This window comes from the organism of the source record quoted next, unplaced genomic scaffold (genome assembly GCF_019419815.1).
Source record: "Pyrus x bretschneideri cultivar Hongxiangsu unplaced genomic scaffold, Pyrus_bretschneideri_v1 Contig3, whole genome shotgun sequence".
Taxonomy (NCBI): Eukaryota; Viridiplantae; Streptophyta; class Magnoliopsida; order Rosales; family Rosaceae; genus Pyrus; species Pyrus x bretschneideri.
In genome coordinates this window covers 5,306,597-5,378,685 of record NW_025999612.1, presented here as the reverse complement: position 1 = coordinate 5,378,685, position 72,089 = coordinate 5,306,597, and the positions used below count along the sequence as shown (strand labels likewise).

At 36.9% G+C, this 72,089-nt stretch overlaps 4 protein-coding genes across 4 annotated transcripts; 2 read left to right on the top strand and 2 right to left on the bottom strand.

The window, feature by feature from the left end:
• Positions 1-18,179: 18,179 nt before the first annotated feature.
• LOC103949222 (long chain acyl-CoA synthetase 4) lies at positions 18,180-24,894 on the top strand. Its single transcript, XM_009360324.3, has 20 exons — positions 18,180-18,322; positions 18,426-18,654; positions 19,273-19,336; positions 19,445-19,534; positions 19,651-19,707; positions 20,049-20,097; positions 20,246-20,322; positions 20,538-20,577; positions 20,676-20,770; positions 21,165-21,332; positions 21,453-21,563; positions 21,646-21,733; positions 22,207-22,273; positions 22,630-22,705; positions 22,823-22,940; positions 23,054-23,299; positions 23,403-23,542; positions 23,790-23,972; positions 24,086-24,205; positions 24,710-24,894. Exons 2-20 carry the CDS (start codon positions 18,497-18,499, stop codon positions 24,743-24,745), a joined length of 1,983 nt encoding a protein of 660 aa, XP_009358599.2. The 5' UTR covers positions 18,180-18,322; positions 18,426-18,496; the 3' UTR covers positions 24,746-24,894.
• Positions 24,895-28,514: 3,620 nt separating this feature from the next.
• Positions 28,515-30,547, top strand: LOC103949218 (probable protein phosphatase 2C 8). Its single transcript, XM_009360320.3, has one exon. It carries the CDS (start codon positions 29,128-29,130, stop codon positions 30,217-30,219), a length of 1,092 nt encoding a protein of 363 aa, XP_009358595.2. The 5' UTR covers positions 28,515-29,127; the 3' UTR covers positions 30,220-30,547.
• A 2,910-nt stretch (positions 30,548-33,457) lies between these two features.
• Positions 33,458-38,046, bottom strand: EG2 (endoglucanase 6-like). Its single transcript, NM_001302310.1, has 9 exons — positions 37,655-38,046; positions 37,257-37,469; positions 36,641-36,841; positions 35,610-35,699; positions 35,323-35,487; positions 34,888-35,172; positions 34,436-34,784; positions 34,280-34,336; positions 33,458-34,175 (listed from the first exon to the last, which is right to left on the bottom strand). The coding sequence occupies exons 1-9, from the start codon at positions 37,856-37,858 to the stop codon at positions 33,877-33,879; spliced, it is 1,863 nt and encodes a 620-aa protein (NP_001289239.1). The 5' UTR covers positions 37,859-38,046; the 3' UTR covers positions 33,458-33,876.
• Positions 38,047-58,455: 20,409 nt separating this feature from the next.
• LOC125479780 lies at positions 58,456-62,206 on the bottom strand. Its single transcript, XM_048589735.1, has 5 exons — positions 61,939-62,206; positions 61,701-61,818; positions 60,376-60,835; positions 59,942-60,069; positions 58,456-59,129 (listed from the first exon to the last, which is right to left on the bottom strand). Exons 2-5 carry the CDS (start codon positions 61,776-61,778, stop codon positions 58,665-58,667), a joined length of 1,131 nt encoding a protein of 376 aa, XP_048445692.1. The 5' UTR covers positions 61,779-61,818; positions 61,939-62,206; the 3' UTR covers positions 58,456-58,664.
• Positions 62,207-72,089: the final 9,883 nt, after the last annotated feature.

The following is a 72,089-nucleotide window of genomic DNA, read 5'->3' as shown; positions in this document are numbered from 1 at the left end:
GCATCCTTCTTGACTTTTAGATTGCTTATTGTGTAGTGACATTAACATAATCAATTTGTTTAATAAATGAGTTTACAATGTCAAAGAAAACAAAATACAGGGAAGAAACCTTTGAAAATGTTAATATCTAGTGCCTTATATTACATTCAATGCCAGCCGGCTACAAAAAGATTACAAATCAATGACATTTTGTAACAAATCTTGATAATATTATTGAATCAAAATGTCATGAGACTGCAAATTCGTTCCATGCAAGTTGTAGAGTAAAAAATAATTAAGAAAATTATGGGGTAAAAAGACAAAATTACCCCTGAGGCACACCGAGATTCTCACGCGCATGCAACAGATAATAACGGCTCAATCGAGGTCAAAGGTGATCAAAATGGTATTTTTTTTCAAAACTCTCTCATCACTCCTCATCAAATCCTCATCCACAAGTTAACTCCCAATTATTCTTTTCAAATTGGGATTAATCACCAAATTAATTGAATAATTACCAAATTGATTGCAAAATATTAGTTGACACAATATCTTACAATTAGGGCCAAAATTCTACCATAAGTGGCCGGTCCCTATTTCTCCAAATAGGGCCGGCCACACCCCTATATATAGCCCTCCATTTCTCCAAAAACCCAAGTCCAATTTTCTCTTAAAATTCTCTAAATACTTTCTCTCTCAAATTCTAACTTTGGCATCAGAGACTCTTCGGCCAAAGGCCCCCCATTCATCGTGGGCGCGTGAGGCTCTTGGCCTTGATCTTAGGTGTTAATTGTTTTGCAGGTGCATTTTTGTCCAAGAAGAAGGAGGCGAAAATTTGCAACCATAAATTGGTGCTTTCATTAAGAGTTTGATTCACACACTTGAAGAAGACTCTCGCATTCAGAGTTTCTCATTTCTTGTTCATTTATAGATTTTTCGTACGTTCTTATTCTTAGAATTTTCTTTAAAAAATTCTTTGATAAAACATAAAAGAAAAGTACAATGACTAGAAATTCAAAAACCACAACGAACGAAATTTCCTACGTTCAAGGATTTGGACCACGACGATCCACTAGGCTTAACGCGATTATGAGTGAAGTGGCACCACCCCCATGGGGAACCACCATGATAGCAACCATGGCAGCGACCCTCGGCAAGCCCACTGCCCACGTTGAGCAGGCCACCTCGCAGCAGCAGGCCCAAGCCCATGCCACAAGGCAGCCAGCCCAGCGCAAGGCAGCCCACATTCAAGCCTATAGTGCTGCAATGGCAGTTGAAGCCCAAGCAGCTGAGGCCTAAGCAGCTGCAGTAATTAAAGTAGCCTAGACCTCGTGGGCTCAAAGCCAGTGCGTTCCAAGGTCGAGCCCAAGACTAGCGGGCACAAGCTATGTCACTCCAGCCCTCACGGGCCCAAGCCCAAGGTGAGCCAAGCCGAGGCCCAATACCCACATGAGCCACACACAGAGTAGCCCACTCTCGTGGCCCTCCAAGCAGTCCAAACCTGTCCAAGATTAGTTCAACCGTCCCGACTATATACTTCTGGACTGACGATTAAACTAGGGATATTTTCACCCTATTTCTCAGCAGATTTGACACATCCTAACTTAAATCTCGTGCCCAGAGTCCATTACACTCCCATTACTCAAGGAGACGCATACCATCCAAGCTCTTCCAACCCAAATGGCGAACAACACTTGTCTCAACAAGTCATAGAGTTGACAAGCATCCTCACACATTAGATGACCTTGGTGATTTAGCTTTTGTAGCGTATCGAGATACAACGTGCCCCAGACAAGGTGTTCCGAAGTAAGACAAGAGCAGACGACGAACCTTTCCAGTAGCGTTCCTACAAATAGCCCATTGACCAGCCATGAACCGAGCTTTCAGGTAATGTACACTCCTGACTAGGCCCTCAAGATAGCATATACTCTCATCTTAGAGCGCGGAGGAGCGTACATTCACGATTAGGCCTATAGATGAGCATACACTCATTGTTGGGGCCACACTCCGATAATCAACATGAGCAACCTTCTAGGCGAAGTGTTTAATCGTGGTTAGGACCGCAAGAAGCATCATCCATTTCATATCGGAGTAGGCGGCACGATGGACGGAGAGAATTAGTCACTCAATCCGACTCAAGTTCAACTGGCAACCTGCGAAAAATTTGCTTACCTGCTAAGAATGTATAACATGCAACACAGCTACGACATAGATGAGTAGATCATATAGAAGAGCAGCCTAGACCAATAGGTCACCATCAGGGGAAGTTAAGAGCTCCGCTACCCCAACAAAGGCAAATTCAAGAAAAAGTGGAAAGGCTCATGACCGAATGATTGCGTGACTTCCAACGCAACGAGGTCATTGACGAGGCATTACAATGGGACATGACCAACATAAGCCAGTCACTCTTCACGGATGAGATCGAGCAAGCAGAGCCTCCATGCAAGTTCAACATGCCATATTTCACATCCTTCAAATGAGATGGAGACCCGAAGAGACACTTGAAGCATTACCGAAGCATAATGATCCTTTATCGGAACAACAATGCTCTTGTGTGCAAGATATTCTCCACCACTTTACAAGGTGAGGCGCAAGATTGGTTCCACACCCTGCCGCCATAATCCATCCGAAGTTTCGATGATCTTTCTTTGATTTTCACCAAAGAATATTCATCCTACCGCTCGATCAAGAAGAAGTCCGATTATTTGTTTAACATCAAGAAGAACCCAAAGGAATTGCTTCGCGACTATATGAAGAGGTTCAAAGCAGAAAAGGCAAAGATAATCGGATGCAACGACTCGATAACTAGTGCAGCCTTCCAAAAAGAACTCTCAGCAGATCACTCACTGTTCAGATAATTGATTATGAAAGAAGATTTAACTCTGGCAGGCTATTTCGCTCTAGTAAAAGAGCATGCAATTTGGGATAAGGCTCACCAATGCACATTCAAGGCAAATCTGAGCAATCTTAAATATGAAGTTCCCCACTACTCTAAATGAGATTCAAGGTCTAACCAGATGAGCAACCGTATCTGCAATAAGTTCTACCTTTGTATGAGAAGAGATGGGGGCTCGACTACCTGTATTCCAAAGTTCAAAAGCTCTCCTCGATACGGGAACCAGCTACTAGAAATTTAAAAGCCAACTTTGGCGATAGTTGTTGCAACTTGAAAGCTCAAGTTATACCTTCAGACGCACGTAGTCATCCTCATGACACAAAATTCAGCCCAATCCAGATGCACGACGATAAAAAGGCATACAGTAGCAGATGCAAAGCTTTCTGACGAACGCAACAACTCAACCCAAAAGGTGCGCCAAGGTAGACGAACACTAAAAAGACACATTCTGAAACAAGTTTTGTCCTCGTCACCCCAGAAGATTCTACATAGGAGTAATATGTACTGGCAATTGAGCACCACCTCTTACTATGCATCACATGGCCCCAGCTGACCCTTACTCCATAATTCAGCTATAAAATGGTCAAATGTCGATAGTTAAGCATCTTCTGCTACATGTAACATGGCCTCAGCTCCATGACTTTCTATCGCGCCTTCACGCCTAGCCTAGGGGACGCAACAAAGCGACCTAACGACACCTCAGAGGTAACTGAGCACACCTTAGCCAAGCCTGCTTCACCCGATGGAGACTTTTGGCATTTGCACGTCGATGGTGCATCCAACTACAAGGGCTCGGGAACAGACATGGTCCTTGTCACCCTAAACGGTTCGATACTCAAGTAGGCAATCACTCTAAGGTTTAAAGCATCCAATAACGAAGCAGAGTACGAAGCCTTACTAACAGGCCTTCGAATGACAAAAGACTTAGCGATGAACAAGCTTACAATTCATTTTGATTCTCAACTAATCACCAGCCAGACTACTGGGGAGTACATGACAAAACATCCGAAGATAGCGCAATACCTAAAAAAGATACAAAAGCAACTTGAGGCGTTTCAAACTTATACCCTCACTCAAGTTCCGTGTGCAGACAAAGCCCAAGTGGAAGCACTAGCCGGCCTAGGCTCCTCCCTCGGCCACCAACTCAAACGTTATATTTCAATAGAGTATCTAGACAAGCCAAGGATAGAGGCAGAACCAGCAACTAAGGTGTCACAGGTTAGTACAACTCTAAATTGGCAAGATTTCATTATAGACTACCTGGTCAATGACACACTCAACATGGAAAGACTGGAGTCTAAAAAGCTCTAAACAAAGGTAGCACGATACTACATATGGAACGACATTCTCGTTCGAAGATCTTACACTAGACCACATCTACGATGCCTAAGCGTCTTTCGACGACCTAAAAGTTATAAGTTCAATCCACGAAGGTGTTTTGTGGAAATCACTCCAGATGCCGATCCTTAGCACAGAATGTTTTTAACGCAAGCTACTACTGGCCTACTATGCCTCAAGACGCTAATGAGTTAGTACAAAAGTATGACCGTTGCTAACACTACAAGCTGATACCAGTACTATCTGCCAACGAACTACACTCGCAGATAAGTCATTGGTCGTTCATGCAGTGGGAAATCGACTTGGTAAGACCAATGCCGCCCGCTATTGGGGGCAGAGGCATAATGATCGTGGCAACTAACTACTTCACCAAGTGGGTGGAAGCAGAGCCCATGACAACCACAGCTCAGACGGACATATAACGCTTCATATAGAGGAACATCATTTGCCGATTTGGCATCCTTCAATCCATTGTCATAGACAATGGCCCACAATTTATAGGCAAATACTTGGTGAAGTTTTTTTTAGAAATATGGCATCAAGCAACACATGTCAACGCCGAGGTATCCCCAAAGTAATGGGTAGGCCGAAGCATCCAACAAGACGACTCTCGACTGCCTCAAGAAATCTTCTCCGACAAGAAGGGAAAATGGCTAGGCGAACTTCCCGGATGTCTATGGGCGTATCGCACAACCAAATGACGAGCAACCAATGAGGCTCATTTCTCTTTGGCATTTGGTTCAGAAGCAATCATTCATCCCAATGTCATTCTGCCGAGTATTAGCACTCTACGGCTAAGCATCTAGCAAAATGGAAGGGAGATGGCCACAAATTTAGATCTGGTAGAAGAGAAACGTGAGAAGGTCATCACCCACTTTGCAGCCTACTAGCAGTAGCTCATTTCCAGCTACAACAAAAGGGCCAAGATCTGGCAGGTCCAGCCCGGAGATCTAGTCCTAAGAAAAGCCTTCATCACTGCCCACAGAGAAGGCTCCAAAAAGATGGATCCCATCTGGGAAGGTTTGTACAAGATCAGCAGAGTAGGCGGTAAGAGTAGTTACACCCTTGCCACCATGAACGACAAACATATCGAAAAGTAGTGGAATGCCTACAATCTGAGGAAGTACCATGCGTGACTTCTCGCTACATCAAAGCCCGAAGACTCAAGCAACTCGACGGGCACCACCTCGCAAGCCGATGACTATCCAATTGTTATGCAGTTCCTACCTTACAGCTAAGTTCTCGTTCGTTTCACTCGTTTTTCAATAAGGAATTCAAAACTAACCTACAACTAGGCTCGACTGCATGTTTACAACAATTGATCACTCCTGCACTTCAAAAGAAGACCACGCCCTTCTTAAGGACTTATCGCAGGAATTGCACCCCCTAGGGACCAATGGCGGAGCCAGAAAATATTTTATGGGTGGGCTAGCTAAAAAGTTTACCCTAAAATCAAATTTTTTTGGTTTTTGCTACGTACGTATTCTATGCAAAAATTTAAGTTTAACTTTTGTATTTATATACTTAAAATTTGCCTGGCAGGAACTCAATAAGCTTCGCAATTGCAAACTAACAAAATTACAATGAATCATCAAATTTCACATATATTTAGATTTAAACACAAGAAGAAGATAGAAAACTTGATATCTCAATTACAATCACACAACTAGATCAAAGCAAAAGACTGAAAGTAGAAGTAAAGACAATATTAAAAAATTGGTTGAAACTAATATAAACCCCACTATATCAAAGCAGAATAATCTTGAACAAAATGACATCACAATTTTTGTGGTAATTTTTATATTTTTAGTTGTGCTAAATACTCACTGGGCTAGTTTCATTAAAAATAATTCTTCTTACACATTTTTTTTGTCTATTATATCTACACACTAAAGTATACATACATATTGCTACAAATCCTTCCTAGGCTACATCCCACCGTAGCCCTTAGTGTGGCTACGCCATTGCTAGGGACCAACCATGCTCTCCAATGCGAGAGGGTAAACCAATTCCCCAACACCCACATGAGTTTGCTCTCCAATGCGTGAAGATAAACTTTACACTCCGAATATCTAGATGTGGATGAGTCGGGCTACCTTGGTGTAACTAGGTGCATGATGGCTTACGCCGGGATTCCTAAAAATAGCCACAATGACCTTTTTCAAAGCTTAGCTAACTAAAGGATTTTGGGTCTCTTGGCCTAATCCGTGGGGAACTGGGCCTCAAAGACGGAAAAGGCACATTATGCAATACGCCCTATAGACGGCTGCCCTGGAACCCTAAAGTTGCTACCAAGTGCACTAAAGTTGCCTACAGTTTCCAGAAGACTACCTATGACTTACCCTTCGAGCAGTAAGTAACACTAAATTTATACAACCGCACATTTTTGTGAAAGGTTAAACGAGTTTGCGTGCATATACAAAGCTTTATCCACTGCCGACATGCCACACAATCAATAAGCTTCACCTCTGCCAAGTGCAGAATGATGATTTAGATCTACACTAATTCCTAAAGTGTTGTGATACTTGCTACGCAACCCACGAAATTGGTTACATAAAGAGCAAAAAGTTCTCTTAAACCTTTGCTTACGAAATTCCATACAACCACGTACTTTTGATACGAAAGGTTAGCGGATTTCATAACCCCAAAATCTTTAGTATGTTGTGATGCAGGCCACACAACTCAAATGACTGAAGAAAGCCAAGGTTAATAGCTAAGTGGTCACGCGGACTCGTCTGCTTCTGTAAGTAAGGTGTCTGATTGCTAACCATATGGCTAACAACTTTGCAAAAGTTTTACACCAACAACTACGGCTGCATAGGCTACGCAAGCTTGTCTGCTTATAAAAAAGCAGCACGCATGCCGCTGGCCTAAAAGTCAAAGGTTGGGCGTAAACAAAAAAAAAACGAAAATGAAGAAAAGTGAAGGAAGCAAGTTTATTAAATTTTCTAGAAAATTTGATAAACAAATAGTAAAGGCCGAAGGAGTTCAAGAAAAGCAAAAAAACAAGGAAAACAAAGAAAATCCTAAAGGCTACCTAGAAGACTATTTTTTAGCAACTTGGACATCTCACGACTACTTGATCGCCACACCTTCAGCAGCCGTGATGCTCTCAGCAGCGGCATCATCCAGCGCTTCATCCTCGACTGCCCCAACCTGGGCACTAACTTCTCCGACTACTTCACCAATAGAAGCCTCAAAAGTAAAGGCAAACAAGTCTTAGAGAAGGTCTCAAAGTCTCTCCCGGCAAACTCAAAGTCAAACGGCCTACCAAAGAGATGATTTACATAACCAGCTTGTAGAAATCGGCCTAACTCTGACCAACTGAAGCCTCAAGCCCTTCAACTGCTCGTTCTCCTTAAGCAGATGAACATGGACGTGTTGCAGTTCATCCAATTCCTTATTCAAACTTTCGTTGATCTTCAATGCACCTTGGAGTTTCAACACTTAGGGTTCAAGCATATCGACGATCTTCTTGAAATGGATCACTTGATTATAAGCAACAATCAACTCTTTATCCTTTGCATAAGCAGTGGAACGAAGCTCAGAAACGGCACACTCAAGATCTTGAATCTGAGGTATGTAACAACCAATCCTCTTCTCTGCACTTTTATACTTAACGTGGATCACGTTAAGCCTAGTTTTCAAGTTAATGATCTCCTGGCAAGCGGTCTCAAGCTGCAGAAAAGTGGGGGCAGAGAGATTAGACCTTTTCCAAACGATGAACTCAGTCTCTAACTTTCTGATCTTTTCGGCAGAAAAATAAGCTTCAGCTACCATAGTTTTTGCCATATCCTTAGCAGCCTTTGTACCATCTTGGTCAATGAGCATAGACTCGGCTGCCAAAATATAGCAAGTAAAGCAGTCATTCTACATTGGGTTGTATGATTCACAAAGGAACTTGGCCAAACAACCCATCTGACGCCATCAACAAGTTTGGCATACGCGTCCATGTCTTCAAGCAGATCATACTTCAAAAGCGCACAGATCTCAGCAACCTCCCCAGAAACAAACTTAGTGGATTTCTTATAATTGCCCATGTAAGCAGTCTCATCTTTCTTAGCAAGCGAATTAGTCTTAGCAGCAAAGGGAATGGGCTTTGGCACCACTTTAGTAGTAGAGTCCACCTTGTCGCTCTTCATAGTGGCAAGCCTCTCTGTAGGTGAACTATACTTAGCTTTCAACAGACATCTAGGTACAGTCTTCAACACTGGGGGCATGACAGAACCTCTATGTTGAGCAATCCTATCAGCAATCGTACTAGCCATTTCAGCATGGCAAATGTCACAGGCTCAGATATAGTAGCTTTATTTTTCTTCCAATCGGAAAAAAGTCAAGTCAATCACAGACATCTCGGCAGTAGACAGACCCTCACGGGCAGTGGAGGAAGTCTTCAGTTTTTTCTCAACTGACATCTCTTGAACAGGGTGGGAAGACCTATTCTTTCCCATCTTGATTCATAGTAGACACCAAGACAACGATTGGACAAGCCAATGTATCCACCTTGATCCTCTTCATCTCCTTTCTCGGGAGCAGTTCACATTTCTCCTAGCAAAGAGGACTAAGCAGCCAAAGTCACTCATGATACTTAGCAAGGAAGCTCAACCCATGTTGGCTTTTCCTTCATTTTTTCTCTCTAACCATCAAGTAGTAGGCCTGCATGCCCAGCATTCCAGCAGTTCATAAGGCCCGCAACCTCCTCATTTCTCTCAATCGCCGACTTGGCCCGTATCAGGTTTAAGAGCCCAAATGACATGAGTCATGCGGCTCGTCTAGCATTGCGCCTCAACACCTCAATCCGTAGCCCCAGTCGCACAGCTGTTTTCCATTTTAGCCAAGTCGAGCAACCCAGGTAGTGATCCTTGCCACAACATCTCATCGGCCCATGCCGAGCAGGCTCCTAGCCTCTGCCAGTCGATGTGCTGCACCACCCCGACGGTTGCCCTGCGACAGCACTATCCAAGAAGAAGACAAGGAAAATTAATTTTTTCTTACCTTGATACGGTGTGGAGAAGACAAAGAAAGCAACGAAAGCCGATCATTTACACGGGCAAGTGTATAAGATTACTGGGGATGAGGAACAAATATCCTCTAGCTTTCTCTCTCTTGTAGGGTAGAATAAATTACTCTTTGAAGTTGATTTAATCATCTACTTAAGGTAGACTTAAATAGACTTTGGAAGTGATTTATTTCCCTTTCCTAGAGGAATCTAATTTCCAATTAAAAGGGGAATCTACGTCAAAATATGAAACAATCCTATGTTTCCTAAAGCAAGAGAAGATCTCTACACCTGCTGCCCTTTCTTGTGAGCAGCCCAACAAGTGTGGGGGCATTTGTGGAGCCAAAAATAATCAAGAAAATTATGGAGACGACATGTGGACTTTTGGGGGTAAAAAGACAAAATTACCCTTGAGGCACACCAGGATTCCCACATGCATGCAACGGATAATAACGGCTCAATCGAGGTCAAAGGTGATGAAAATGATTTTTTTTTTTTTCAAAACCCTCTTATCACTCATCAAATCCTCACCCACAAGGTAACTCCCAATTATTCTTTTTTCAAATTGGGATTAATCACCAAATTAATTGATTAATTACCAAATTGATTGCAAGATATTATTTGACACAATATCTTGCAATTAGGGCCAAAATTCTACCATAAGTGGCCAGTCCCTATTTCTCCAAATAAGACCAGCCACACCCATATATATAGCCCCCAATTTCTCCAAAAACCTAAGTCCATTCTTCTCCTAAAATTCTCTAAATACTTTCTCTCTCAAATTCTAACGTGAGGGTCTTGGCCTTGATCTTAGGTGTTAATTGTTTTGCAGGTACATTTTGGTCTAAGAAGAAGAAGGTGGAAATTTACATCTACACAAGTTACTTTATTATACACCAGGTTTAATTACAGGGCGGGCATTAAGGATAGCCAAAGTAGGCGTCTGCCTAGGGCTCCCAGTTTGAAGGGCCCCTAATTTTTTTTAAATATATATAATTCCAATATGTAAGGTCTATGAGTTTGGGAAATCTCGTCCCGGGAATTTCACTATTCATTACGTATCTCGTAATTTAAATTCGTATTTCACGTTTACGTTATTTTTATTAGTTAATTTTAATTCCATTAACTTTAGGAATTAAATTGAATAGTTATTGGTTTTGAAATTTTGTAATTAATCTTAAAAATTCATTGACCTTTCGAGGTCATAATTAATGTTTTCAAATAGATCTCAAAACCATGAGCGCATAGACGAAAGCTGTTTGCGAGTCCTGACTATAACGATATAGTTACGGACATTTGAAGGCGTTTTACTAAAATATAGTTTTTAAATTAATTAAACTCCCACTAGGTGGGAATGAGAACCAATCAAGGGCTTGGATTTGGCCCAATCAATTAATGGGTTATGGGACCAATCAGAAAATCAGGAGAAAGAAGGAGACCAATCAGTTTTTTTAAGTGACCAATCAGATTATTAGAAAGGAGGCAGCAGCCAATGAGAGAAAGCAATGAGGGAAATGAGGGAAGGGAGAATGAGAGAACTAGCCAACATGGTTTCTTCACCCGACCCGATTCCTTGACCTAATTCTATCTCTTATGTCCGATGTCTGTTCGAGATGGTTTTGATGTCCATGGAAAGCTCTTGGTGCCCTATGATGTTAGATTTTTAAATTTCAAACCCAATTTTACAAATCGAAGCCACAAAGTTCCAGATTGTCCAGCGAGTTTTCCCATTTTTCGGTGAATCCGATAACGATTACCATCAACCACCACCAAAAGACTTCCCTTAACCATAGGAACAACTCCCAAGCATTGGTTGGGGCGTCAGAGTTCGTTTTGGCATTGAATCAAGAACACCTATTTCTAAGGTTTTCGACGGGTTTGAGTTAAATTGGGGCTCTTCCTGGCCAAATTGGCCTTGGTCACTGGTATGAAACTTGCTCTACTCATTGAGATATACAATTATGTGAATTTTGGTAATTTTTGGAATTAGTTGGATTTTTTGACGAGTCCGGGTGACCGGCTGCTAGGTGGGCGGAGATCCCACCTGACTATCCTAGGCTAATTTTGATGCCCTGATTTCCTATTTGACATCTGTTTAGTGGAATTCTGATATTTTAATATAGTTTCGTAGTTGACCACTAGTTGGCCGCCATGAGGTTATTATATGAATTGACGATCCGACCGTTGGATCGGTATAAAACTTAAATACGTAATATTACATAATATTTTAGGATAGTATGAACTGATGGATTAGGAATCTGACGTACGGATCTTCCCGAATTGAATTTTTAAATTTGTAAAACTAATTGTTGACCGTCATTTGAATTTGAGATTAATGGAGATCCGACCATCAGATCGCAATGAGACTTTAGTATGTTGTTCTATGAGCATAATGTGGACCTTCGGAAGTTACGGGTCTGAAATATAATGTGTGGATCTTTCGAATTAAATTACTAGGGTGTGGACCCAACGTTGATTGAGAGTTGACTTTTGGTCAACATGTCTTGAACCGTTTGAATTACTAAAATTAGTATTACTAAAGACTCAGTGAGGCTTTACGGACTTGTCTCGGTGAGTGACTTTAATATATGTTATTACCTTGTTTTCTTATATTAGTGTCCTTTGTGGATATGACTTGGTTTTATAAATGCATTTTCTATTAAAATGTGATTTTTATAATTGGCCATCAATTTATTTTTATTAAATTTGATTTGATTCATGGATTGGAAATATTTTTGAAAAAAGTGATTTAAAGTGCATATTGAAATGTTTGTTGAACTGAGGGCTAGTAGGGGATCGTTACCTTAGTGTCACGGGGTTAGGTGACACTGAGTCTGCACCATGTAACAGTGGTATATGGATGATCTTGCTTGGTTAATCCACGATAGGGGACCATACTATTTATTGATCGCGCTTGGTTAATCCACGATGGGCGATCGTTATGGCCATGTATACTTAGGAATGATCATGCTTGGTTAATTCGCAATGGGTGATCATTGCCTAACATATCTGTAGGTGTGACTCTACTTGGTTAATCTATGATGGGGGGTCACTACCTACTTGGTTATCTTGGTCCTGCTTGGTTAATCCGCGATAAGGGACCATATTTTCTATGAATCGTGCTTGGTGAATCCGCGATGGGCGATCTTTATGGCCATACATACTTAAGGGTGATCATGCTTGGTTAATCTGCGATAGGTGATCACTACCTAATAGATTCGTAGGAGTGACTATGTTTTCATAATTACGAACTTATATTTGAGGTTTATAAATTATGGTAGATGGTCTTTCTTTTTATTGATTATCACATATTTGTATTATTGTCACTCACCTGAGCTTCGTAGCTTATTAGTGTTCTAGTTGCCCAGTACACCCTTCCCATGATGTAGGCACTGATTATACATGTGACAGGTCTGGGTAGATTACGAGAAACCGCTTGATATTTTGGTTCCGTTGAGTGGTCTGGAACCCGATGTTATTGGATTCCATTAAGAGGTTCGGAATCCTTGCTCTTGCTCATTTCCATAAGGTTAGTCTAGAACCCTAGATTCGAGTAAGTAAGAATTACCCACAATAGACCTTGTGAATATAAATCAAATTTACCATGTTTATTGCTCATAATCCAAGTGGAGAATTATATAGAGTTTCTTAATTAAATTCGTGAAATGATAAAGTATCACATTGATTGATTAACGTAGTTAAATGCTAAGATCATGCATCTTTGATTCATGAATTGATTAATTGACGGGATTGTGGAATGACGTTGGATATGATTGTTATTATTATGATTATTTTAGTTGACCAATGTGGCAAGAGAATAATATTGTACTTTGTTGATTGTTCTTTGAGATATTGCATGCTATGTATTGCGGTATGATGTTGAAACATAGTGATTTATGTGATCGATGAAGTGGAAACCTTGAATGTCATGTAGGTTTGTTATGTAGCCCTAAACCTTATGCTTGTTAAGTTCTAATAATTGATTGAGGAATGCTATGCTTTTCGATTTGAACGTACTATGATAAACATCGGAGTGTAGTAAATAGTGAACTACGAATGGTTTGGTCCCTATTTAGGGTACGTATGCAGTCTAATGAGGAGGTTAGATGCATCCATAAAGTATACGAAAACTACTATGAAATTTGAATCTTGAGTTATGCTTTGCCTATATCCCTGAAGCAGGGTATGTTAGAGATACGGGTATGTCGGGATCGGGGCATGATATATATATATATATATATATATATATATATATTTATTAAAAAATAAAATTTTAGGCAATAATATAATTTTTCACAAAAAGAATTTTACTTTTTTTTTTCTTTTCCCCCGCCCACATGTAATTATAGTTTTACTCTTTTAAATCTAATTAAAATTTAAAAATCAAAATGCCAGTCCTTTTTTCTCGATACAGTCCCAATCCTTTGTGGATATGAGGATTCTGATTTTGATGGGAAATACTTATTTCTAGAGCTAAGAATCTTGAGAGAAACTTTACCGAAGGAAATAAATCGGGCAATAGAAGTGTTGAAATATTTGAGACAAATGAATTGTTGTTTCCCGAATGCAAGGGTTGCTTATTAGGGATGACAACAGTTTGGTTTGGGGACGAAAATGTTACATCCATCCCCATAACCACACAAAATAACCATATCCATAATCGCAAATTAACCACCGGGGATTATCCATAACCATACCCGTCGGATAACGGATTTCTCATCAGTTAATGGCTATATCCATGTTCGTCAATACCAAAACTATATTTGTTCAATTGACACATTATAATATAGTAAAGACTAATTTTCTCATTATAATATATAAATATATTGATGATGTTGGTTGCTCTTTGATCTCTCCCGTAAGCACTATTCAATTCTCATTGGCTTGGTTCAAAACTTTTGAAGTTTTCCACAAAATGTAACTTTTGTAATCCTCAAAGTAATGAGTTCGGTGAATACGTGTACACACACACACACACACATATACATACACACGCACATAAATTATACAATACGATATTTATTATATACAAATTATATCATATATATATAATATGTATTATTCGGTTTGGATTTGGGGATGGATACTGATCGGAGACCCCTATAACCATATCTGAACCCATAACCGAATAATATTTTCGGTTTTTCCCCATATCCAAAATATAGCCAAATTTTTATCCCCAAATCCATTCCATTCGGACGGTTATCGGGTTTAACAGTTTGAATTGTCATCCCTATTGCTTATAGAATTTTGTTAACCATACGAGTTACAGTTGTCTCAGGAGAAAGAAGTTTTCAAAATTAAAATTGATCAAATCTTATCTTCGATCAACTTTATCACAAGAAATATGGAATGGGTTAACTATTTTTATCAATTGAAAAAGAATTGATTGAAAAATTAGATTATGTGAACTTAATTAGTACACTTGTGTCTAGAAATGCGAGAAGTGTAAATATTTAAGTATTGTTTGTATATATTTTTTCTTTTGATATTAACTTTTTATGATATTTGACGTAGAAATAAATTTTTTCATGTATTTATCGAATTATTTTTTATATATATTAATGTACAAAAGGGTCGGGAGTTAGAAAACTCTAGACCCCACTTTAAAAGTTCGCCTAGAGCCTCCAAATTAGCAGAACCTGCGCTAGTTAATTGTTATAATTCCGATTATGTAGGCTTCCTTTTCGGTGTTGGACTGTGGGTTGATAAGAAAATGTAAAACAAAAAGGAGACCGAGTCTGAGTGGTTTACCAACATGCATAATGCATTGCCCATAACGTATGAATCTGGGTGAAGAAAATAAGGAAATGCATCCCCAGCCGATTCCAATCAGTCAATTACATCACCTCACTTTTTTTCCCCAAAAAAAAAAAAAAAAAAAAAAAAAGAGGGAGAATTCAACTATTGAACAAATAGAAGATTGCCACGAACAAAGTTAACCACTATATTCTGAGTTCAAATTTTCTCTTTATTTATTTATTTATTTTTGTATAATTTGAAGTGGCGTGTATCCTTTGCATCTCCCAATGAATAAATTAAAAATATTTTATTCATCAACCTGTTTTAAACACTAAATTATCATGTCAACGTTAATTAAACGGCTAGACAGTTTTTAATTTAGTTTATTTTGTGCTGATATGATTTTTGAAAGCTGATCTCGAAACAAACAGTTTTTATTATTGTAAAAAACTGCGGAATGGGAACGAGAAGCTGTGGCGAGACTACCATCTCATGCATGATATTTCAAAATAATATGAATAATTTGTTAAGCCTAATGAGATAGAAGAGGGCCACATGACGAAATAGTAGGTGGAGGATTGATGGATTTTAATAACTTTAGTTGCAGCTGCAAGCCTGCATTTAAATTGAAATGCAAGACAATCAACCATTATGGTAGTTCTTTGGTCTGGCAAATGTCAGAAATTTAATAATTTGCACTCGAAACTGAATATATTTTGTATTTTTTCTCGCTTACAAAAGTGCATAAAATTAAAAGAAGAGCGTTAAAATCACTAGTCGTCCATAATTAAGTACTCTGACTACAAATAATGTTTGTTGGCCAGATTTAAGAGAAAGTTCCTTGTATGGACGGATCACCAAACCAAAGAAAAAGGGAGTGCGAGTTGCGGGCAGGAAAGCCGTTCCTGCGACCACACTTGCATTTTGGTTGATTTGTCCTTATGAATAGACTAAGACTTGTCTTTGTTTCCTTTTGGACCAAGAAAAATGTAACAAATGACTTTGAATATGATTTTGTTAAACTTTTTTTTTGTTGTTCTAGAAATTTGGTTTTGCCTAATATTTAGCCGCATTAGATGAATCGGAAAAGAGAAAAATAACGAGAATGAGTACAATTAGTCTTCCAATTGATTTGATTTATAATTTTTTCAAGTAATAAATCACGAATGCAAGGTAAAAGTTACATTTTTATTTTCATTTCAACGTGATAAGCTTCAAAATTTGAAATAAATATTAGCCATTTCAAAAACCAATTGTAGCATTTCCGAAGTCTTGTAAAACGTATAAAAATGGTGTTGCACAATTGACCGGTTCAGAATGACTTTGCTTCGGATACGTGAAGCTTGCTTGGTCAAAACTATCCACATTATCAATCACATGCCGTACCTTAATCTGCCTCTTGATAAGGATCGCCTTCAAAATCACATTATAGTATAACCAAATTTAAAACACCTTAATTTAATTTCCTTGAGATTATATTTCTACATAAAGTGAAACTCTATTACCCTATGTTTTTTTGTACAATATTGTATCCTTAGCATTTCTCAGTAACTTACATTTGACTTCTTCCTAATTCCAATAACAAGAAATGCCAAGGAGACTGTTTTAAAAGCGAGAATTTTTATGAATTTTCCCTCATCTCATCTTTTTGGTACAACTTCCGTGTCAACATTATAAAATGTTGTGAAAAAAATAAGGTGACGGAGAGTTTATAGAAAATTACACTTTAAAAATGTCTCTGTAGCATTTCTCTCCAATAATTTACTTGTTTATTGGAAACATAAGATTTACATGATACGTTTGTTATGTTTTTTGTTAAACATTTTCATTTTATATTCTTCATTGCATTCATTTTTCTGTCTATCACTCCATCATCATTCTTCATCTCGCTCTGCTCTATTTTTATTATGAGCATATTGGTAAAAGAATTATAAACCGTCTATATATTTACTAGAATAGATTAACTAAACAACCTTAGTTTTAATTTATTTTTTACAGAGATGATCTTTACATTGTGATTTATAATATGAACAGTTTTGATCATAAACACAAAGCTCTGTAATTCGAACACAAAGAGTTTTAAATAAAAGTTCATACTCATCTTAGATCATAACCATAAAGCGACATGATCTCATGATCTGAGCATATCTAAGGGATATATCATTTAAATAGCAAATCTAAATTTACTTACATAAGAAAATCGCATTTTTAAAGAGGTAGCCAACCCAATTAATAAATTAAATAATTAGCAAATGGCTTTATATAAGTACAAGGGCAATTGCTACCTTTCCAAGTTAGTCAAAGTGAGAAAACTTGACTTGTTCAAAAAGTAAAATGAAAGTTCTCTTTCTTTTCCCATTAAAAAGAAAAAAAATGAATAATGTTATTTATATCATGTTTTTATACTATATTTCTATATCATTTTAAGTTGCATCTAATGTGGATAGCTATATCACATGAAAAATTTACAAAAACCCAAGGAAATGAAGGAAAAAGACTTCTTGTATATCACAATTATCATTTAATTAATTATTTTTTTTCTTAATTATTAATTAATTAAATATTGAACCAAATTTAAAAATCTTATTAATTCAAATGATGTGACTGCTTACATCAAATGCTAGCTAAAATGATATGAAAATGTGATACAAAAATATAGTATGAATAACATTACCAAAAAAAAAAGATTAAAAAGACAGCAAGATCGGACGGTCAAAAACAAATCAAGATAAAAAATCCCCAAATCCAAACCCTGAAATTACAGCTGTCAGTCCTACTGACCAGTCGTATAACACACTATCAACTCTGAACTCTCTCCACAAAAGGCTCAACCGCAAAACCACCGCTGAAAAGCTGTATTCAATTCATAGTTTGAAAAATTTTAATGGATTTATAAATTTATGAATTTTTATAGAATTTAATTGGTTTGTAAATATTTTATATAAAATTTTGATTAAATTCTCTTAAAAGAGATGAAATTTGTGTTGTTTAAAATACATTACAAAATTTTTCTAATTCCTTAATTTTCTTAAATTTTTAAAAATCAATTTCTAACTCAATACATATGAAATATTATAAACAAATCCTAGTTAAATATGTCTAGATTTCTAAAAATTTTAATAAATTATTTTAAAATTCTAATTAAAAACATCTTGAATATTGAAAAATCAGTTAAAATTCTAATTGGATAGCGTATATTTATTATAAAAAAAAAAAAAATTAAAGTCCCTCGAAATGGCGATTAATATCTCCATAGCCTTCCTTTTGTGGTCCTCTCCTCTCTGCGTTATCCTTACTCAGTGACTCAGTGAACTCGCCTTCGTCTACAAGTCAAAACACCATCTGCGAGCGGCAGAGCCTCTGACATCGTGAGCGAATTCACCAACACCTAAATTCATTGATTCTTATTTTTTCCCATATAAATATTACTAGCTACCCTTTCCATTTTCTGCGTTCTCTCGATTTTCTCAGATTTGCAGAGAGAGAGAGAGAGAGGGGGGGGGGAGGTGTGTGCTCCGCGCGATCCGACTGAGATTTGAGAAATGGCGGCGACAAAGTACAAGTATCTGATAGAAGTGGAGAAGGCCAAGGAGGCCAAGGAGGGCAAGCCGTCGCAGGGACCTGTGTACCGGAGCCTGTTCGCCAAGGATGGCTTTCCGCCTGCGATTTCGGGAATGGACAGTTGCTGGGATGTTTTCCGGTACTAATTTTTTTTTTTTTAATCCAATTCTTCTGTTTGGTTGCCGAGAAAGCGCAAGAAAACGAAAGAAAATTGATATAAGTGATTTTTTTGCTTGGAAGTTTGTCGTTTGATCCAATTTTTTTATTAAAATTAAGTTTAAAATAATAAATTGACTGAGCTTTGATGCTTCGTTTATATCGGATTATGAAATTCTGAGGATTTGAAGTTTGAATTTCCGAAAGGATTTTGTTTCTACATGATTTTTTATTTCTCAGTAATCGAGCACGGTACGGATTTTTTGTGTGTAGATTCTGAGAATCTGAATACAATAAATTCAGCTTTGACCATGCTAAAGTGATGCAGTAAAAATTCAACGTTAAATATTGTTTTGGTTTTTCGATCCCGAAATCCACAATGATTGCTGAAGAGCTCTGTTTTCAATCCGGTAATTTAATCGAAGTATGGTTTTCTGGGTCGTGCTTGTTAAAGAGCTCTGCTTTGTTCGGAAAAATGGGTGGTTCAGTTTTACTATGGAACAAGCATAACACTTTGATCTGATCTATCCGCGAAATCTAAGACTAAATTATTTCATGTATGAATTTTTCTTGTTTGTAAGATATCTTGCTTGTTTTGCAGCATGTCAGTGGAGAAAAATCCCGGAAACCCCATGCTTGGTCGTCGGGAGATTGTGAATGGGAAGGTATAATATCGTAATTGTAGATCATCTGTGTCTATCCGGCGCCAGAGCGTGCTTTCTAACTCATTCTTTTGGCTTGTAGCTAATATGGAAAGTTTTGGTTCTTTGCAGGCTGGTAAATATGTGTGGCTAACTTATAAGGAAGTGTATGACATGGTAGGCAAAGTTGGAAATGCCATGCGCAGTTGTGGTGTGGTCGAAGTATGTCATCATCTGTTAACATTCGCTAATTTATTTTTTATTCAATACTTTGCGAATTACTTTTGCGTGGAATTGACGTGCAGATTATCATTCAATGTATTTATTGCTGATTGCAGGGAGACAAGTGTGGTATATATGGTGTCAACTGCCCAGAATGGATTATGAGCATGGAGGTATGCTGTATTTTTTCATTTTCATCTACCTGTTTAGAAAAATGTTTACATGATAAAGCCAGTAGTACCTTCAAGCCATAGTTTGTTTTGTTGCTTCATATTTTCTACTGATGTGGTCCGTGAAAGAAACAAGAAAAGAAGTCTTTTCCTGTCCATTGTGGTACCTCTTGAATTCTGAAGTGAGGAGTTTTAAGTTTACATCGAGAAATTTTTATTTTGTGTCTGGTATCTCTGCTTAGGCATGCACATTCTCAAAGTAGTAGCTCATTCATTTTTGGTTACTATTACATAAATATCCTTTGCTCTAGGAAACTCTAGTTAACAATAAAACATTTCTGCAGGCTTGCAATGCTCATGGACTCTATTGCGTGCCTTTATATGACACTCTAGGTAGGCATATCTCTTCTTTATTATGTAGCCCACCCCAATCAGTAGGGTTGAAGGCTTGGTTGAAATAGTTGAGGTGTAACTTAACTCGCTTTTCATGATTTTCAATAGTTATTTATATTTTGTCCCTAATCTCTGATATATGGTTTAGGTGCCGGTGCTGTGGAATTTATCATATGCCATGCTGAAGTTTCAATTGCTTTTGCTGAAGAAAAGAAGATACCTGAGGTACACAATTTTGTATCTACTATTTTATTGCTTAGTAAAGCTTTAATGCAGTACAGGGACATCAGAGGATACTGTTGTCAGATTATACTTCAAATATAGGTTGAATATTGACAGTAACTGCATTAAAAATGCAAGTTGGTGACAATTTTAGAGAAAACATTTTAAAGCTGCTAGTGCTTATTCAAGTTCTGTTCTTTCACTGCCCTTTTTTTCAGCTGTTGAAAACATTTCCTGATGCGGCAAAATATCTGAAGAGTAAGTTCGATATGTCTTGATTTATTTTCAAGATTCTTTGTGTATATAACTGTTGCTATCAATTAGAAATAACTTCTTCATCTTTATTTTAATTACAGCACTTGTGAGCTTTGGCAATGTTACACCTGAACAAAAGGAAACACTGGGGCAGTATGGAGTGACGTTATATTCATGGAGTGAATTTTTGCAATTGGTGGGTTATATTTTTTCCTCCCGATCTCTTCTCATGTAATAAATTATATTTGTGAACCAAAGAATGTTATTTGAAAAGAAAAGAAGGACAAAGGCCTCTACATCACTTTTATGGAGAAAATAGTTAGGAAGTTTCTTATGGGAGTACTCCCCTTGTGTTGAGCGCTGTTTAAAAGTTGCAAATGGTGCTTCTCTATCTGTGTGGAATTACTGAACTGCCAATCAGTTTTTGAAAGATAATTACTGTCTGATAATTGAGAGGAAATCTGTAATGTGTTCAAGGAAGGGATCTGGCTTTAATTGTCATATTTCATGCACAGTTTGTTAATTATTCATTTCCATATGATCAGTACTGTTCATTTTTGCTGGCTTAAGTTTTAAATATGTTCCTGCAGGGAGAGAATAAAGAGTACGACCTTCCAGTAAAAAAGAAAAGTGATATCTGCACTATAATGTATACTAGTGGAACAACTGGTGACCCCAAGGGAGTACTGATATCCAATGAAAGCATCATTACTCTTCTGGCTGGGGTGAAGCGTTTGCTAGAGAGTGTAAATGAACAGGCAAGTTCCTTTTCATTTCAACCTACATACCTCATTTTGTGAGAATAAGAACTGGTTACTTGTGTTTTAAAATACTGACAATTTGCAAAATATATTTGGTTTTCATTTTCATTTTTAAAGCTGAGTGAGGAGGATGTATATCTTTCATTTCTTCCCCTGGCACATATCTTCGATCGGGTGATTGAGGAGTTATTTATCTGGACTGGCGCCCAAATAGGGTTTTGGCGTGGGGTGAGGACAATTACTTCTTGTTCGTTTCTAACCATAAATTACAAGTGTGATATTGACTTATAAGTTATATCTTGTTCTGCAGGATGTCAAATTATTAACTGAAGACATTGGGGAGCTAAAACCGACTATCTTCTGTGCTGTTCCACGTGTATTAGACAGAATCTATTCAGGTACCGTTCGACTATATAAGTACATGCCAACATCTTAAGCTTTTGGGAACAGTGACAAACGAACACAACATGAACATGGTACCTGAACAAGAAACCCTAGGTTGAAATTCGTGCAGTTGCAACCTTCTAATATTAACAAGTTGGGCTCCACTGGTGGAGAGAGGCTCACATGTGAGGGGTCTGTTTTAACATAAAGTAATCATAGACCAGTTGTAACATCATAAGCTTTTGGGAATAGTGGTAATACGGGTACATTTACCTGGATGAATTTTCCAATGAACTTGATTTTCTGGATCTTTCACATGAGTGGAAAGTAATGAAGGAACCTATTCATCTCAGTGGAGGGATCCCTTGTTAGTGCATGATTTTAGTCACAGAACTGAGGCTTCTTACTCATTGATGCAATTATATCATCAAATAAATGCGTAATAACTAAAACTGATATGCTATATAACTTCTATGCACATTTCCAGGCTTGACACAGAAGATTTCATCAGGCGGCTTTCTGAAAAAGACCTTGTTCAATGTTGCATATTCATAGTAAGTGCCATTCTTTGCTTTGATCATTAGTAAAATATTATTTCTTATCGAATTCTACATGCCTGTTGTGAAAAGAAGCTTGAATTTGTGAGTTATCCTATTCCTTGTACCCTTCTTCTCTTACTTTGTAAACAAGATGCATTGTATTTGCACGTGGATTGCTATTTTTCCCCTAAAATATCCTGTCTATTTGTTTGTTTTGCATATACAACCTGTGTGGATTCAATGCAAATTTAGTGACCTTATGCCTACTTGATATTAAGGCTTGAAGTAGATATAGATGCTTGTGTTCTTAATGGCAGTAGATAACAGGACAGTTGTTATTACAATCTGATATGTTTGATCTGGGGCTGCAGCAAGTATCATAACATGCAAAATGGCCATGGGCATTCACAGGCGTCTCCAATTGCTGACAAAGTTGTGTTTAGTAAGGTAGTGGAATGTTTTGTTTTTTATTTTCTTCTTGAACATGCTCTATATGCTATGAACAGCAATTGGAACCATATTTTCTTCCTAGATTGAGCCTAATTTATGTTCTGACCACTTCAGGTAAAGCAAGGATTGGGCGGTAGGGTGCGACTTATTCTATCTGGAGCTGCTCCTCTTTCTACTCATGTAGAAGCTTTCTTACGAGTGGTGGCATGCGCTCATGTTTTACAAGGATATGGTAAAGCTATCTTCAGGAGCTAGGATTATATAAGCTAATTTTCATTTTATCTTCGACTTTATTGAATCTTGCTGGATATATTGATAACGCATTCCATATATATGCTACTGTAGGTCTAACAGAGACTTGTGCGGGGACATTTGTATCACTGCCAAATGAGCTGTCAATGCTTGGCACTGTGGGTCCTCCTGTTCCAAATGTGGATGTGTGCCTAGAATCCGTCCCTGAAATGGGATATGATGCTCTTTCAGACACACCGCGTGGAGAAGTATGTGTAAAGGGAAACACTTTGTTTTCAGGGTACTACAAACGTGAGGACCTCACCAAAGAGGTTATGATCGATGGGTGGTTCCATACAGGTTTGTATATTTATGTATTTCGTAGTCTACTATGGCTCCTACTATGGCTCCCATATCTTTCACTACAAACATTTAACTTTGCCCATAATTATCTTTGCATCAGGGGATGTTGGTGAGTGGCAACCAGATGGAAGCTTGAAAATCATTGATCGAAAGAAGAATATTTTCAAGCTTTCACAAGGAGAGTATGTTGCAGTTGAAAACTTGGAGAATATTTATGGACTCGTTTCTGATATTGACGCGGTATGCCCTTCTGCTTTGTAATTGTATTTCAAAATTACACTATTTGGTCTTCAATTTTCTTTGTGCTTTTATATTCTCATGCACCTCTTTTATATAAAAATGTTCTTTTAGATATAATGACTTGTGTATTTAAGTGATGCATACATTAAATGCAATAGTCTTATTTTATTATAGTGGGATTTGTTTCAACCGCTTGATGTGAATTTATACTAGTCTGATGATTTGTAATTTGTTCTGCAAATTGTAGATATGGGTTTATGGGAACAGCTTTGAGTCCTTCCTGGTCGCAGTAGTTAATCCCAACAAGCAAGCAGTTGAAAGTTGGGCTCAACAAAATGGTATATCTGGTGACTTCAAATCTCTTTGTGAAAATGCAAAGGTGAAAGAATACATACTTGGAGAGCTGAAAAAGATCGCTAAAGAGAAGAAGGTTTCTGTTTTCTTAATTTGAGTACCTTAAATTTGTAGTCATTGGGCAGGGAATTATTTTTGGCTTATGAAAAATATTATGAAGCTATTTATGACGCTCTTGTGTTCTTGCAGTTGAAAGGTTTTGAGGTTATAAAAGGTGTTCACCTCGACCCAGAACCATTTGACATGGAGCGTGACCTTATCACTCCAACATACAAGAAAAAGAGACCCCAGTTGCTTAAATACTACAAGGTAGCTCCTATTCCTGTTTTTTTCTCTATGAAATTTCTAAATGCTTGCCCCTACATACGCATAATGTCAAGTTTGAACGCCGTGTTCAACACCCTTTCGCCACTATGGTAACTGGACATTCATTGCTTGATTTTCGCCTGACAGTCCAAAAAGCATTCTTAGCTTCATTTGAAGTCATGATATCTGATATAGGGACCTAAGAATGCATATGCTACGTGGCTGTTTAGATAGATGATTTGTCTCGGTCTATCCATTATGACCCATGAAGCCAGGTTGAGAGAGATTAATAGTTGTTACCGTTGCGTGGATCATCCAAGCGGATAATCCATTTAGATACAACAATTTTTTCTCAGCACAAATCTAGAGTGCTGACCGGGAGTTATTTATGATCAAAATTACACCGGATTAATTTCGATGAGTATTTCATTTATGGTCACTTGCTTCTTACATATAAAGATGTTAATTGCGGTGAAAACGCTGAGTGAAAATTCTTTTGATGCACAGGATTTGATCGATAACATGTACAAGAATGCAAAATAAGGCCGATGCTTGAAGATGTATCCTTAGTGGAGCCAGAAACCCAAAGACGTTCACAAGTTCTGTTCTAGTTTCTGTTTTTATATTTGTGACTGTACATATGCTTATTTGCACACTCAACCTGAATTTATGTTTACTGAATCTGGATCTTCTTCAGAAAAATTCTGATATGGTACATTTTCTTCCAAATTATCTAAACTGTGTTGACTTTTTAACCACCGTTACCACCACCACCACCATTGTTACCACCTCCCCCTACCATCGTCTTTGACTCTTTGCCATGACCATGACCATCTTCTCGTCGTCATTGCCACCACCTCTCCCCACCATTTCCACCCCTACCATCGATGCCACCACCACCACCATCTCTTTTGCCATCCTCGACCCCTACCACCACCGCACACCAATGCCGCTGCTACCCCACCCTATCCTCCATGGTTGACACCACTACCACAACGATCACTATCATCACATTCACCACAACTTGTCCATTTTAATCGTTATCCACAACTAAAACATTTACACATACGATTTTCTAAATTCGTAACTGCTTTACTATATAACTGATTATCATCAAACAACATGCGTCAATCTTATAAAAAGCTACAGCAATCCTCAAATAACAACCGTTGAAGAAGTCAAAGAACCTAGTCATGAACCACCACAGGGGAGGCCAAGTGGTTGGGGACGAATTTTAGACCGGTATTTTGTATAGCATGTTTTGGATTTGATTTACACCGCAGATGAATCACACGATGGTGCTTAGGAGAATGCTAAAATGCCTCTATAAGCCTTTTCGGTCCCAAATTGATAGAATGCCGTGATAAAGCCGCAAGTTAGTTTTTTTTACAAAAATAAAAAAGAAAGAACCTGGTCATGGATTTGATTCTGATGCTTATCAAAGATATACGCAACACAAGTTGGCCCAAAACGACAAGACGTTAGCTAAAAGTTGAAAGAAGTTTGTGGAGCAGATACCAGAGAGAGCGAGAGTGTTGAAAACTATCCAAGCCAGAGCAGTGATACCGATTGACATGTCGTCGTATGCATGCAGTTCCAAACAACATTCAACGTCTGTCAGTGCCACTAACATGCGTTAGATATTTATAAAATTAACTTAATATTGCATGCAGCTTGAGTATATGTGTCTGAGGAAAGTCTGAGATACAAAGACATATTCATTTATAGAAGTATATGTGCATGTAAACCAATATATATATCCATATATAGCAGTATTTGCGCATGTAAAACAACGCCTGGACTTGGGGTTCAAACTTCAAAGGGTATCAATCATGCATCGTCATCGCAATAAAGAATACTGCGTACCACCACCTAGCTAGCTTTTGTAACATCTCTCTTACGATCTTGGCCCTTTCGTTATCAACATATTCAACCGCCCATCGTCTTCTTTTTATAATATCTACATGTATTGTTGGTCTATAATCTGCATGGATGCATTTATCTGTCAAAATATTTATCACGAAGAAATTCATTACAGCATCTCTGATAAGTCAGTTAAAACAGACTTGTTTTGACTATATATATACGTAGAAAACTCAACAAAATTAAAAATAAATTCAAGTCTAACAACAAACTAGCTGTATCTCAAGTTAAAGTAGAAAAACGAATAGTTACTAGCTACATTTAGCTAGGAGGAGAGACGATTTAGCAGAATGTTAGATATTAAATAACATTGAAACGCACTCACACTATTTACTAGTTACATGCTTTTGTGGACAAATAATGCACTTTTTAAACATATAACAAACAACTATGAAGCAGTGATGTCATCAAGATTAAGACTTAGTTACATCGTAATGATACCACTTATGAGAGTTACTATTAACTTTTGTATAAATGATTAGGGATTAATTCTGAACTGAATCGAAGGTACATATGCAGTTAAGATGGAAGTAAATTATCTGCAAATCTCAGTGTTTCATTGAGGAAGAAGGAGAAGAGAAGTAACCGTTGTACGAACTCTCTACACTTCAAAGTTGTGAATATCAAGTGGAAATCTACTCTCTCTCAACTCACACCACCAGCTGCTATGACAACTGGCAGCATTTGAACCTTACTTCAAAAACTAATTTCAGCCATCCACTTCACTTATTAGCAGACCCAAAAAAATAAAATAAAATAAAATAAAATAAAACATAATTTAGACTTGAGCTTTAAGAAATCATCCCTCAGTGAGCAATCCTCTGAGATAGTAAAAGCAATCCTTTGGCTGAGCTTCGGTGAACATATATGTTATTTGTTCATCTGATTTGCAGTAAATCAAATTGATGATGTTCTGTAGGAATGCTGTAGTGAAACATTTGATCGATACGTTTTGATCCTTGATCAAACGCAAATTTGTTGTCATTACAATGGCTGAGGTATTGTCACAATATAGTAGAGTTGTATCTATTTGCATTTCTCCAAAATCTTCCAAGACAAACTTAAGCTGAACTGCTTGTAACCTCTCGTACTCTCACATATTCAGCTACAGTTATGGACAAAACCACATTGTGTTGTTTAACAGAAGCCCATGAAAAAAAAAAACCAACAAATGGAAAAGCTTACCCTTATGTGCTTTTCATTTAAGTTTTAACATTACCCCGATCATTGTCACAAATATCTAACAAAAACTGCAGATTTCCCCTTCACATACTCAATTCCAAATTCGAAAGCTCCTTGAATTACATATGAGTACTTTCTTACCGGTTCCAATATGCATCTTTGTTAGATTGTGCATGAATCTAGATAGTAGACTGGCAACAAACATTATTATCTGGCCTCGTTGCTGTCAAATAAAGTAAACTTCCCATAGTCTGTCTATAAAGAGCCTTATTGTAGGTTCACTATCATCATCTTTTTTCAATTTGTCATTCACAATAAGAGGAATGCATACTGGTTTATAATCATTCAAACCAAACTTTTTCAGCAAATCCATCCTCACATTGAATAATTCCCATGTCAAGAAAGTCAGTCATATAATAAAACGGGATCAGTCATTTAATATTTCTTCATCCCATCTACTTTAAACTCTGCAATCAATTCATCACTGCTTCCTGTATACATTATGTCATCAACCCAGATTGATACTATAAATGACTCTGCATTTCTCGTCTTGATGTACATATGGGTTCACTTGGACTCCTCCGAAATCTAGTACGGAGCAAATAAGTGTTAATGTCGTCATACGAAGTTCTTGGAGCTTGTTTTAAGGCATAAAAAGCTCAAAAAACTCTTTGTCTTTAGAACCTGGAACTGTAAATCCCTCAGGTTGATCAACATACACTTATATCATAGACACTATATTATCATAGGTCCTAGTGTTGCTTGGACTTGCATATTTACCTCTCGATTCAGATCAAACAGAGCTTTGATACCATGTTAACTTTTGTATAAATGATAAGGGATTAATCTTGAACTGAATCGAAGGAAAATATGCAGCAAAAATGGAAAGAAATTATCTGCAAATCACATTATTCATTGAGGAAGAAGGAGAAGAGAAGTAATCGTTGCACTCTCTCTTTACACTTCAAATTTGTGAACTACAGGTGGAAATTCATCTCTCTTATCTTAACTCACACCACCAGCTGCTATGACAGTTGGCAACATTACGAGCCTTACATCGAAAACTAATCTCAGCAGTCCTTTGACTTACTAACAGACAAGAAAAAACAAAATTACATTCAAATATAGTTGCTTGAGCTTTAAGAAATCAGCTCAATGCTTATATTTCAACGGTTACGTGTTGTTAAATTAGCTCCTATATTTTCCAAACGAGCTTGACGAAGTGAAGAACCAGTTCCAAATACCACGTAGGGCATCCATCCAAGCATTCCCATTAAACTGAATCGACGTGTCAAACAAACGAAACTCAAACCACTTGGAGTTGGGGAGAGAGGAGCATGCAGCGGCGGCATGGCACAGCACCGTTTGGACCGCCGCGGTTAGAATTCTAAACGCAGCATCTCTTGACTCATGGGGGACCCGAACGTTTTGGGTATCCTGGAAGTGGCCACGTCACCATGTCCCGCCGAAACCCTAACCACTTGGAATTTGACTGCACTGTCAACGTGTCGCGGTTCCCCTTCCCCCTACTCCCAAAATCCTCAATCCTCATCACTCCTTAAACCTTCAAACCCTACCGCCTTCACACACACATCCCTCACACGTGTCCACCAACCCCCATCCATCCCCTCCCAACGGTCCAGATTTCATCTTTCTCCCCTTTTATATAAATGTTTCAGTCCTCCCCAGGTATCTATGTTCTTTCTCGCCAGCTCAGAAAACTTTGAAATAACAACAAAATGGTGGAATCTAAATGACAGTTTTTTCGTAGTCTCTCTGTCCGCACGATTCGATTCGCCAATCCGATTCGAGTTCTTCAAATGGAGAGCCTAAATCTGCAGGATGTCGATCCTCGATTTGAGAATTGCTACGTGAATAAGAGGCAGAGGAGCATCACCGACCGGAGCTCCCACGAGCTTGCTTCGGTTTCGTCATCGAAAGAGCACGATCCCTCCTCCACCCACTGGTCCTCCGAGAATCCCCAGTCCCCCATTGAAATCCTCGTTTCCGCTGCTGGAGGAAGCGGAAACGCAGAGGAGGAGAATAAAGAGGATAAGTTGACGAGGACATCCTGCCTCTCACACGGCTCGATCTCCTTGATAGGACGGCGGAGAGTGATGAATGACGCCGTGGTCGTGACGACGGTAGACTCCTACCAGTTCTTCGCCGTCTACGACGGCCACGGCGGCTCTTCAGTGTCGAACGCGTGCCGCGATCGGCTGCACCACCTCCTGGCTCAGGAGGTGGAGCCGTGGATACGCGGTGGCGAGGGGGTGGTCGACTGGGAGAAGGTCATGGCCTCGTGCTTCACCAAAATGGACGAGGAGGTCGGCGGCAGTGTCGATGGCGTCGACATGGAATATAATTGGGTGAACACGGTGGGGTCCAGTGCAGTGGTGGTGATTGTGGGGCAAAACGAGGTTGTAGTGGCCAATTCTGGAAACTCACGTGCCGTTCTGTGCCGAGGCGGCGTGGCGATTCCCCTGTCACGTGACCACAACCCGGACCGACCCGACGAGCGCGAGAGAGTGGAGGCAGCGGGAGGGAGAGTGATCAACTGGAACGGATGCCGCGTCCTCGGAGTTCTCGCTACGTCGCGGTCGATCGGCGACCACTACCTGAAGCCGTACGTGATATCGGACCCGGAGGTGACGATCAGCGAGAGGACCGAGTGCTGCGACTTCCTCGTGATTGCGAGCGACGGGATTTGGGATGTCGTTTCGAACGAGCATGCGTGTCAGGTGGTGCGGAGGTGCCTGGATGCGGACAAGAAGAGGAGGTCATCGGAGGGGATGAGCGGATCGAATGCGGCGGCGGACGCGGCGGCTTGGTTGGCTCAGTTGGCTTTGGCGAGGGGGAGTAAAGATAATATTACTGTGATCGTCATTGAGCTCAACAAGTCCGCCGCCTGATGAATGTTTCGTACGAGTTGATTTCTCCTAGTGTTTTTGTGGCATGTACTACAGTTTTGAAAATTTGCAAACTTCTTACGTTGTACATATTATTATGTTTTAATTAAACCTGTACTTTTGTTACTCGTAAGTAAGCTTATAGTTTTAAGTGGAACTGCAAGCATGATATGCATTTCGGTTGCTGGGAGATGAGAAGGTGTTCTATTTCCCCACCTTGAATTGAAGGTTGTCTACATCAATCTTATGATTAGAAAAGGATAATAATATTTTATCTGCTCGGAATGTACATATTTCACTCATTATGAATAATAAATATTGGCAATATAAACTCATAACCAAATCGTTCAATATGTTAATCTTCATTTGAACATCATTCCTAAAAAAATATTAGAAAGCATAGATCGTTCGATCATCTAAATGTATTAGCCACAAGGATAGTTTAATGTGCTCTTCAGCGCTTGATCCTAAGATGTAAATGATCCAAGGCACATTAGCATGGTTACTTCTTCTGTTCGAATCAGGTTTTGCAACCAAACTTCTACTCAGAAGGATAGAGGGGGCGGTTCAAGTGAGATCCAATGTAGATCCAACTTTCTATTCACTCATAAGATCCAGGCAGTTCAGGAGGGACCACCATGGTTCCTCTCTTCTTGAGAATTCATACATCCCTTATCAGTATAGACAGTTATATCTCGAGCATAAATTTAGGTTCGACCTCAATGGAAAAGAGAAATTTTATACCAATGGAGGAAATAACGATGTGAAAAACAGGTCAGGGATTCTCTACAATGACCATGGTAGTCTAATTGAAAGGGATGTAGCGCTTCTTGGGAACGCCTTTTTTTGGGTTACAAAATGTTACAGGTACCAATCCTATCATTCCTTCCTATGACTTCTCCGCATTGGATTCGATTCAAATTTGGGACATAAAAATTTCTGTTTTTAATGAGACTCTATGCATGCAAGCAAGATGTATTGATGGTACAAAAAAAATCATTTTCTTTGTAGTCGTATCTATTGTGATAAGAAAGCATTCTTAGTTAAGTCTGGTCAAATAAGCAAAATAAGGTGTAAATATAAGTAGACTAGATCGTGGTACCAGTCCATAATGATCAAAGTCGAATCGTGAGCCTATTAATGAAGCAAATTCAATGAAGCAACAATTAGTACTATAGAGAAGCGGCCATAAACTAGAGAGTCTTGACCAATTTGAAAGATTACTTGATGTAGTTGAATAACAAAATTTTGGGTTGTTCGATCAAGTAAAAGAAATTCAATAATGGAAGTCAATACATATCCAATTTGACTTATGGATGAATAAGCAAGCATACATTTCATGCTTGTTTGAGTAATAGCAATGAGATTCCTCAATATCATACTAAGAATAGTTAGGATTTCCAAAAGAAGCCATTCGTTCCTTTATGAGGATATCCAGAAGAAGATAGCATTCGTTCCTTTATGAGGTCATATCGGGATAGGTAGGCCTAATCCCTCCCCCTCAAGAAAGAGAAAGAAGATAATAACTCCTTTCTTTCTTCTCTTTTTTCATGTGAACAGTCCCTTCTTGTATCGAAAAGTTTTATGTGACACGTTGAGAAAGACCAACCTCCTATGTACCGAATTCCCTCGTTGGCAACACAAACACTATCCGTTAGAAAACTAAATGGGTTTTCGCAATGATCATAGTTTAGTCTATGTGTACTAAGGGTAATGCTAGGGAGACTAAATTTATAGATAAAATTTGCAAAATAAATGATGTGTCACCAATAAGAAATGAGTACGTTTATTAACGTTTAAGCAATAATTCAATCGTCACCCTTCACATTATTTAGTTTAAAAAATTTGTTTGTAAATTTAGTCTTCCTAAAATTATCCATGTACTAATTATCGTACACTTATCAATTTGTGGGACTTGTATTTACGTGTATTTAAAATAGGGACTTGTATTTAAAATAATGATCATCTCAACGGTTTTATATAAAAAAGAAAGGGCTGATAGTGAAAAAAAGTTAATACTTGTCAAATGAAGTTAAGTGCTTGTTAACTGTTTACAACAAAGAAATAGCTTGTACAAAAAATAATAATATGAAGGTACAAGACAATAAGGTGGAGAAGAATACAAAATACAAGCTTTTTTTTCTTTTTTCTTTTTTTTTTTTTTTGGGTAACATAAGGGCATAGAAGAACACAAACTAACTCAATAATTACTATAAACAGTTCAAGTCTTAGAGACTCCACTCATATCATCTAATAAATGAGTCTCAATATATTCAGTTGGATTCTCAAAATAATGGTACGTAAGATTCATATTATAACGCCAATTGGCAAGGTTGTCTGCTACAACATTCTTTTCCTGATAGATATGAACCAACTCGCAATCACTAGGCATACCATTAAAAAAAAAGACAAGTTTTTGGGCAAAGTTTAAATTAACCTATTCAGGTAAGTTTGACTATCAGTCGGGCAAGTTCTTGCTTAGTGGAGGAAGTGCTTTGAAAGGAAGTTTCAATATAGAAAATTGATACTACATATAATGCATTAGAAATTTAGAAGGAATTTGTAAAAAAATGTTAAGTACAATGGAAAAGATGTTTGAACTACAAAAGGAATTTGTTAAAATGTAAATTTGCAGAGCCTTGAAGCCTTTTTGTATGTTGAGTTGAGTGTCATTTTCTTCTGTCTTTTTATTGCCTTTTATAGAACAAACTTTCCTTAAAGCCTTTTCTTTTCAGATTATAACCGTTGTTAGAGGAAGTTTTTTCGTCTTCCAGTTCAAGCTTTTATCCTCCTGAAACTACCACACTGTCATCAGAAAGCATCTTGCTTCAGCAAAAACCCACTAATTTACTTTCGTTCAGTGCGAAACAGAGTTTTTTTGCCGCCCACGATGCTACGTCATAAAGCACTTTTGAAAGATGAACCTACGCACTGTTCCTTTGTCCCAAACTTAAATACCCAATAAGCTATTCGTTAAAAGCCTAGCAGGTTGGGCCTTAAGATAGGCCCAATACATAATTTTATTCCAAACACACATCACTTGTAACCTAATGTGTTTGATGCTTTGTCTGATAAGATTAAGTCATGACCCATATCCCTTTCGCTGTAACCGGCGAAGAGAGTATTTATCTCACTTCATGTCACTGCGTTACCCATTTCTATCCTAAGTTGTTTTTGGAGTACCACTAGACTCGACGGACGTGGGGTAAAATTATAGCGGGGTTGTACGTACTAAATTTTATCCATTCAAACAATGTTGCAAAGCTTACAACATTCACAACACAAAAAAGTAAAAAAAAGCGAAAGGACATCCAAAGCTGCTTTGAAGTACAAAGAAACAAGACTTCTTGAAACCAGTTGAGAGAAGTCATTTTTTTCTCAACCCCCTCAAACTCTCACTCACGTTTTAACTGTAACTCTCTCTCGGAACCTATCTATATAATAATCCTACTGAAAGTTGAGGTGAAAGAGGATGAACACACATTTTAAACCCGTCTCATCACTGCTTTCTTCCCCTCCCAATCATAAGTAGTATTTGCAAAGAAATAAAAAGGACTTGTTTCTTCTGGTCTGCATTCGTATAGCTGCACAATTCTTACATTCCGACCCCAGAAACTGCGTGAACCTCTCTCCTTTGTTTCATGGAGCTTTTTTCCTTTCTTATGCTAATGAGTAACTTGAGACCAAGACATCTGCTGGAGAAGCAGAATGGATGTAGACAAACTCCATGCTCTTTCCCGCCGGTAAAGAGTTGATCCATGAGGGGAAACCATAGGAATTGCCGGCCTTTGTTAGGCCCCAAATAGGACCATAAAGTTTGGAGACGGAAAGCTTGAGGTTTGTGAGTTCCTTGGCAGACTTGTTGGTCACAATTGCGGAATATCTGTAGTAAGTCACTCCCTTGGAAATCCAAGAAGATGTTTTCCTCTGCGATATGGCAATTGGGCTCGAAGATGGAGCTGCAGAAAAAGCAACTCATTTCAGATCACTTTCCGACAATTCATGTTAACATAAAAGAGGCTGCGAATGTAAACATAGTTTCCTCAGATAAGCCATATAATACCTGGAGAAGCTGGAGCAACTTTAGGCAGTGGAGCTACTTTTGGCTGAGTGGTAACCACTGTATGAATATTCAGTACATCAATTACCATTACAAAGACAAAAAAATAAAAAAAAATCGATAAGCCTTAGAAACATCGAATATAGTCAGTATATGTACCTGGTAGGAGCTGGTTATACCCGCCATGGCCGGCATTTAGGCGTGCCAATATACCGAGAAGGGGAGCATTGTTGTAGGTAGCAGGCTCTGTCTGCTCATAGTTGTCTCTCTGATCAGCAAAGTTGTCATAGGCATCAGGTCCACCGACAATAGCGCCAGTAAGCAGATTGGGGTCACTAGCTTTCCGGCTAAACCAAGTGGCATAGCCTCCCCTGCAGCTCACAAATGATGAGTCCTTCTTGTAGGAAACAATTGAGGAAGCCCTGTGGTGGACTTGTTGAGGGTAGTTGTTTCCGTAGCCAACCATGTAACTAGTGGCTCTCGGGTTGTCTCCAAGAATGTAATCCACCTGAGAATTTTGACAAAATCATAGCATCAAATTACATGGTTTTACAAAAAAAAAAAGCAACGTGTTGGATGATTCGATACGAGCATGTTTTTGGATGAATTACCTGAGATTGGGCGAATGATAGGAGCTCGTTGGGTGCCACATTGCCAGAAGCACACTGAAGTGTACTCCTGGAAGATGTGAGATAGTCGGAGTAGACAGTGGCCAAGAAGGAGGCACTGGTGACAAACTGCATGTTATTCCACCTCTGGCGGAAAATTAGGCCACCGGGAGTCTTCCGTGCGTTTTGGCTGCCCTTACCAACGCATGAACACATGAAGTACTCAGCCTTCTGTTGGTACTTCTGAAACACTGCTGTATGACTACCTGCTTTGCCTTGCATTAAAAACTGCCAACCAAGAAAACACAAACCAATTAGTTGTCGCCCCACTATAAATCCAATAAATGCAATTTACAATTCATTTGTAAAAAAACACATAGATATCAACAACCGATTGGTTCAGTGACACGCAGTCTCTGCAATATCGAAGAGTAGTACCTTGGCAACAAGGGTTTGGACACCGGGATACTTGACATCCCAGCCGAACTCGGTCATGCTCCAACCGGTTCCTCCCATGGAATCACCATTGTTTCCGAGGTAGTCCAAGTAGTACTGGTTGTTACTCGCCTGGAACAACCAAGCAGCAGCCCACAGCAACTCATCCTGCGCAACAACAAATAATAATTTTCAACACCCAACCAAAATTAGATACGAAATGGAAATAGCTTAATGGGCTGTTCTTGGGCCTGAAGTGATAAAAGCCCAATACGGGCCCAATAACGTACATTGTAGCCACTGACGGATTGGTAGTACTTTTGGGCCACGGTGATGCTGCTGTCATATTTGCCCCTGTACTTGTCCGCAAAATCAAACAGCTGAAAAGTAAACAAGTGTAAGATCAGTGGCAACTTCAGTAAATATAATAAAACAGTGAGGGTATTAAGGGAAGCTAATTATGCATGTCTAAGACAGGAAGGTGGTGCAGCACCGACAAAAATCGCACGTGGAAGAGGAAATAACATTCGCACTTTTCACGGATCGGCTACACGTGGACGGGGGAGATCTTATCGTATTGTAGATCTTGTACTATCAAGCAGCACAGTCCCCGTGATCGACGGGCAGAGATGTCCCCCCACGATCCAAATTATGCGCCGAAGGCTTTTTAATTACTACCCCATTTAAGCAGACGGACATTTAAACGGCAACGTCTGTCCTCAAGTTTATAAATGTGATGCTAACGTACGCTGGGGCTGTAGCAACTTCGAGAGCGATATTTAAAATTTTTTGGATACGGTTAATATTTAAATAAAAACATTCAAAAATTTAGAAAAGTATATAAAAATATTGACATTTTAAATACTGGTCCCAAACTAACAAAAAGTAAGTCGGAAACGTAACTGCCTAACAACCAAGACAGTTGGCTATCATACGCCGGTCCCGCGCCAAAAGCACGAGACCCGAAGTATCCGCCTTCTGCCTAGCGCTTGACCAAAAAAGAAAAGTATCAGCCTACTACTTGTCAGCGGCTCGATGCCGCACATGCCTAACGTACGCCGCTTGAACCGGCATTACTGTTAGTGGTCCCACCATTGACAAGTATAATCTTTTTAGACCAATGGACCAAATTCAAGTGGTTAATTATTTGGAAAAACATTAAAACTCACTACTGGTTAATTATACACTATAACGTTGTGTTTATACTACACGATTACTAAGATTCAAACTTTAATGCAAAAAACACGCCATAATCAATTTGACTAAGTTCAGTTATGATTTATTTAGTTTGCGAAAGTACAAGTATAATAGTGGGACAGACCTGATACGCATGGCTGAGGAGCTCGCGGGAGTATGCAGGGTTGGAGCGGCGGAAGACAATGGAGGCAGCGGCCATGGCGGCGGCGGTTTCCCCGGCAAGATCGGACCCGGGATTGCTGGGGCTGATCTTGTAAGCCTGGCGGTTAGTGGTCATGTCCTCCGGCCTTTGCCAACAGTAATGGTCAGTGTTCCCATCTCCCACCTAATCACAAAATTAACACATTAAACACAAAAGCAAAAAACATCATATATTAATGAAAAAAAAAAAAAAAATCTAATTTTGGCATTTGGGTTGGTCCATATGCCATTAAGAAAAAGAGTTGACTTCTCTGTTCTCCCACTTCTCATACATTTCTATTTTCTTTTATTTTGTGTGATCACGGTTAAATCACGTCAATATTTTATATTGATTTTTTTATAAGAATAATAAAACAAAAAGTAACAGTAATATAAAATGTTGATATGACTTAACCGTTACCACATAAATAGAAGAATATTGGAGTGTATGAGAAGCGGGAGGACAGAGAAACTAGCTCCATTAAAAATAAAGCTAATTGAAAATTATATTTTTCTAGTTTTAGAGAGTGGAAAAGTTGAGAACTTGGGGAGGAAGGTACCTCGCCATAGAGGACATTGGGTTCTGGGTGGGCTTTGATGAAGTAGTCAGTACCCCATTTGACGGCATCCATGGCATGGCCGAGCTCGCCGCTTGCAGCCATTTGGCTGCCGTACTCGATTATACTCCAGGACATCATTGTCACTGTGAAGGCCATGGGAAGCCCAAACTTCACATTGTCACCTGCATCATAGTACCCTCCCACCAGATCCACCTGCAAATTCCAGACCACAGGTTAAATTTTTATGAAAAATTATCAGCTGGGTAAATTTTACTGCAACATTTTGCCATAACCCAGTTGGAAATTTGAGTTTTCTAAAAAACCATGAACTGGATAATTTAACTACAAAACCCAGTAATTCTTTTTTACTGGAAGAGTGATTAGAATTTAGAACTTACCCCATTGGCCTTGCCATCATACAAGCCAGAATTGGATCTCCAAGTGACTCTCTGGTTGGGGGGAAGATACCCAGATCTCTGAGCTTCAAAGAACAGAATGCTGTTGCTCAGAGCCTGCCCGTAGTCATGGCCGGCCAAAGCAAAAGGAAAACAGAGCAGCAGAAGCAGAGGAGCCATGGAAACTACCCTCACAAATTTCTCCATATCAGCAGTAAAACACAAAAGAAAAGGCAATGTGCGATGGTTTATCAGCTAAAATTTCTGTTAAACCAGCAGAGAGAAGGAGGAGAAGGAAGAGGAGAGGGTGGAGGGATTGGGAATGGGAAGGAGCACAATGGGCCTCTATATAATGTGGGAGGAAGGAAAAGTACAAATACCCAGAAATTAGTATGTACCCAAAATTTATTTTATTTTTTGTTAATTAGTTTTGAATAATTTCAGATTATTTCTCTTTTCGAGGGCCTGAAAATAGTTGAGAAAAGAACAGAGCCATGTGGGTGTTCCCGGCCCTTACTGGGAAGGTCGGTGTGTATTTATTGTAGGTGTCGAATGGAAAAGGTTACTGCATATAATGAGGATAAAATTTGAAGAGAAAAAAAAACAAAAGGAAATATTTATTTAATTTTAATTAAATTATGACATCTATCATTTAGTATTACGGTCTAGTAATATTTTTTTCACTTAAAAGGGAGATGTTTTAAGTTCGATTCTTGACAAATATGATTTTAAACCATATTATTATTAAATTATTGTGAGACAAAATCCACCACTTCTTTATAGTGTGGATAATATCTTTTAATTAAAATAAGGGAATTGTTATTACCACTCCAAATTTCTCATTCTACACTCCAAACTTTCTATATTTAGAAAGAAAAATACACTTATGAAGAGTGTAGAATGAGATTTTTAGAATACCAATAATACTTTATTAAAAAAATAATAAATAAATTACGACTTATGGGCAGGTCACTGAGTTTGAGAATTACCAAAACAAGAAAGCGGTTTGGGAAGGTGCAGTCGAAGAGTCAAAGACTCAAAAGGTTTCAGTTTCTGTCCATTGGGATGTCCCCACTTTTAAATGTCCATTTTGCCCCTGGTATTTTATCGGGTCAAAGTGTTGATTGGTCTGGGTAATAGCCATTTCCCCAACTTGTTCTCCACCGATTTGCCCAAGGACGAGGAGATCTCCATTGTCTCTTGTCTGGTAACAATTTTTACAACTTTCTTTGCCGACGGATATTTGTACTTTTGTCTCACCTCATTGATCCTTTTTGAGAGAGGTAATTCTTTTTTATCTTGCCACAACAAGAAAGAGCAAACTCGTACAGCAAGTGGGTGAGCTCGAAGTTTTGTTACTTTGATTATCTCATGTGAATCGTGATGCATGTTTTCATATAAAAAAATATTATGAAATTTTATCAAGTTACCTTAGAACTATTCTTTATCTCTAGTCCTCTTTGACAACTTTTAGAACCTTCCTTATCTTGAGTTGTACTTTCACAATATGTAAATTTTCAACAGTTTATGCGATCCTATTTGGATTATAGTTTCACTTCTAAGTGACGGTAAAACCAATAAAACAAGTTAATTAGTGTGAATTAGTTCGGTTTCAAGCTGAAATGCAAAGATGAGGAAAAAACCAAACCAACCCGAAACTGCTTATAGCTCAAACCAAATCGAACTCTATTCATCCGAAACAGTAGTACAAATAGTTTCATTAGTTTTGTTAAATTTGAGCAGGTGCATAATACATGGAAAAATTATGCATTATTGAGAAGGAATGTACCAAATACTTTATAAGAGGTGAAGAAATTGGGCTATCTTATAAATATATTTCTGACAGAAAATCTACATGTATATTGATCGATCAATAATTTGGTAGCATATGCATGCATGCTGAAATTTGAAAAGTGATTGAGAGACTGCAGGTCGATTGCTGTCAAATCTCAATAATCCATGTGATCGGAAGGAGCATATCGTGCATGGACAGAGAGAGACCCAGACTGGTTGGAGAGATTGAAGAAATATATTTTTAGGGTTTCATTAATTAGGGTTGTTAATTTCTTGCAATATGTCCATGCAAAAGAACCTGCATTACTTTGTGATTTGATTTTATGAAACAAGCAAGAAGAAACCTGATATTGTGTTGAGTTATGAGATTACCCTTTCCGACACATTCTAAAACCCTTTAGCAAAACAACTTCCTTATTTAAAAAAGAAGGGATGCCAATTGTAAAACAAAAAACTAAACCATTAAGGCAAATCACCAATTACTACATAGTCAAGATAAATGGTAGGCTTGCTACCATTAGTAAGAGAGATGCGTTTCTGCACGAAATGTCAGATATTGATCTATGTACAATTCATGGTAAACCACCTACAAATCAATGGAGTCACGCAAGCTCCACGGCAAGTCCCACACAAATCCATGATCATCATTTAGTTACGTTTTTATGTGCGACTGATGCTAATACATCTCTTAAATGAATGTTATGTGCCAACACATAAAACTCAACTCCTATTTGTAATCCAGTCACCTAACTTCTGGTTTCAGTAACTCAATCAAGTGATCATTTTTCACTAGGTTAAACCAAATAGCCTCAGTATACTCCAAAATTAGTATTGCACATATGCATGGTTGATATTTAGTTATGCGTTTTTGTGTGATAGATACTAAAACAATTCCAAATATGAATAGAGAAAGACTTGCATCCACATCAGCTCAAGCCTTTTTAACTACGAATCTATTTGTAAAATTAGAGAACCAAATGACCTCTCCAATCTCCATCTAGTCATGAGAAGGGTAGAAATGTAAAATGGCAAATATATCAAGGAGAGGGAAGGTGGCAGCATGGTTCCACCTGGTACGTGTAACATGATACCCAAGAAGATTGACCTGTAACCAGGATTCGAATGCCCGACAACCCGACAAACAACACTCACAACCATTTAATTATTTATTTTCTCCCATCTGGAAATTTCATTTTATTTATTTATTTACCCAAAAAAAAAAAAATCATTTTGTTTACGCCCACCGACAGGACCCAGTAAAATTCATCTTACGTTTACACACGCGTCAAAACGACTTGGCATTTCCTGTAATTTGTCCTCCAAACGAGGGCCACGTTGGTCGTTGCATTTTTCTATACATTTTCACACTTACAAAATAAAAATAAATAAATTTATTAGAAAAATGGAAAAGACAAAAAAGAAGTGGTCAAAAAAGGAAGGTCACATTGTCCAATGTCAGGGCGCGCTTTATTCCCAACCGCAATCAACGGTCTCAGCCGAAAAAGGGTTTATTTATTTATTTATTATTTTGCATGTTTTCCTTTTACTTTTTTGAAAGTAATTTTAAAAATTGAGAAAAATAAAGGAAGAAACGAGACACGTCCAATGGGACAAAGAGGCAGACGCTCCGCAATGAACGGCTGGCGCCGGTTTTGTAACGGCCACGGCAACCTAACGGTGATTTTTTTAAGTTCCCCGGAAATCAAGACCTCCACCTAAAACACCTCGCCGCAGTAAACCTCACAACTTAATGCAGCAGCATACAAATATTTGGTACTGACCATTATAAAAGTTTGGACTGTGAATCATAATCACTTGATTCGGCTCGAACTAGGATTACTTTAACTCAATTCGACCAATATTTTTATCGTTATAGTTGTTGTTTGATGAACTTACAAATAGTTAGATTGAAATTAAGCTAAACAACAATTCAACATATTATGTCTTGCAAGTTGCAAATTCACCTTCTCTTGTATATATCGGGATTTTGACCGTCATATCTTTAGCCTGAAAAGTGAACTTGTTTTCTATGCATTTCAAATTCTTTTTTTATGTTTTTCCGAGAGCCATAAAGTTGGTATTTCATTACACACTGGGCATATATTTTTGGTTGGGTGGTATCCACATTTATTTTTACTTTTCACACATTTTCTTAATTTTTGGTTATTAAATCAAATAAATTAAAAAAGATAAATATATAAAAATTAATATGAATGTGTGAGAGGTAAAAAGATTTGTATGAATAGCACCATTTTTTTGCTATTTTTTCAAGGGTAGTGTCCAATAAAGGAGGTAGATGCCCTGTAAATTCCAAGGGGAAGCTTCCTTGATGTCATGAAACTTTGGGCAACAGTACTCTAAAAAGTAAGACTGTCCCTAGTTAGCTTATGAATTTTAAGTGGGTTAGGTGCTCTCTTTTTTAAAAGTACAAGTTGTGCACTTCAAATTGGATTTGGATCCTCTCCTGAGCCAATGGAGAGGATCCTTTAGAACAAGCATTGTGAGCCGTTAGATTTTCATCCAACGGCTATAATTATTATAACTTTAAAGGGACCCCCTGTTTGTAGCCGTTGGATTTTTATCCAACGACTCACAATGCTTGGTCAGGAGAATCCTCTCCATTGGCTCAGGAGAGAATCCAAATCCCTTCAAATTCTAGGCACTTCACTTACCAGTTCACATTGAGTAAGTTGAGTGGTTTGGAGCCTGAATTCAAATTCAAATAAATGTATTGCTCAATAACCAACCAAGTTTATGGAGTGCTGCCAAACAGTTTATATTAATTGAACCATTAACTCAGTGATTATGCAACGGTATTGACATGACGATAGATTTGAGCTAAGTGCCACAATGAATTAGGGTTTAGAGTATTAAAAAGAGATCAACTGCAATTAGGTATCAAACTCATTATCAATAAAGTCAAGTCAAATCTGATGAGAATGTATAATTACAAGAGAATAAGAATATCATTAAATTGTAGCACTAGCGATGTAGCTTAGTGGATTACTTACTTTTGTTATATGGTATATTGAAATCATAATTTGAAAAAGTAAATAAACCTTAAGTGAATTATCTGAGGAATAGCTCAGGGAATTTTGTGAGGATAACATGTGCACGTAGACAATAATGTTTGATATCTTTGATTCCTTGCAGACCTAAGAGGGCCAACACCCTGTTTGGCATTGAGACTCTCTAAAAGCAATATTCCAGACTTTCACACCAAGAGAAAGACCATAAAATGTGAAAGGAACAAAGCAATGGCTCATTGGAACTATGAATTTCTCTTACTAGAGATAGCCACTTCATATCATCATAGGGTATATATAGCTAGGAAACCCTTGAAACAAAAACTTATTCAACTTCAACTAAGGTCATCGCTAACCGAAATGGCTAAATATAGCACAGTTCATAATTACAATCCTGCAAAAATGTTCTGCATGGATTCTAATTAATGCTTTCTTTGGGGCATAAGTGGGACGAATTTGAGGACATGTAATGTTTGGTACCTTCGATGTGTGATATCTCTTTCACATTCTCGAATATATGCATCTTTATGGTGCATTTCTAGCCTACCTTGACAATACAAATTGAATGATGACATTGAGCATGTGTGGTCACCGATCTTACTTGTGTGTTCAAGAATCAAATTCGGCGCGAGGTATATACTCTATCAATAAGCTATACGAATGTCACGAAGTTAATTATTTTCTGACGTTCTAAATTATAAAAGTTGGTTGAGATTTTCCATAGATACTCTCAAGTTATATAGATATGCCATGGGCCACCATACTCACGAAGAGCTTTGTTTATAATTATTGGGTTGTTGGCACTGAATTTCATCTACTTGCATGGTTTGTTTGGATTGAGAATCACAGATTTACAAAACCCTACATCACGAAATGATAAAAGGGCCTCCTCCCTCGATCTCTCATTACATCAAAAGGCACGGGTGGTTTGGCTTGTGTTTATATCTGGTAATGCTCCGTGAGAATTTAACTCCTATTTATGTTTTATTCGTATCTTTTGTTGCTTGTTCTTGTATCTGTATCCTCCTCCATATAAATTCGAAGGGATGCACAAGCTTTATATCCACCTCCATACATTATTTAATGCACGTACTTTATTAGGTAAGAGCATATGCTCCTCTAATATTTTGAGTACTGCTTTTTTGTCATTTAAATTTCATTAAACAACTTAATGATGTATGTCTCTTAAGATGTTTTTTATAACCGGCATTACTATCATGTGCGAAAGATCTTTTTTTATAACCGGCATTACTAACCGGCATTAAACAACTTAATAATTTAATCACATTATTATCCACGTGCGAAAGACCTTTCTTATAACCGGCATTACATGCCTCTTAAGATGTTTTGAACGTGTTTAAAAATAGAGAAAATAATATTTAATAAACAACTGATTGAATCATATTATTGCTAGCCCATTGTGAGGCTAAGCCCACCACTTCCCCCTTAGTGTAGATAATATCGTTTGTTTAAAAAAAAAAAAAAAACAACAACAACAACAATTTGACAACTAATTTAATCGCATTATTATCCGCATGCGAAAGACTTTTTTTATAACCGGCATTACACGCCTCTTAAGATGTTTTGAACGTGTTTAAAATAGAGAAATTGAATCACATTATTGCAAGCCTATCATGAGGTACTAATTAAAAAAAAAACAAACCACAAAAAAATTAATTATTAAAAAATACTATTAAAATGATGAAAATGCCCTTGCCTTATTTGATGCATTATTTTGGAATGCCTTTGAAGTTTTTTGTCTTGGGGTTTTTTTGTCCAAATTTTTTTGTTGAAGCTTGGTGACACTAACCGGCATTAAACAACTTAATAATTTAATCGCATTATTATCCGCGCGCGAAAGACTTTTTTTTATAACCGGCATTACACGCCTCTTAAGATGTTTTGAACGTGTTTTAAAATAGAGAAAATAATATTTAATATACAACTGATTAAATCACATTATTACTAGCCCATTATGAGGCTAAGCCCATCCCTCCCCCTTAGTGTAGATAATATTGTTTGTTAAAAAAAAAAACCAATTATTTGACAACTATTCTAATCACATTATTATCTGCGTGTGAAGCCTTTTTTATAACCGGTATTATATGCCTCTTAAGATGTTTTAAACGTGTTTAAAATAGAGAAATTGAATCACATTATTGCAAGCCTATTATGAGGTACTAATTAAAAAAAAAACAAACCACAAAAAAATTAATTATTAAAAAATACTGTTAAAATGATGAAAATGCCCTTACCTTATTTGATGCATTATTTTGGAATGCCTTTGAAGTTTTTTGTCTTGGGGTATTTTTGTCCAAATTTTTTTGTTGAAGCTTGGTGACACCAAAATCACTATTTGCCTTTTCCATTAGCGTTATATATAGATAAGAATTTATTAAGAAATCATCATGAACATACAAAGTACATAGACTCTCTAATTTGTATTTAGCCCAAAACGATTCCTGATTGAAAGTTTTGTTTTCCTTTTGTTTTGGTTGTGGGGTAGCGTTGTTCTACTTAAAAGAAATCTAGAGAAGATAATGTTTGGGAGTTGAGAAAATTCTAGAGAAAGAAACTGATATCTAACTAAACTCCCATTTGATTGATTAAAGAGAATAATTGCATTAGATTTTGGTATTTGTACATTAATTAAGTAGAAGCTTAGTTTCACAAGCTGTATTACTGTGAACCTGTTTGGATTAACACTACTCTCCAACATACCAAATAGCACAAATGAAGTGGGAAAAAATAGGTCCTTAACCTTAAGAATGCCACAGAAATAATTAGATTATCTCATAAGGCTTGTTAAAACACAAAACCATATTAGTTACACAAGAAAAATAAATCATATAAGATAATAATTAAAACGAGGAACAAAATAAATCACAAGGCTTATATTATATTTACAACCATATTGTTGACCTCATCACGATGATCTCTCTCAAATACGGTGTTTGATATACAAGTCATTGAGCATGAGTCTGTACATTTACAAAATGATACGATTGTTTCTCTTTTTTTGGACAACGATCAACGATACAGTCATGATAAGTATAAATACATGCAACGTTACTCAAGAATCCAACATGAAAATAATTGAAGTTTCAATCTACACATGCGAATGCACTTTATACCCGCAATACACCAATACCTTGCTTTTGATGCAAGAAGGGTCGAAAAGACCCTCTAAGTATGGATATAGAGAGAATAAATAATCAACTAGGTGTGTCCCTACCTTAACCCTAGCATCTAATCCGCATGCAAGAGGATGCAGAAGCTTTGCCCTTCAACGCGTGCTATATGTAATTTATCATAGCAATTTTGCACACTTTTGAGTTTTGAGACCCAACTGCAAAAATAAAGAAAATCAAATTAAAGATATTTAAGAAAAGAGTGGGAATTTGGTCCCGCATCACACGTGGGAATTGGAGTCATTGCCCTTGTTTGGGACACATGGTCCCATGTAGATCTTATATGTATATGATAAATGTATCATGTATGTGCATGCAGCATTTTCCAAACACTGAGAAGGATAGAAGATGAAAAGCTTTAATGGCGTGGGGCGACCCTTATCCCTTCAAAGTTCGGGAACTCAAGGGGTGGCTACAAAATATTCAGTTCCTATAAACCCTAGCGCAGTCGGGTTGTATTTGCATAGTCACAAGACTCACAACTGACCATTTGATAAAAAAAATAAAGGAACATTTTGGATGTGATTCCTAATTATCAACGTTCTTTAATTGAAAGATTGGTAATTTTCAGTTTTTAATCGAAGTGCCTGATATTAATGTAATAATGTATTTCTATATAGGTTATTATATTTTTAAATTAAAAATGAAAATTTGTAGTTATTTATACTAATGAGATTTTAAATAAAACCCATAATTTATGGGATTAAAAATATTAAAGATAAATTATACTCTCCAATATATTTTGTATGTGTGTGTGTGTATACGTTCATCAAAACTAACCAAAAAATTATTGTACCAAAGCATGGGTACATTTTTCAACAGCACAAAAAAAAAAAAAAAGAGATTTTAGGCTTAATAACATTATTAAATTTCTTCTATTAAACTTGACATGCATTCTGAAATCAACAAAATAGAATGTACCCATATAAGTTTAAAAAATGAATTAGGGAAAAGATTGAATGAAATTTTCTATAAAAAAAAATGCGTACATTTTAAATTAAAAAAGGTACTGACACACCCTGATCCAAAAATTGGGGCGTGCTGGCCGTCACGTGAGATGATGTAACCAAGTGCACAATGCGGAAGTAATAGAGTGAAAAAAAAAATGAGAAAAATAAAGTCAATGAGATAATTTACAATAAAAAGATCAGTGAGTGATAGTGACAAACATGAAAGGAGAAATGCAAAGTAAAAGTTCAAGTATCCTAGGTGCAATCCAGAATAAACAATACTACGCAAGCGATAACTAGAAAATCCTACATGGAGGGTGCTCTGTCAGAACTGCCTCGTTCGTCACCCACGTCCTCGCTACCAAAAACCTGGAGGGGCGCAAAACAGAAAATGTGAGTGGGCAAAAACAAAGTTTTCCAAACCATTTCAAGTAATAACCCCTCTCTGTAAAACCCGTATACTTTCCAGAAAATATTATACGTACTCGTATATCAAATCATGCTAAAAACAATAAAGCTCAAATATGCCATGCCAAAAACATGTCGTATCAGAATATCCAATCAAACAATATAAACATCAAGCAGGTGAGATAAAACAAATCATACTATGCCAGTAATATCAGTATGTCAGCCGGAGTCACCTAAAGTGACATGTACAGTTAAATCTATAGCTCCTCAACCACTATCCTGTACACAAGTCGGAACCATCTAAAGTGGTCTATACGACAGGCTGGTGTATATAAATACGCTCAGTGTTACGATCATGTGAAGGCTGTGCGATGTATCGCGAGTCACCTACGAGTCGGAACCACCTATAGTGGTCTTTATGACAGGCTGGTACCTGCCTTGGATCCAAAGTGAGCGTACGGTGCGGGAGGTGAACGATCACGTGGCTAGGCCCTATGCTGGCGGAGCATAATCACCGAGGTGCAGGAATATAAGCTATAACTCAATCTCATCATCACCACATCTATCACTAACGAACATACTCACTTGACTTACCTGAGCGTCTGCGGTACCAAAGCATAACCAACACAACACAATAATAATATCGACAATATTCGACATGGCATTTCAATTATAACCCATTTCGATTATAAAATCATTAAAACGTAATTTCTGGAAATATACCAATCATAATATATATACTGAAAACAAAAGCCCACTCACTGATACGTAGAAAGGTCGTAAGCCCTGAGCCTCACGTGGCTGCGCTCGTCCTCCGAATAGACCTCACTTATATGTGAAACAACTATAAAACCGTCAATTTAACGCACATAACCAACCTTAGGTAATAACTTCTCATACATTGCTCAATTAGGGTGATTGAATATACCAACATACTCTACTCAATCCCACGAACACCCCCATATTTTTAGAAAAATTTTCTGAAGCCTCATGCGCCCCCACGCGCATGCACGTGCCTGGCGCACAGACGGAATCCCTAACACCGTTAGGGAATATTCCGTCAATTTACCAGAATATTCCGTTAACTTTAACCTGACGTTGTTAGTCTCCATTAGGAATATTCCTTCAACTTTGACGGAATATTCCGTCGTCTCCTACCTTAGGTCGTCGGAATCCGGCGCCGGTCGCCGCTGCGTCGCCGGATTCTGGAAAAACTTTAAACTAGCTTTTTTCACTCAATTCTCAACCAAACTTCATAAAATTCAAGTCAAAATGAAGCTTAGGACAAGGAAAAGAAGTTTATACCACTTTGAAGCACCAAAAATGCTGGAATCTCGCCGGAGAAATCTCACAAAACCCGGCCAACCCTAGAACTCGCTATCCCGACATCCAAAATCCTTCAACTTGCTCTCCGAGCTTTGTGAGAAAGTTTTAAGACTCCCTGTGATCTTAAAACTCGACAAAACCTCCACGATCACGAGCATGTGAACAATACCATCGACGGAGTCCACAGGTTCAATGGGTTTTTTAGGGTTCCAAGCCAAACCAAGGGTATGAGTGTGTTGGTTAGGCCACAAGGAACATGAAGAAGGTATTTGGAACCTCGATCCGTGTCAAAACTGTGAGGTATGAAGATGTCCGTACAAATGGTGAAAATGGAAGAAACGTCGAGAAGGAGAGATAGAACCAGAAAAGAAAGAAGAAGGGTGCACGTGTGCATGTGAGGATGTGTGTGTGTAGGTTTAAAATAATCCCAAAAGCGAACCCAAACGTAGCCCATTTACGCACACGCAACCACTAACAAGTAAGGGCAAAAACGTCATTCTCGCGCTAACGGTAAATTATTTCGGAACGGGCTGTCACAGGTACATTTTTAACAAATTGGTATATTTAAGAATGGATACATATAAGATTAAAACTTGAAATATTTATAAAAATTTAATGGGTACAACTTATTCTAATTTTATTTTTTATATTTGAATTGAAAATTAATTAGGAGTTTAATAAGGGTGTGAGTATTAAAACTCTAAATCAATTACTAATTTTTTTATAAAAATTATGTATCTTACATGTAATTCATTAATATATTAATGCTAGGGACTTTGATTAAAATCTAAAAACTAATAAGGTCTTAATCAATGAATATTAGAAACTAGGGAACGGAAACTAATTTTCTAAAAATAAATAATAAAAAATATATATATAAAAAAACCCTCAACTGATAGTATACCATATAGATAATACTTGGGTACTCACAAGTGAGTAGTCACCTTTTGATTTTGTCCAATGATATTTTAACACATGTTTTAGTGTTTAAAATAATAATGGACATGTTGTCACTTAGTACTACGGTTTAGTGGTATTCTTCTTCACTTGTAAGTGAGAAGTTTTAAGTTTGATTCTCGCCAAAAGCGAAGTTGAACCACATTATTATGGCTAGTCTAGTGTGAGGTTTAGCCCACTCCCTCACCCCCTTAGTTTGGATAATATCGTTTGTTCAAAAAAAAAAAAATGGACATGCTAATAATTTTTCATGGGCAAGAAACACTTGGCATTTTTTATTCGATGTAGACGACCTTAGTTTTAATTGTATAATTTTTTTTTTCAGAGACAATTTTTATAGCGTGATTTATAGTATAAAAATTTCTAAACATAAACACAAAGTTCTACGAATTAGAAACAAAGAGTTTTAAGTAATAGCTCATACTTATCTTTTGAATAGTCAAATATTATTCCTTTTGACAAAGAGAACCACCAACCTCTCCAATTAAAGTTGAAACTAGTATGCTGTTGACCAAAGAAAACGACCAAATATGCTCAATTAGGGGTAGACAAATTAAACTCAAAGAAGTATGATGAATTAAATTATTGTATGATAGTTGTATAGGAGTACAGGCAGTAAGCAGCGCAAATCAAGGCGTATTCATGTCTGCCATAGCGAGGGAAGGTTATTGCGAGCAGCGAGCTAATCACGGAGCTAGGGTTTTTGACCTGTCCCTCTACACCCACAATACTTGACAGATGAGTTTTATAGGACTTTTACATGATTTGTATTTCAAATAATCTGGACCAGTTTTGAAAACCATTATTTTGGGGGCCGATGAGGCCTCCAATACTTTCTTTGTAAATCATTGGCGCTCTTGATGGCATAATGCATGCATGTCTGCTTTATCTAACTAAATATGATTGATTATTTGCTTGCTTTTCAAATTCTATTGATTGATCTACTCTACCTTTGTGTCGTGATGTATTCTAATTAATATTTAGTGAATGTCCTCCATCCAAATCTCATCCCATATGTACAATTAAGCTTCTAAATCTCTTCTGATGATGAAGTATTTACTTATTCACGTTCATCTATAAACAGAGTATGATTGTCGCTCATCTACTAAAAATTGTATATTAAATGAGAAATATACTTTACTAGCGGACCAAGTGATTAAAAACATTGGTTAATTAAACACTAAAGAACCATTTTTTACCATACCACATTTCTTAATTAGTTACCTAACTTGATTCTCGTCAAAAGCGAAATTGAATCACATTATTATGGAAAGCTCATTGTATGGTTAAACCCACTCCTCCACCCTCCGTAATGTATATACTATTGTTTGTTCAAAAATAAAGGTGACTCCATATCTTAGATGTCGCTATCGTGATGTCAAACCCTAATAAGAGTCATTGACACTAACTTGAGGTCGGGGGGCAAAATGGTTTTTTATGACCGCCATCTTGTGCTAGACTACTTAAAATTGTTATCGAGTAAAATTATGTAATGTGTTTTCGAGTCTTAAGTCACGTCGATATATTTAAAAAAAAAAATAGAAAATTTCATTTTAATTCTTGACAAAAATGATTTTTAGATTAAAACCATAAGTAAGATTAAAATATAATTTTAGTCCCTTGATACATTAATAACCTCATTTATTAATTATATTTTGTTTTTTTAATTATTTCTCTTTTTCTTCCTAATTTTTAATGTATTAATTTTATTTCATTTATCGTAAAATATTTTGTTGTAAACATTTAAATAAACTAATTTTTGTTATACAATATAGTTCGATGTATTTTATCTTCTTCATTTAGGTACATTAAATTCATTTTAATAGATTTAGGTGCATACATTTAGGTACACAAACATTTAAGTACATTAATTCCATATAATACATTTCGGTGCATACATTTTGGTATACACATTTAGGTACATTAATTTAATATAATACATTTCAGTTCGTATATTTCAGTACATACATGTCACATCCCAGCTCGGGGTCCACCACATCCTGGGCCCACTCCACCACCGTAGCACGATATTGTCCGCTTTAGGCCTTGACCACATCTTCACGGTTTTGTTTCTGGGAACTCACATGAGAACTTCCTAGTGGGTCACCCATCATGGGAGTTCTCTCGTGCACTACTCGCTTAACTTTGGAGTTCCGAAGCTAGTGAGCTCCCAAAAGGCCTCGTGCTAGGAAGAGATGAGAATATGTTTATAAGGCTTACAGGATCCACTCCTCTGGGCAATGTGGGATGTCACATACATTTCGGGTACTAACATTTAAATACATTAGTTCAATATAATACATTTTGGTACACACATTTAGGTACATTAATTGAGTCTTTCATTCAAATGTTAAATACAATTAATAAATTAAAAAACTCTTTTTTGGTCAAAAAATAAATAAAATTTTATATATTAATAAATTTAAATATTTAATGGGAGACATTAAATAAAATGCACATTAATTATTTTGCACATTAATTATTTTGAATTAAGGACATATCAAGGGATTATAATTAATATGTAATCTAACACAATATTTATTTTAAATTTCAATCTTCTTGAAAAATTAAAGTTAAAAAAACCCTTTGAAAAACAAAAGTCTGAACGTACTTTAACCATTTGTATAAAGGTGTGATATCCACACATCCATTTTTACTTCTCACACACCCTTCTAATTTTCGATCGTCGGATTGGATGAAATAAAGAAGATCAACAGACATAAATTAACAAGGAGTGTATGAGAAGTAAAAAGGGGTGTGTGGATAGCACACCCCTTTCTATATGTTTTCAACCCCACGACAATAAGAAAAACCAAATTTATGCAATCCAATGTTCATCACTACCTTTTTCTGTGAGGATAAACTGATATGGTTCCAACCGTTCATACTCGATCTTATTCTCACACACATGTCCCTTTCACCTTGTCAAAACTAATGCTAGACAATGTAAGAGTTATATATGAATTAATACATGATGGTGATATCGACCTCTTTCCAACCATAATCATATCCCTTAACATGCAAGTGGTGGCAGTGGCGGCTTTGGGGGAATGTCAAGTGATATCCACTTCTCTCCTCCTATTTTCTTTCTCTCTTCTCACACTTTCTTCTTTGTCTTTTTATCTCTATAAAAAAATCAATACAATATGTTGACGTAACTTAATCGTAGCCGTTCAATAGGAGGGAAGAGAAGGGGAGAGAGATTATGACGGGAGAGAATCCTCCTCCGAGTGCTAAAGGGGTAGGATTTTCTCCCATTCTAATCCCCTCCCCTTCCCTCCTCTCCTCTCACACTTTCCTTTTTGTCTTTATCTTTCTATAAAATAATATAAAATGCTAACGTGACTTAATCATAACCGTTTAGATAGAAAGAGAGAAAATGAGAGAGAAATTAGGAGGGACAGGATCCCATCTCCAAGGACCCCAAACTTTTAATTATATATATTTATAAAAAAAATTCAGTTGTATATATTTCAAAATAAAAAAAAATTATGTGTGCATAACTTATTTAAGTATAAATTTGAAAAATATTCAAGTTATTTTCTATTTTCAAAAATATTAATTGTTATTTTTTATATATTCTGTTTTCTTGATTAAAAACTTCATTTCTTAGACATATACCTTCGTTTAAATCATTTCTTAGACATATACCTTCGTTTAAATTCTTCTATATCTATTGTTTAGTAGATGATATCGTGTTACAAAGCTGGCTTTCATACTAAGTTTCATTCTCATAATAGACACCAATTAAAAACACTTGTACATGAAGGAGCCCTGTTTTAATTTTCGCACAAGTCCTTGAAACCTCATAGCCGCCCTTGCTCTAGTAGTTAATGTTTTCTTCTTCAAGCTAGTAGCGTCTTTAGTATAGATTAACATAAAATATCTTTTGTAATAAAAAATATACCCCTGTTAACATATCATAATAATATTGCCTAACATTTCTTTTTACTAGAGCGATATCGAGTTAAATGTTACTTGGATGCCTATGCATGATTGCTTTCCGTCATTACGGTATATAAAAGTTAGAACATCATATATTAGAGTTCTAAAGAGAAGAAAGCATGAACAACAAATAGGACTGCACATGCTATTGTGACGATAACACTAGCTAGTATTGCACTCATGTAGAAAATTGTACTTACTCAAAACGATATTTCTCTTCTTATTAATTTTGAAAATAAATCTCAAATTCAAATCCGATTTGATCTCATCGATTAACAAAATAACAACCAAAATAGTGCACATACCACTCTAAATATAAGCATGGGCTCTCTTATTAGTAAATGAAAGTCCTATAAGGCCACTGGGATTCAAGTTTTACCTAATGGAGGTTCCACTTTGTTAGTATAAAATACATTTTCCTACTTGTTTTCTTGTTTTTTGTTGAAATAATTGTAGGATTTTAGGTATGATTTTGGAATGTAAAATAATCCAAAAGGCGTGTCGAGTTCCAAATTGCAAAGTGAACATCAAAAGCCGACATTCGAATCCGAACGCCTACGTCCCCACGAAACTGCAGTAGATTTCATGGCCCCAATATCCCCCATATTTTCTGTGACTTGGTTCTGCAACTTGCCTTTTTACGTCTTTGCATGTAATAAGTAATGTGTTTTCTTCTCCAACTGCCTGCCAAATATCTGATTGAAAATTACAAAGAATTCTAATTTCATGGGGAGTGCAAATTATAATTAAAAACAACTCTCTTTTGATTTTGGGTTAATTTATATATATACTAGTATTTGCCTACACACTTTATGTATGAACACATTTTTTTTATAAAATGAGAAGGAGAGAGGGAGAGAGAGGGGGAGAACATTTTTTTGTTTTTTTTTTGGGGGGGGGGGGGGGGGAAGGGGGGAGTGAGAGGTTTTTGTTTTTGGTTTTTGGTTTTTATTTTTTTTATTTTAAATATTAGAGATATTTTAACATCATCTCTAGGTGAGGCTTCAATAAAAAACAGTAAAATTTGGACATGTGAAATTACATTATTGCCCATCATTTTTTTTGTGCAATAGAAGACTAAGTTGTCTTTTCACCCTCTTTTGGTTGACAAAGAGGATTTCATTAATTAATAGAGAATCAAATCTATGATCTCTTCCTTACAAGTAAAAAAGAATACCCTTAGATAGTAGTACTAACTACTAAGTGACGACTGGATATTACTTAAGTATTTATTAACGTGTTTATTAGTGACACATAATTTAGTTTAAAAATGTGATCTCTCTAAAAACAAACAGTGTCACAAATTTGGTTCAAAAATGCTACTTTTACCACATAGTTGCATCATCTCTCTAATAGAGATCGGACCGACATGGGTTGGTGAATCCTATTTTTATTAGAGAGATGATAGAAATCATAATACAAATAGGTAATATGTGTAGCATTATTCATTTGACTTGCAAATTTGCTTATTTAGAATTAAACAATGTCACAAAAAAAAATCATGAAAAAAAAAAAAAAAAACCAAAATCATGAAATACTATCAGGCATGAAAAAAAGCTGCAAATACTGTGCAGTCAAAACTCAAATAGGTCGTCGGCGGACTCCAACCGTGAAATAAAATACTCGACCATCTCTCCTCTAAAACCCTACTAGTAGACAAGGTAAAGACGAGAATACAATAACACTGTCATGTTCGCGTATCTCAGCCGTCAATTACCTCCCCCAGTCACATCCAACGTTGATTCTCCGGCCGCTAACTCCGGAAAGTTTGAAACGTGTCTCTTTGTCATGTGAGGGGTCGTGCGCTCTGACAAGTTGCCGTAGGGCCCCCCACGTGCTGTGCGAGTCTCAACCTAACGAGAAGCGAAGCCACTGCACGTGCACCGTCAAGGTGGTCCAGTGAGAATGTGACACGTGGTGACGATGACGCTAGGCCTCACATGCTCCTAACTACCGTTGTTGAATACGACATCGTAGAAGTAGAGGTTGTGGGATACGACAATTAAGACGAATAGAAGACAGGAGGGGAGCGTGATTCAAGGGACTATGCACCATTTTTTTTTTATTTTTTTTTAACAATTGATATTATTTACACTAAAAGAAAAGTTGGACTAAGCTTCACAATAAGTTAGCAATATGCGGTTCAAATTTGTTTTTGAAGAGAATCGAATTTAAGACTTCTTATTTACAAATAAAAAGGAATACTATTAGACTGTAGTACTAAATGATATATTTTGTCTTGTATAACAAAAAATAAGTGTAATTACTAAAGGTTGGTTGAATTGATAAAAATTGTTCTTTTTATTAGACGTAAAACTCAAGTTCGAGTTTCGCTAAAGAAGATTGTGATATGCCCTTATTCTAGATGCGGTACCCTCCCCTTCTTAAACTTTTATTTAAAAAAAAAATAAACAAAACATGATGTGAAAAAATGTATAACATGAGTTTTTTTTTTTTTATTTACTAATTAAAAATTTTTAATTTAGGAGTAGAGGACAAAAGAGGGCATTAGATTTTCCCATGAGGCGCACATGCAAAGGATATAGTTTTGATTAAATCTCTATCAATTGCTCTTCTCCCAAGAATCATACAAGGAGTTAACTAATTCGAGTTAGTCTTATGCACCTGTTTTGTGTATAACTTTTTTTATGACTTGTCTAACTTTTTGACACAAGAATAACCACTTAATTTTACTTAACCGCGTTAACTCTTTAATTTGATTATGCGCCTTTTTAAATAATAATAATAATAATAATACCACGCACTGCTCTTCGTTTTCTTTCCTTTTCATATGAAATTCGACCAAGAAAACTTCTTATGATCGTGAATTATGGGGTATTCTACTCGTAAACTATGAACAATCAATTTTTTTTTTTTTTTGGTTGATTTTCGTGGACGATCTGTTTTTGTTTCAATTGGGTTGAATTCGATAGGTTCGATCTGGTGGAAGTTTATTAGATCGGGGGTCTTAGGTCGGAGTGGGAAAGAGGTAGTGGTCCGTGAGGGAGGAGGTGGTGGGAAGGGTGAGTACCGGTGTGTTGGGTTTTTATTTTTTTTATTTTGTTATTTTTTTCTGTTATTTAGAGTTTTTATTTTGAAGAATCTTTTTATTTGGAGTTAACTCTGTTAGGTTTTTGTTCAGTTAGCGGACAAGTGTCAAGATTTCAAGTGAGCCACAAAAAGGCCACATATACCAATGGGTGAAAAAGATTTGAATTTAACTAATTCACAAGTAATATTTGGGTTGACATCGTTGGATAAAAAGTGTGCACATGTTGTTTATTATAGGTTGGTTAAGGTCATGTAACTGTTTTTTTGTTCTTGAGTTCAAATTTTCTTTTCGAAGATAAAATAGTTTCGTCCTTTGCAAGCAAAAAGAACTATAGTATTTTTAGAATTGTATTGATTCATTTTTAACTAGGGGTGCTATCCAAACATCCCTATTTTAATTTTTAGTCTTTGGATTAAATGATGTGAAGGGTTTAGGGTTTAGAGTTACCTTTGTTAGGTTCTTGTTTTAGATGTGCATTTATGTCAATGCTAGTCGTCGTTTTCTTTTACAATAGAAGAAAGCTGATTGCTTGAACTAGTTTGATCCTACCTCATTTATCATTGACACTATTTGAGCCAATTTCAATGACTTAGGGCTAGTTTGGGTTTGCTATACCTTTTTAGAAAATTGTTTATGATGTGCTTTAACAATAATCAACTATAAAATAAAACAGTAGAATTTGATCACTATATTTTAAAGTGTTGCGAGTATGAAAAGTAGTGTAATAGCACTTGGTAAATTTTAATATAACTAATATAATTGTAAAAAGTGATAAAAACTGGATATGGTAGTGCGGGTGGTGGCGACACAGCGATGGCAACAGTAGTGGTGGTGATGGCAGCATCAACGGTGGGGGTATGATGGTGGTGTTAGTAGTAGGGTGTAATGGTTGCAGTGTAAAAATATCAGTGGTGGCAGTAGCAATTGTAGTGGTGGTGGCAGCAACAATGGTAACGATGGTGGTAGTGAGGTTGGCGGTGGTGAAAAGATGGTGGTCGTGACGACGATGTTGCCGGTGGTGGTGGGGGCAACAGTGGTGATGGCAACACAAATGGTGTGGATATGGTTGTGGTTGGGGTGCATAGGTAGCAATGGTGGTAAGGTGGCGACAACCGCCGGTAATCGTGATTGTGGTTGCGGTGACAATGGTGGCGTTTATGGTTGTAGTGGAAATGGTGGCGGCGGTGACGACAATGATGGTGGTCGCAATACTAGTGGTAGAGGTTGTTGTTGTGGTTATGGTAGCAATGGTTGTGGCAGCAACAGTGACAATTGTGGTAGCGGCAATGGTGATGTAAGGTCAGTGGTTGTAATGGTAGGTGGTGGCCGTCACTTTGTGTTTCCAAGGTGTGAAATGTATTTAGAATGATAAATAACATAAACAACATATTTAGTTTTACCAAATACTTTTTATTGCTTAATTTTAAAATGAACTAGTTTTTTTTTTTTTTTTCTTTTTTTTTTTTGGTGAAAAAAAAAGGTAATACCAAAAGGACTTGTAATAATGATAAACCTAGAATTTGATATCGTTTGTACAGAGAAAAAAAAATGTACCTACAATTTGATTTGAAAGTAAAAGAAAAATAGTATTCTTAATATATAAATATGAAGGAAAATAAAAGACACGCAAACAATTTCCATCTAGCAGACCAACAAGGCTACAACACAAACTGCACTGTGAAGAAGAAATTTGGCACCTTATTGCAAGTATTTCTTTTGTAGAGTCCACATATTTATTTCTTCACCTTATTGGGCTGCCTATTGAGATAACATAAGGGAATTGCTAAGCCCAACCCAACAAAGTCTGAGGTTGAACAAGAGGTCATGGATTAACCCAGCAGTCCCCTTCAAGTCCAAGATTAGATGAGCGGTTCATAACAAGCTTAATTACTTAAACGATAAAACAAAAACATAACACAGTTGCGTTCAAGGACTAGGAGATACCAAAATCCACTAATAGTTAGGAAGGCATATAATCCATGAGTAAATCTTCGATAGGGGTGTCCCATGATCGGGATTGTGAGAGTGAGGCCAGAGACGAGCCAAAGCAATATATAAAACTACTTTAGTTTTAGGAAAAGAAGATTCGAACTTGGGTGCAAGAGAGGAGACATACCCTAGCCAGCAGGCTTTAAACCACATCTGCCCTAGAAAGTAGAACGGGAGCAAAAGTTCACTGAAGACAACCAAAAAGCCTTGGTGTACAAGTCAGCTTATAGTCTCATGTAAATAAATGGGATATCTTTTTTTCTGTTTTTACATCTGCTTGGGAAATGGAAAATCAGATAATTATCTGTGAATGATAAACAGACAGATAAACAAAATAGAAACATGCATCTATAATCTCTTTCTCAACTTAACTGACTAATCTTTCCACGCTTCCTTGTTCAATCGTCGTGAGGCGAGGCCTTTGCTAGAGAGACTAGGAGTAATTGGCTTTGAGGGTGTGTGGGGTGCCTCCTCATCATCCCAATTATCGTCCCAGTTATTATCCCATCCATCGTTAACCTGCAACACCGGTTTTTCCTCGTTGGAAATTGGCAGGTCCTCATCTAGCTTCTGATATTTCAACCCATTGCCCGAGAACCGCCTATTCCTAAAGCTGATGCACATCCAAGCCGATGCCAATATCACTACTGAAGCAAAGAACACAACTGCAATCGTAGGTTTTTGTTTTAGGAAGTTTGCGTGGGCAAAGTTTGAAGAATTCTCAGGCTCCTTCCTGGAACTGTGTGTGACCAGGTCCTTCAAATCAAGGTTGCATTGACCATTTCCTGCGTTTAGCACAATTGAACCACCAGCTCCTCCCTTTCCAATTGAAACCAAAACCTGCAGAACCCAAATTATATCAGATCAAAATCCACTTTTCACATGGTGACAAGCATTACGCTTTGACATCTCTAGAAAACACGCCTATATCTTCTCAACGCAAAAACGAAAATGAGTTACATATTGCCACTGGTATGTGTCCAGGCCAACTTGGCAAGGCCATTAGTCGAGCCCATGGCCACCAAACCACTATGAGTAAGAGCATTTGATCTAGCTTCCTGTAAACTCTTGCTATCAATGTAAGAGATAGGCTTTAGAATCAACCAATCTATTGTGTACTGGGATTCTTATTAGACTATTGCCTAATTGGTGCATCTGCAATACTAATATTGCTTCGGTTTTTGTTTACTGCAAGGTACTTTTTGGATAGACTTACTACCCACGTGGGATATAGGTGTAAAGATTCAGCCAATTCATGGTAGCAGTATGCATCTGGAAAGTTTAAGAACTTATGACACACTATGATCAAAGGAACCAAGTGTCCTGGCGGAAAACTCTCATTCGCCAATTGGAATACAAGGACATGCTGAATATTCTATGAAGTCCTTCAAGCAAGGAAGCATTACCAACCGGGCGATGAAATATAACATTAGGTTGCATTTTTGTTAAAGGAAACAAGAAATTGATTCTCTTATAGCCCTAGGGATCCCCTTTGAACTATTTTGCAAAAGCAATCGCACAATTTTTTACAAAAGTACTAGGACGTTATGAAGCATTTGCATCACAATATAAATTTATTAGCTTCAATTAAGAAATCATCAAACAAAAATATCTTTTTTGATTGAACAACTCTATAGCGTCTTTACACTTACCTTTCCATTTTCTTTCTCTGCAAGTTGAATTTTTGTTTTGTCCAGTTTCACAAAACCAGGAGCTACAATGGTAACCAAGAGAGGGCCTTTGGCCTTGTTCTTAATTAAAAGTGAAAGATGGGGAGAATCTGAAAAATGATAACCCACAATATGTCAAGTATGATCAATGCAAAACATAACAAACTTAACTTTAAAAAGTAAAATTAAAAAAAAAACCATATTTTAGTATGCTAAATGAAAAATGATCTGAAAAAATATAAAGAACAAACTCTACTATCTAAAGATTTATTGCATACCGAATTCTTAACCAGACTAATAATTCAGTTTGAATGAGAACAATCCATTAGTCCAAGAAATAAGGAAAACACTCAGGATGGATAGTATAAACAATAAATATGCATAGAACTGCCATGAATACAAAATGTAAAACATACCATTTCCGGGAACTCTCAAACACGCAACCAGCTGGTTGCCCTTATCAGTGCACATATTAGATAGATCACATTCCTCACTTTGAGTCCCCTCCTTCCTCATGGGGTTCACAGAGACTGCATTTACTCCATTACCCACCTCCTTAGGTACTTCCTTTGATTCCAACCCATCACTCGACTCATGTTTCTTGTCCTCGCCCTCTATTTTGGATCCCTCACTCGATCCTCCCCCACTCTTTGCCACATTATCAGATTCTTTCACACCCACTTCCTTACTTGGATTGCTCTTCTTATCCCCATCACCCTCCTTTGATCCAACCACCCGGTCTCCGTCCTTCACTTTTTGAACATCGGTAGTATTCAAAACCAAATTAGACCCAACAGTGTTATCATTGGAACCATTTGAATTAGTCGATGCTAACGAACTTTTCCGACCCAAATCAGTTTTCACACCGGATTCTACCTACATTCAAAACCTCTAACAAATAAATACACGCTTAAAAGCAATTAAAATCATTCCAAAAATAAAAAGTGAGTTTCATTTGGTCCAGTTTTTAACTCCAAAAATATAAAATCACTGGTCCAAATTGCAATTTCCGTTTTTAAAAAAGGGAGCCCGCTGAGCACCCATTGACTAATGCCATGATTAATACCACATGCTTTGGATGAAAACTAATCATTCTACACTCCCAGGAAGTTCCACAATCATTGCATCCATCCAAGAACTTGAGGAGTAATGATCCATCTAGAAACTTGAGTATACCAGCTCAGATCCAGTTTCATGCACAGATTTTTGGCTCCAACATTCATCAAATGGAGGCAAACATGCACACAGAAAATTACATGAGGAAAGATAAATCAGTTGATCTATGGGTCCATGAGAGAGGAAAAAACAGAGATCCATGAAGGAAAGACTGCTGCACTTTGTAATTTTGCAGTTGAAATCGATGTATAGATGTGAGGGAAGACTCAAAACACTTGCGTCCAGTAAGTCGCTGCTCATGATAAATGGCGACTGAAACTTTTTAGGTCTACGAGGAACAAAACATAGAACCAAAGTACATGATTTTAAACCATACACACATTACAGAATACCATCACTTGTTATGTGTAAAGCTCAAATGATCATCGCCAACCAAACTAAATTCTAGTTATCTTTTCCGCCAAAATAATCTAACTGGGATCTTAACTACATCCGAATCCAAACAGCAGCAGAAAACCAGTGATTAATTTTCATCCCATAATTGCAATTTATGGGATTTTATAAAAAAAATAAATAAAAAAAAAAAAAAAAAAAGCAAATTCAAATCAGTTTTCTCATTCCTTACCTTCGAATCAGCACCAGAGCAATGAACTACAATCTGCAACAATAAAATCCCAACCAACAGAACAAAATCCTTCTCCATGATCTGAGACAAACCCACTTCTTTACACTACAACCGGACCCTATTTTTCCATTAAAAACCAATAAATGAAATCATTAAGCTTTCTTCTATAGAAAGAAAAAAAAAACCCAGAAACGAAAACTTGTGTGAAGGGCATAGAAGAAAGGTTCATACTGCTTACCTACCAAGAAGAAGAAGAAGAAGAATATGGAGATTCTCTGTGATTGTCTTGCATAAGCTTGGTTGAATCAATGGCTGCACAAACTGTGCTGCTTAGCAAATGTTTGAGGTTGCATCGAAGAGGAAGATACTTTTCTGTGAGAAAAAAAGGGGGTTTAAAGTTTGAACCGTGAAAGCTGGATGTCAGGTGTCAACGAAGGTACGCGGAGAGGAGACCAGAAAATAGTGAGACTCAGAGACCGAGAGTGAAGAAGCAAATGGACCCGACTCCAAGGGCCGAGAACAACAGTGGCTTCTGTTGATATTGTGAAAGATAATCGGGTGTGGGCCGAACTGGGCTGTAACCTAGTCCAGATTATGGGTTATTTGCGAAAACTACTTGATAACCATTTTGTTTTTGTTTTTGTTTTTTTTTTTGTTTTTTTTTGAATTTTACTTCGAATAATGGTATACTAATTAAAAATTTTATATCATATCATGTGATATGTCATGTATTCTATGAGGAAACTTTAATATTCAATGAGATGAATAAAACCATTAATTGATATGGTAGTTGGAAAAACACTAATTGATGTGGTCTTAATAATCACTTATCACATCAATGCGGTATAATTTGATATGACTAGAATTATTCTTTTACTTATGTTAGTAATAAAAGAGACATACATGTAGAGAAGAGGAAATAAAGAAGAGCGGACGAAGGATGGTAAGAGAGCTGTTGAAGATTTAAGATTACTATGAAATTCTAAAATAATGAGATTTAATAAAGCTGCTAGTCTTAAGCTGGTGGCTAAGTTGTTCTGAATTCTAAATTTTTTTTATGTATGAACTTTTTAGGAATGTTCTTTACAAATCCAATAAAAACATAAAAAAAAATTGGTGCATATCAATTCAAAGTCCAAGTTGTAAATATTCTTTTTTGTAAAAAGGAATAGTAAGGTTCTCTTTAAGTCCAATCTTAGATTCTCAGAAACGAAAATGGAACTTGCAGCACTGTAAAGCAATATGCTTACCCTCATTTTTATTATATTTTTTTAATTTTACGTAGAGTAACGCTACTAACACGTCTCTTTCTCTTTACAAATTTATTATTAATTCATATACTAGACTTTGCATGCAAGTAAGATTCTCATAAATTAAAATGGAACTTGCAGCACTGTGGAGCAATATGCTTACCCTCATCATCATCATCATCATCATTATTATTTTGAAATTTACGTAGAGTGATGCTACTAACAATTCTCGTTTCTGTTTACAAATTTATTATTAATCCATATGCTAGACTTTGCATGCAAGTTACAACTCTCCCAAAATTGCATCAAATTTTTTATGATAGGAGACCATGCAAGCGCCGTAACGTGATGAACTGAAAGATATGATCCCCTAGCTTTCCAGCTCGCCTTCAACGTGAGGAACTTTTGTCTCACCATTTCTACTGGATTATGCTAGGTTTTGAGAGAGAGAGAAGTCACGGGCGGAGCTTGAGACTGCTCAGCCGCTAGAATCGGAACGAATCCTAAGAAAATTGGATGGATCTCAATTACTACCACGCGAAAATCGCCCTCTCATTACTTAATTTTTTTTCCATTTTTTTGGGTTTAGGGGAGTTCACAACATTTTTTTTCTCGTCCCCCGAGATCGAATTTATCAGGGCGATCTTGGATGGGCACCAAATGATGGTTGCTGCAAAAAAGGCGTCAGCGACCTCAAACTCATATGGAGTTGATGAAATATGAGCGTCCTGTTCATCTATTGTTCAACTTTTAATATGAAGGGTGGAACCCTGAACCCCAACCTTTTTTTTTTTTTTTTTGGTTACATTAAAATGGAATCGAATTTTTTACTTAGTATTTTATTGGATTTAACCCACTTGCCATCATCACTAACATCAAAGACTTAAACCTAAAGATTAGCTTTCATCATCTTAACTCTACTTTTTTATGTAGATCAAATGGCAGAATGAATTGAAGATCAACATGAAAAGTGCAAATTAGACAATAATAATGAAGCTTCCTAGATTTGGGCTCCAATGTTCGATTTGGACTCATGGCTCATTGTTTGAAAGAGAACAACTGCGTGCATCAAGCTCATAAAGTTTCCAAGATGTATGGGCTTTATAGCCCAAATTCATTTATTTATTTATTATGGTTTTAAGTTTTAGAGGTGTTTTTGGTACTTTGTTATTTGTTTAATTTTAATCCTATTTGTATAAGGCTAAGAGGCGTCGTAAATAAGATGTTTAGTTTGAAATTTTCTTGTTATTTAAGATCGTTGAATAATCTTTCTTTGTCACCATGTCAAGTCGTATCAAAGCAAGAATACGCCCTATTCTCAACGGCTAATGATGGAAGTTGTGATAGGAACCCTGGCAGCGATGTCCGTAGGGGTGAACGTGTTACCGGGCAGAATTGGATGCCCTTGTTGCTCAGGTTGCCCAACTTGCCCGAACGTTGACAACCTTGGCTGATTGTTACCTCAAAATCGTCATGGGGTTCGAATGACGATAAGCAGCCAGTCCGTGGCGCAAGGAGCACCCGAGCCTAGGCACGTTCAAGAGGATAGTGAAAGAGATTCGATCGAACGATGAACTTGCAGAGCTTGAACGAGTTCAACCAAACAACCAAGATAATCGTAACAACATTGATGAAGACTTTGACTTACAGAGAGGAGATTTTCTTGAATGCTTGTGCGAGATTAAGAGATTCTTTGAGAGAATTAGAAGTCCCACAAACGTGGGCCACGTCCCAACCCTAGCTTAAACACTGCTAAACCCTAGTTAGCTTTTGACTTGGTCTCGATGTGCTGGAGCTTTGACTTTGGTCTATAATATTAGGATGGTTGAAGGTTGAATCCAGCAGGCTTCCTGTTGATGCTCTCAAAGAAGATGACTTGGTCTTTCTTTATATATATAAATATCTTAGTCAACTTAATTACCCTAATTTGAGGGGTTTGATATGATTAGACCAGTAGATTTAATTAAACGCTAAAACAGAAGCCCTAAAAAGTCCACAGCTCCAGCCTCCAGATAGGTCTGATTGCAAGCACACTTAAATGTTCATCGTCATTCTTCCTTTTTCTGGGAGGTTGGGCGTGGGCTCTAGATATTATCAGAATAAAACAATGGAGTAATAGCATCTGTCAAACCGACCAGGTCCACCACATACAATCATAGAATTAAAATTACAAATAATAATGTAAATAATTTCATGGATTAGCAAATCAAACAATCCAAGCCAGCTCATTGCAAGAAATTTGGAAACCTGATTAGACATTGGTTCATTCTCACTATACCAGATATGGTCTAATTCAAAGATCTTTGACTCATTTGATTTTCTTTGATCTGGATGAAGTTAGCTAGCTAGCAATGATGGACTATAATGCTAACGACAGTCGCGTACACGCATAGGTGGATGATTGTTAGTTTTTAATGCGATTAAGCTGGTTTTATGTACATTGCATCAACAATTGAGTGCGTGGCACCTAATTATGCTGCTAACAACAATTGTTTACATGCGTATGAATGAGTATCAACCGACATGTGGATCAAACAAAATATCAATGGTTGAGTGCCTGAACACACAATTATGCTATATATTAATTAACTATAGTCGTTTACTAGCACATGATCGATTGTCGATCGTTATGGTAAGTGAATCATGCAAAACATCAACGGTTGAGCGTGAGCAACTGTTACTAACTCAACGGTTACTATTATAATTCAAGGAATCAAAGAAACTGAAAGAAGCCAACCAAAGTGTATGTTAACAGTGAAGCAGTGCAGAAATTGAAGAGTTATTTTTATTTGTACTCGCCAGAACATGTGATCATTTATCTCTGAAATATGTTGGTCTTTAAGATTTGGAGCAGTTTAGGGCCCACGCAGGCCATTGATGCCAAAGGTATTTGTAGCCTTTAAGATACCAGTATATTATTTTCTCCGCATATTTGCATATTATATGTATACAAGCTCTTGATCTAAAGAGATCCTCATTTTTTTCAAAAGATGGGGATTAGGTATGGGATTAACTCCACATCAAACTTTGATGATCCGAACCGTCTATTTTGTAAGTTTCGATTCATAGATCATCCTTGCAAAAATTCAATTCAATCCGAAACCATTTGCATGTTTATTTATCAAAATAAAATTTCATTGTTTTTTATATAACAAAGTATTTATTAATTTTTTTTAAACTCAATTAGATGTCTTAAATATTTTCGATTTGGCTAATATTTTGCAAGGATGATCTATGAGGTGTAACTTGAATAATAGACAGTTCGGATCGTTAAAGTTCGATGTGGTATGGACCCCACAACTAATCACTATTTAAAAAAAATGAGGATCCCTTCCCTTAAGGTTATTATATCTATATTTCTTCAGTCATATTCATACAGAAAATATTAGGTCCGCTGCTACATTTTAAACTTTACGCTGAAGATAATGTGTATCAAACTAAGAGTATGATTCTCTCATCTTTTTTTTTTTTTTCCCTTCTCTCTTCTCATATTTGAACGATCACGGTTACGTAACGCTAACATCTTATATTAATATTTTATAATAAAAAAAAGACAAAATAAGGAAATGAGAGAATCCTAGTCCAAAGCTTGAAACCAAAAAAAACATAATCATACAAAGCACAATCATGTATGCATTCGAAGGTACTGTTTGCCCATTACTAGTTTTAGCAGCCAGACTGGGGCCACTGGGACTGCTATCAGGAAAACGTGGCCCCACTTTGTACAAAGGCTTGTGACCAAGTCAATTGTCAGTGTCATCTTCTTCAAATCTCCACAGGCTCACGGCCCCAAGAGGCTCAAGCGCATGTGGGAGGCTCACTGGACAGGAGACTTTTATGTTTGAGGATTGAAGGGTCCACAAGTGTAGGGATTTAAATGAAATAAAAACCCGAAAATAATAGCGGTATCCGCAATTAGTCATGCGATGCTGCTTTGGAGTCTTCATTTTATGCGAGCCTCTTCTTTGAATTAGTAATTATCGTCACACTGTCACGTAGTTTGATCAATCTATTTTTGTAATGCATATGTATTTACTGAAATTCTAAAAGACGTTGGGTTCTAGTTGGATGGCTGACTGAAGTCTAGATAAATTTAAATAAACTTATTAAATAACATATAAATAAGTAATTATTTATACTTAAAAAAATATATTATTGTATAAATTAACAAAATAGAATGACATATAGATTAAAAAGCATAGGAACATATTGAAAATTGGGGAACCAACGTATAATGAGTGTTTATCAAAGTACTTAACAAGTCTCTTACTATTTATTAAAAATATAAAATGCAAAATGAAATTATTTATATTTTATCGAAGTGAGAGTAATGGCCAAAGTAAATGCCTAGGCGGGCACTTAGATGGCCTAGCCAAGCACTTAAGCAAGTTTAGGCTCTCTTTCTAGAGTAGTTGTCAACCGCTTAGCGCCTAGGCCCCTAGGCCGAGTTTTTTTTTTTTTAGTACATCAATATATTTTTTTGAACACAGGTATTTACTAAATAATATTATACTATCATCGTGATATTTTTATCTACTCTTAAATAAGAAGTTCTAGAATCGATTATTAAACTCGTCATAATAAGTGTGTCAAAAATATGTTGATCAGTGATACCAAAATTTCTCTTCTTTGTCCTCATTAAATCATCCTCATGTAAATTCCAACAAAATTCAACAAATAAATGATAAATTCCAACAAAAAAAATCCTAATGTGACGTCACGTTGACCCAAAGTATAAAAGTTTTGACGCAAGTACGTGAGTAGGCGGGGAAGGAAACGGCGTCGTGGTGGTGGTTGATTCGCTTATGATTCACGAGACCGAGTCTTTATTTATTTTTATTTTTGCCGGTGGTGAAATGATAGAATGGCATGTAAAGCAGTCGACCAGTGAATTGTGCGGCCGTCGGTGGGACGTGTCGGCCTCAGGAGACAGTTGTGATATTGTCGGCGTCGGCAGATTGCCCTGCGACCCAGTCCGCATACTGCCAAAATACAACTTTTTGACGTTCAAGTCATACAATTGCCCTTGTTGTTGGCATTGAATCACGTTCAGATGCCCCCCACTGTTGAGCAAGGTCAAAACTCTGTCGACAAAATTGACTTCAGGACCTATTTGATAATTATTATTATTTTTTATTTTCTTATGATTTTGATTTTTTTAAATTGAAAAATTAAAATCTTGTTTGGTAATTAGTTTAAAATTTTAAATCGAAAATAAAAATGAAACCTGAACGCTAAATTTTGAAAACTCAAGGTTTTCAAATTTTGGTTTTAATTTTTCATCTTTGGTAACATAATTCACTTCTTATCTTGCCTATCGCTTAAGTCTCATGGTATTGCTTACTAACTTAATCGTCGAAGAGCCCTTGACCGCCCTCCGTCTTTGGCTACGAATTTGTGCATCTTCCACCCCATACAGCAGTGCGCAAATTTGATTCCAACATTTCTCAATATGCTAAAAATAATAAAATATTGAGAGGAAAAAATATAGCCCCGCACCATCGAAGATGAAAAAGATCCTGCACTATTCTTTAAAAATGATATTTTTAGTATGATATATTTAAAACTAGTAGCTAAATACGGCCAAACAATTAGAGATGGTGTGACTGTGTGATCGTACCTTGTTGTGATCGTACCTTATTGTGATAATGCATTTTCTGGATCTAAGAATGGAGAACACCTTAATGAGTTAATAACATTAAAATGGAAAGGAAGAATGAAAAATGAAAACTCAATTAATTGTGATCACAAAATTCAACCCCTACAATACAACGAGTTATGCATGTTAGGTTTTCCTCACATGAACCACAACTTCTTTTGGTTAATAACCCAAAAAACTAGGTAAACTTTTTTGGGGTGAAGGTGGAGTCGTAGTAGAATTACAAGTAGCACTATTTGGGATTTGACTTGTGAGGATCGGTTAGGTTTTCGTTCACATGCAAATTGCACAAACTTTTTATTTTCTTGGGGGCCGATGAAGAAGATGGGAGGTGTTGTCGTTTCACGAGCTTTGTCCTTCAAAAGGACAACCCCCCATCACCTTTTCAAGAACACCTTTACGTCTTCAATGCCACCATACTATGGTTGGTCCAGTAATGAGGTGATTATATGCCAACCTTTTCTTATTATTCCAAAGATGTCCTTCGGAAGTTTGGAAAGTTGGTCTAAGAAATCATTCAATCAGTGGTTAATTATTGGTGAAGAAGATGACTCATATTTTAGTTTTGGCTTTGTTTGTGTTAGTGATATTGCATGCTTACACGTGATGCCTTTCTCGATCACTAGCTAGCATGCATTATTTCTCTTTTTTATCTTACAATTCTTGTCATTTTAATTTACAATTGTCGGTTTATAAAATCAAAATTTCGTATGTTTTTTGAGAAGTAAAAACTAGTTGTCACTAAACCAAATGATTTCGATTATGTTAGCACTTGTCTATTTTCTGTCTCAGTTTTAATGAAAAAATTGCGCTATTAAATGATTATTAGCCGTTTATACATTTGAAACTTGGTGTGAACCTTATACGACGAAAAATTATAACCACACGTATTTTGAAAGTGAAATTCATTGCTAAGGAAACCCATTGTATTATGTACTTGTGGTCATTAAGTCAATTAAAAGACACATGACCTACTTTTCTTTCCCTTTTATTTGCTATGGGCATGACATGGAGAGAAGCAAATGAGTTATCTTCTTCCATGTTGCAGTTCCTAACCCCTTTGGGCTACTCAAATAAAAAAGTTTGTACAAATTTGTGAAACAACGTATAATTCATATGCAACATCAATTCAATTTGCAATGTCACATATAGATTCCCATTAGGGTTGATTGAGAATACAAGTAATTGAAAAGGTATATGGAAATGTTAGGTTTACTTACAGGACCACCCAATCTCTGAGTGGATTCTGTAGACTTTCAATTGCACCACAAGTTTCCCTCTACAATTTATAGCTACCTTCCAACATTTACTTTTGACTTTTTAGCCAAAATGATATTTGAAATTGACATAACTCTTCACTTTGATCTATAAAATTTGATATCAATAGAAGTAATCCCTAAGTTTATTCACAATCAATCATTTTGATCATTCCATGAAAAATCTCTGATAAAAAAAAAAAAATAACAAAAAAAAAAACCCTTAATTTGATAAACAATGGGCCTGAAATGATTTGACAAAATTAGAGGTATTTTTGTCATTTTTCTTAATTTAATAGAGATTTTTCACAGGATGACCAAAATGATTGAAATGATAAACTCAGGAACCAGTTCTATCTATTTTAAATCTCAGAGACCAAAATGAAGAGTTACGCCAATTTCAGAGACTATTTTGACTTAAAAAACCTTTATTTTTTAACCCCTTATTTTATCTGTCAATTCAGAAATTACCACTGAAGTTCTTCAATCATTTACCGTGTTTTAAGAAAATCTCAATTGATATTACAGCTTTTAAGAACCAATAGAATTTGAACATAATTTTGTTGATTAAGACACTGACAGTATCAATGGTTGGCAATTAAAATAAAAAGGTTCAACCATTATTCAAGTTCTCAATCTCATGGTACTTTATTTTCGTATTTATTTCATGCCCTAATGATCATAATATATATAATACCATTGAATATTGATGTGACATTCACAAGAAAATTCTGTAGCAATCTTACATTCTATTTCAGAGAGAAATTTTTCTATGTGTCCGAAATACGGGATTGTAAATTATATGTTATTGTATAAGTGGAGATAAAAAATTTATTTCAAGTGTTGCTCCATTTGTACAATAACATATGACATTTGTGTCTTGTGACATCCCACATCGCCCAGGGGAGTGATCTTTAAATGTATATTCTCATCCCTACCTAGCACGAGGCCTTTTGGGAGCTCACTGGCTTCGGGTTCCGTAGGAACTCCGAAGTTAATTAAGAAGGGGGCTAGAGCAATCCTATGATGGGTGACCCACTGGGAAGTTGCTCGTGAGTTCCCAAAAACAAAACCGTGAGGGAATGGTAAGCCCAAAGTGGACAATATCGTGTTACGGTGGAGTCGAGCCCAGGAAGTGGTCTCGACCGGGCCGGGATGTGACATGTCTATATTCCAGGCACACTAAAATCCTTCCTATCCCAGTGGAATTCTTTGGGTACTATTGAGAAGCTCTTTGCAAACATACCTTTCCCAAATTAGGATAAGTATAATTTTTCACAGAGCACAAAACCTTCACTTCATGTACACAGAGAATATGTAGTTAGGAATCCACATCAGGGTGGATTAAACTAATCTTGTGAGAAAATGTAATGAAATAGACCTTACCGCTTATTATAGTAACCCATTATTATTCAATATCCAATCAAAAATAGATAACGAGGACGTAAATATTTGGATATTTTCAACGGAAAATTCTAAGGACATTGGCTCACGTGTATGCTAATAATATAAATATTTGACACATGCAAACTTTACTATAAATTTCACATACGTTAACAATTGATAATAATTTTGACGTGATTATTCGTAAAACTAATATATAAATATATTCCCTAGAAGCCAAGGAATTTGGAACACTTGCACGAGAGACTTCCCCACTTGCACAACTTGTTCGACATGAATGGATCAAATTCCAAACCCTAATTATTGCTAACGTTAGAAGCTTAGAAATCAGATCAAACTTCCCTACTTGACATAATCGTACTATTAATCCAAAACGTCAAGTGGTATCACGTGGTATATCCACATACATGTACAACTATTTGTTTGAAGTGATGATCGAATGGATAAAACTCCAAACTGTAATACTTAATGTTAGAAAGCTTAGAAAATGGATCAAACTTCCTCACATATAGAAACGCGGTATTAACGGTCTGTAATATTTAAGTAGGTATTTCAAAATGTAGGTAAGTCTAGCGGCGAAGCCATCAAGGGATCACGATGGTCTCATAAGGTCCAATTTGACATTTTTTTTCTCATGCAGAAAAGTTTAGTATTATACTTATGATTTCAAGGTTTTTTCGGAGGCACATGGTCCCAATCCGAGTCCGACATTTTTTAATTTATTTCATCGTGTTTGATTTAAGGTTGGTGACTCTTATGAATTTTAAGCAATCCGTTGCTTGTGAGTTCTGCGAATGAGGGAGGGAGAAATAAATTCAAA

Bases quoted from the DNA above. Each gene is read 5' to 3' on its own strand.
- LOC103949218 (XM_009360320.3), top strand. From the start codon at position 29,128: ATGGAGAGCCTAAATCTGCAGGATGTCGATCCTCGATTTGAGAATTGC.
- EG2 (NM_001302310.1), bottom strand. From the start codon at position 37,858: ATGGAGAAATTTGTGAGGGTAGTTTCCATGGCTCCTCTGCTTCTGCTG. The intron at 37,470-37,654 runs GTAAGTTCTAAA...TGGAATTTGCAG, and splicing joins ATGATGGCAAGGCCAATGGG to GTGGATCTGGTGGGAGGGTA. The intron at 35,700-36,640 runs GTCTGTCCCACT...TTTACTTTTCAG, and splicing joins TCCTCAGCCATGCGTATCAG to CTGTTTGATTTTGCGGACAA.
- LOC125479780 (XM_048589735.1), bottom strand. From the start codon at position 61,778: ATGGAGAAGGATTTTGTTCTGTTGGTTGGGATTTTATTGTTGCAGATT. The intron at 60,836-61,700 runs GTAAGGAATGAG...TTTTGAATGTAG, and splicing joins GCTCTGGTGCTGATTCGAAG to GTAGAATCCGGTGTGAAAAC. The intron at 59,130-59,941 runs GTAAGTGTAAAG...TGGGTTCTGCAG, and splicing joins CAGAGAAAGAAAATGGAAAG to GTTTTGGTTTCAATTGGAAA.
- LOC103949222 (XM_009360324.3), top strand. From the start codon at position 18,497: ATGGCGGCGACAAAGTACAAGTATCTGATAGAAGTGGAGAAGGCCAAG. The intron at 19,708-20,048 runs GTATGCTGTATT...ACATTTCTGCAG, and splicing joins AATGGATTATGAGCATGGAG to GCTTGCAATGCTCATGGACT. The intron at 22,941-23,053 runs GTAAAGCTATCT...ATGCTACTGTAG, and splicing joins TCATGTTTTACAAGGATATG to GTCTAACAGAGACTTGTGCG.